The sequence below is a fragment of the Neltuma alba genome, unplaced genomic scaffold (assembly GCF_004799145.2).
Source record: "Neltuma alba isolate B1F8T4 unplaced genomic scaffold, ASM479914v2 tig00012028_pilon, whole genome shotgun sequence".
Taxonomy (NCBI): domain Eukaryota; kingdom Viridiplantae; phylum Streptophyta; class Magnoliopsida; order Fabales; family Fabaceae; genus Neltuma; species Neltuma alba.
In genome coordinates, this window is record NW_021636595.1 from 322,193 (window position 1) to 383,970 (window position 61,778).

At 33.1% G+C, this 61,778-nt stretch overlaps 4 protein-coding genes and 1 long non-coding RNA gene across 7 annotated transcripts; 3 read left to right on the plus strand and 2 right to left on the minus strand.

Moving 5' to 3' along the window:
• The first annotated feature begins 650 nt into the window (after positions 1-650).
• LOC114721327 (autophagy-related protein 8a-like) lies at positions 651-3,173 on the plus strand. The gene is made up of 6 exons (XM_028907151.1): positions 651-728; positions 907-968; positions 2,082-2,137; positions 2,221-2,273; positions 2,605-2,723; positions 2,793-3,173. The coding sequence occupies exons 2-6, from the start codon at positions 932-934 to the stop codon at positions 2,885-2,887; spliced, it is 360 nt and encodes a 119-aa protein (XP_028762984.1). The 5' UTR covers positions 651-728; positions 907-931; the 3' UTR covers positions 2,888-3,173.
• Positions 3,174-3,789: 616 nt separating this feature from the next.
• LOC114721297 (uncharacterized) lies at positions 3,790-4,442 on the minus strand. Its single transcript, XR_003738065.1, has 2 exons — positions 4,360-4,442; positions 3,790-4,179 (listed from the first exon to the last, which is right to left on the minus strand). It is a non-coding gene; the product is annotated as an uncharacterized LOC114721297 (long non-coding RNA).
• Positions 4,443-15,394: 10,952 nt separating this feature from the next.
• Positions 15,395-21,354, plus strand: LOC114721324 (arogenate dehydratase/prephenate dehydratase 1, chloroplastic-like). The gene is made up of 11 exons (XM_028907147.1): positions 15,395-16,060; positions 17,384-17,451; positions 17,544-17,636; positions 17,718-17,918; positions 18,294-18,374; positions 18,470-18,565; positions 19,195-19,272; positions 19,348-19,437; positions 19,529-19,596; positions 20,008-20,089; positions 20,937-21,354. Exons 1-11 carry the CDS (start codon positions 15,784-15,786, stop codon positions 20,997-20,999), a joined length of 1,197 nt encoding a protein of 398 aa, XP_028762980.1. The 5' UTR covers positions 15,395-15,783; the 3' UTR covers positions 21,000-21,354.
• Positions 21,355-24,333: 2,979 nt separating this feature from the next.
• LOC114721325 (lactoylglutathione lyase GLX1-like) lies at positions 24,334-28,097 on the minus strand. Of its 2 annotated transcripts, none has more exons than XM_028907148.1 (9): positions 28,017-28,097; positions 27,177-27,302; positions 26,970-27,094; positions 26,527-26,591; positions 26,234-26,446; positions 25,609-25,656; positions 25,406-25,513; positions 25,146-25,298; positions 24,334-24,572 (listed from the first exon to the last, which is right to left on the minus strand). In XM_028907148.1, the coding sequence occupies exons 2-9, from the start codon at positions 27,290-27,292 to the stop codon at positions 24,531-24,533; spliced, it is 870 nt and encodes a 289-aa protein (XP_028762981.1). In that variant the 5' UTR covers positions 27,293-27,302; positions 28,017-28,097; the 3' UTR covers positions 24,334-24,530. The 2 variants fall into 2 exon arrangements, with proteins under 2 accessions (XP_028762981.1, XP_028762982.1); XM_028907149.1 differs by lacking the exon at positions 28,017-28,097 and adding an exon at positions 27,839-27,955.
• Positions 28,098-39,382: 11,285 nt separating this feature from the next.
• Positions 39,383-44,966, plus strand: LOC114721323 (glutamate receptor 3.2-like). Of its 2 annotated transcripts, none has more exons than XM_028907145.1 (7): positions 39,383-39,632; positions 40,708-40,992; positions 41,156-42,498; positions 42,580-42,857; positions 43,402-43,433; positions 43,531-43,925; positions 44,468-44,966. In XM_028907145.1, exons 2-7 carry the CDS (start codon positions 40,719-40,721, stop codon positions 44,852-44,854), a joined length of 2,709 nt encoding a protein of 902 aa, XP_028762978.1. In that variant the 5' UTR covers positions 39,383-39,632; positions 40,708-40,718; the 3' UTR covers positions 44,855-44,966. The 2 variants fall into 2 exon arrangements, with proteins under 2 accessions (XP_028762978.1, XP_028762979.1); XM_028907146.1 differs by lacking the exon at positions 39,383-39,632 and adding an exon at positions 40,179-40,390 and having other exon boundaries at positions 44,468-44,908.
• The last annotated feature ends 16,812 nt before the right edge of the window (positions 44,967-61,778 follow it).

The window sequence follows — 61,778 nt, forward strand, 5'->3', positions numbered from 1 at the left end:
TTTTTTTGTGATTTTCCCTACTTAAAATTTTGTTTGCGCAAAAGTAGTTAAACTATAAAATAATGTAGCACTAAATAGAGAGAAATTTTTTTAAAAAAATAATAATAAATAATAAATAATTTTTTTCCAACTTAGCTCATTGTGTTTTTTTCCTATGAGGAAATACCTCCCAATCCTTGCCTCCAAACTTCATATTTTGGGAAGCTTGTTCTGACATTAGTGTATTTTAAAATTAGATTAAAAATAGTAAACAATGAGAATGATATTTTTGATGATCCGTATCTACAATATTATTGTATTAAGTTTTATTATTTTAAAATTAGAAGGCCGTTGCAATTTAAAGTAAATTTGATTCAGACTTCTTTTTATACCAACCATAATTGGTAGAAATGATTCCTAACTAATAAATTTAAATTTTAGAAGATTGTGATCCCGAAAAAAGTTAATATTATCTGTATGTGAGATCTATCTTTTTTTAATATTTTTGTTAAAAAAAATAATTCATCCCATAAACAATAATATAAAATAGAAATAAAATAAAACGCTGTCGTTTTGGAGTAACAGCAAAGATCTCCTTCAGAAAGGGCCGATCCCTCCGGGATGCGTTAATTAGGAAACTATATATACCGATGTGGATTCTCCTGTTCCCGACGAAATCGAAAACCCTGATAAGCTTCCTCGCTTGGGAAGCCTTCCTTTCGTCTTTTTAGTCTTGTGGAAAAGTTTCGGTAAATTCCCTTTTCTCTCACTCACCCTTTTCTCTTCCTTGTCTCTTATTTTTGTTCGGTGTGTTGATTTTGTTTTGTTTTCCGGTTTTGCTCCTTTCCCTCTATCATGTTTTTTTCCCTCGGTTGAGTGAGCGATGTTATCTGTAGATTGTGATGTTTAGTTGTTTGAAATTTTCAGTGATTTATCGCCTTGGGGATTCATCATGGCCAAGAGTGCTTTCAAGCTTCAAAATCCATTGGGTGCGTTCTATTTTTACAATTTGATTATTGGATTTTTTTTTTTTTGGGGCCAAATACAATTTGATTATTGGAGTTACACTGGTTCTGGTACTGTTTGTGGTTTATTTATAGTTTAATTGAATTACATGATTTTAATGCTGCATAAAGTGGAAAAGTACTGGACTGATATGGTCAGTCTAAACCTTCATTTGAACGTCTAAATTAGCGAGTGTTCATAAGAAAGTTTAAAGCTTTTTGCTGGAACTTGGAACCTTGTGAGCCTTTGGATTCGGGAATTTCTTATTCCTGCAAGAGAGGATAATCTTTTCGAAATCATTGGGAGTATATTTTCTAGTCTTCACAGATAGAAGGATGCCTGTATTTTTTTCTTTAAAAAAAAATGCTTTATTGGTATCTGAGACTCTTTTCCTAGGTTATTTATTATATCAGTTTCAGTGAATATTTTCTTTCGAGCATGAGTGTATGATCTTTACATTCTTTCGTTGACCCGATTGTTTTTCCTCCAGCTATTTTGAAAATTTTATTTTTGACACTCAACATTTGAAAATACTTGTACTGAAGGAATGCCAATGATTTTCTGGAGAACCAGGACTGATGGTTCTAAGTTCTAATCTCTCCTTAAATTTTTTAGCTGGTTGTGTGTTGGAAATCATTTGATCTATCTGGGATCTGTCTCTGTTTTTCAGAGAGGAAAAAGCTGAGCTTTGGCGGCCTACCTGGTTTTACAAATCAGATAGTATTCTGCTTCAAAAGAATTACTTGGTTCTTTCTATATGTGAATTGTATAAATGATAAGGGGGATGAGCAAATATGTTTCAATTATTAAGTTGGCAAGTTTTTGAATCTATTAGGCTATTTTTCTGTGGAATTTTTTTCATTCTTTCTACTTTTGGTTACATATAAAGCACTTGGTGTCATCTTAGTACGGTGCTGCCCATCTTGTCTGATTTAACGTTGGGTTTAATTGGAGTTATCTGCATGAAGCTTTCAGCTTCGAGCTTCAAGGCTATATCTTTTGTTGCAACATTATTTTGCTTCATTTTTTTTTTGTTACACCTTTCAATTGCTTTGTTTAGTGCATTCTTCGATTTTTCATTGTCTCGTATATTTCAGAAAAAAGGCTGGCGGAATCTGCTCGCATCAGAGAGAAGTATCCCGATAGAATCCCTGTAATACTACCATCAAGTTGAAATTGTTAGCTTGTTTGTGTTTTCCAAAAGAACTGCTGTTGAAATCCAGATTTTGTGTGCAGGTGATTGTGGAGAGAGCTGACAGAAGTGATATTGCAGACGTTGATAAGAAGAAGTAAATGCTTTTGTGCCATTTATACCTCTTTGTTTCAATCATTACATTTAACTTTACAAGTTACTATTTTAATGCCCATTCTGAGTTTCCTTTGAGATTGTTCTTATCTGACTGATTCCAATTGAAGTTCGGCAAGTTTAAGTACCATTACCATATAAGACAGATGAGATTTCAAATTTGGAATATCAAAGCTTACTTTATTTTCATGTTTTCTGTCTATCAAAGGATGAGATCATTAGTTTCTTATTTGATCAATATGGATTGATGATCTGGTTCTCAGTTCATTTATTGATTCTCACATAATTCTCTTCTCATTTGGTCATGACTTCAGATACCTTGTTCCGGGTGACTTGTCTGTCGGTCAGTTTGTTTATGTTATACGTAAGAGGATTAAACTCAGTGCAGAGAAGGCTATATTTGTTTTCATCAATAACACTCTACCTCCGACTGGTAAGTGGTGATGCTTCATACTTAGTATTCTAGAGCTTATCTTATGAACTCAACCTCTTGTTATCGCAGCTGCATTGATGTCTGCTACTTATGAGGAACATAAGGATGAAGATGGCTTTCTTTACATGACTTACAGTGGAGAGAACACCTTCGGATCCCATTAGGCCCAACTTATGATGACCTCTGTGAATAGCATTTGCTAGTTGTTAATACTTCTCTTTTTAACATTTTATCCTATATTATTCTGCATTTTGACCATATCCTAAACTGTGGTATTTTATATTGATGATCAATTATTAGGTGCGGTTTATTTATACCCATTTCACTATATTATCATCATTATTGTGACATGGTGTTCTCTTGCTTTCAATTGTAAAATAAGCTCTACTTTGATATGCTTATAGCTGAAAGTTGAGTATAGGTTAATTGATCTGTGTTTTCTCGTCTGCATTTTTTCAGACTGAAACTCAACCATAACCTCTTCATTTTTCTAATTTTGCTGAATAATGAGTTGTGCATATTGTCTATGGGCGACATTGATTCTCATAAGAACTTCGCTTTGTTATCATGTTCATTAGTAAAAGAAATTAATCATTTGATTTTTATAATTTTGTTTCAAAATTGTCAATTTAATTTTTTAATGTTCAAATTTTTAAGCATTAGTCTTCTTTATATTTTCTGGAAGTTAAAATTTTACCTTGTTACAATGATAAACTATTATAATGGGGTCAATGTTCAACTGAGGGCCAACAATTTTGCAAAAGTGGTCGGCACCGTGAGAGAAGCTTCTGACTTGGCTCTAAAAGAAGAACAAACAATGATGCCATGGTTTGAACTGTAGAACCCTTTTGAATGCTTTGCTTTGGTAATTAGGGGTATACTTCTAAAAAAATTTATCAGAATTCCAGAGAGAGAAAAAAAATTAACAAAATCTGGCTATCGTTTTTTGGGGGTGGGGGGGGGGGGGGAGAGTCTAGTCCATGTATTTTGTGAGGTTTCCATCCAAGGCCAATCCTAATGAAGGTGATTTACATGGATGATTTTCCCAGCAAAGTAAGAACAAAAATAACAAGTGAAACGAAACAAAGTTCCTTAAGGACCACCAAAAAAGTGATCCATTTTGAACACCAGATCGTTGGCATCATGAAACAGACCAGTTATGTAATTACATTTACAAACATTCCACACAAATACATATGTGATTCATTGGAATCTACCTTGTTCTGTGGCATTTCTGTTTGATCCATTTGACAGAAGAACAAGTCCCTCTTCTGATCTTCTGCACACAACCCACTGCAGCTGTTTTCGTTTTGGAAACAAAACCAAACTTGCCTTTCTTGTTCTTGGCTGTATCGTTTTGAGATTTCATGCCATCATCTTCCATAGCACCAATCCCTCCTGCTCCCCACTGATCAGCCCAACTTGGTGCCTCACTCCCCATGTTTCTTTCTTATTGCTGCCATAAAGAACCAAGATTAAGCCCCACAAACAAACACCTTTAGAACTTCAACGAAAATCTTGAATCTGACCAAAATATTTCTCTAGAAATCAACTGAGATGCCTGAAAATAAATGTGGGTATTCAAGAAATATGCAGATCAGATCATATTACTGACAGACACATGAAAAAGATTTACCTGTGACGACAGAAATGGAAGAAGGTTGAGTTGAGAAGGTTGAAGGAAGGTAAAGGCTAATTATAAGAAACAAGGGACGTTTGATTTTTGTTGATGTTTGTAGTTAGATGGGCTGTCTTTGAGACTCTGTTTAATTGCTTTAAATTCTGTTGTAACACAACTTTATCTTCTTTTGAGCAACACGACGTGCTAACTCACTGGTTTGAGTATTTGCTTCTGGCTTAAGCAAACTCGGGAGGCATATTACTTTCTTATTACCCCTTCTTGCATGCTATGGTATTGTTTGTGGGCACTTTGTTTTATGATTAACTGTGTGTGGGTGTGACTCAGCTTCTCCACTACTAATAAACACTTTTTCTTTATATGGGTGAAATACTACTAACCTTTTGTGTCAATTCACTTTTGTTTAAATAAAAATTAAATATGATTTTTATATTTTAGACACCAAGCATCTTTTGATGATAATTCAACATTATATTTTTCTGCTTTTTAAAATAATTATATAAATTATGATTTTATTTAAAAAGTTTAAGCAAACTATGAAGACCTTTTTTCTCCCTTCTCAAAAATTAAGAGTTGGACATTTTTTGTTGTGTTAGATTATTTTATTGTTTCGTAGCATAATTATTAATGAATATATATGTAGACATCCACATCTCCTTGGCAAATATGGCAATTCAATAAAACTAAGGGAAGGTTTTATAATTAATTTTGATTTAACCTTATTTTTTCCAATTAACCTTATTTTTGTCTAGTTTTATAGTTTAAATCTACTTTCAGGTCAAGGTTTGTGTGTGTGTGTGTATTCGGGTGACAATGTTATTTGAAATAATTTTTATTTTAAAAATAAAAATTGAAACTTATAGATTCATTGAACTATCGACTAAAATTGGTTAAAAAAACAAATCTCCATACATGCACCTACATTCCCGTACATGCACACATATATTCATCCGTATGTATGGAAACGTAGGTTAGCATACATGTACGGGCAAGGTTAATAAGTAAGTTGATAATTTATACACAACTAATAAAGAGCAAGCTAGGAGCTCACACATAATATATATATATATATATTTATATATATATATAGAGAGAGAGAGAGAGAGAGAGGGGAAAGAAGAGTGGAAAAGAATAAGAGAAAGGAAGCAGAGGGAATGGCGTGGCTGTGGAGGCTGTTTGGATGCTTTGTGTCAAGAGGAAGAAGAAGGGTTTGCTGTGAAGAAACTGAACCATCAGAGGCAGTGATCAGGTCACAGCCACACAACACCAATCTTCATCCTTCTTCTAACAACAATAGGCTTGTTTGGATTGTTTCCTACCCCTATATGGGATTACCTTAGGCTTTTCTCTCTCAATAATATATATATTTATATGCTTTTTCTCTAAACAAAGCCACTGGCTTTTTGTCATCTATATTATTACAATACTCACCTGTGTTCCCTTGTCCTGCTTCCACCATGCATTTGTTTTTCTTCTTTGAATCCTGCTCATGAATACTATATCCAATTCTAAATAAAAGATCTAATTTATAGTATTAACTTTCTGGTCAAAAAAAAATTATAGTATTAATTTAACTTACATTACAAACTAAATCTTACATACTACTTCCTGTTCTTAATATAAGATCTCGTTTGACTTTTATTTTGATTCTAATTACAAGACCCCAATCCACTTTGTCTCTCGTATTTAACATTGTTTTCCAAAGTAGTCCCTCTGATAATGGTAGTTTTAGCCAATAAATTTGATTAGCAAGGATATTTTAGAAAAGACAACACCTATTTATTACAAATAACTAACTTAACTTATTTTTTAAATTTACTCAAATTAGTCAACTAATTCTTATAGTTATAGGCCGGTAAAAATTGGTCCCACTTCTTGTGATTTGTCTTGTACTGTATTATAAAGTCAATGGTTCAAACTTCAAATTGCACTATATGAATATTAGAAATAGTGTGAGTGATCGTTACTTGTGAGTTCGCTCTCGTTATAATTAAATAAAGAATACAGCCGGATTCATTATTTTATCCATTTTTTTAAATTTTAAGCCTAAAAAATTGAGAATTTTTAGCATAAAAGGGTTTTAGAGCCTAATTTGTGTAAGCTCGAAAAATAATAGGCTTGGGCTATGCTAACACATTTGTTTTTCAAATTCCCAAAGAAATAAAATTTGGATTTGTATTATTTGGACTTTTGAACATTTTAATTCGGCATTTACAAGGCTTGGACTTGTATTATGAAAATTGGACTTTGAACATTTATTTTGTGTTCATTAGAGTTTTATTTATAGTGGTAATGTGAAAATTAAGTTCTCAAAATATAATATTGTTATTTTAGACCTTTTATTTTGTTTCTAAACTTCTATTAAATTAAATAATAGAAAATCAAAAGCCTGCAGTCTCATTCGATAATTATACTTGTTTCTGATCAGCTATTGTATATTTTTCTAAATTAATTTTATTCTCAATCTTCAGCTAAATGAAGATATTTTAACCCCTGTAGAGCAATATATTATATTAATTTAAAAGAGTAGTTACATAATCTTAAAGTGGAGTTAATTTCATCAAATAATTTAAAATTCTAGCCTTGTCATCCCCGAAAGTTGTAATGGAGGGGAAAGCAGTGGAAACGCTCACTCAACGACATAGTTCAAAGTGTTTCAAGTCTGATGGGCTTCCCTATGGGCTCGGTTTCTTGACGCCGGTCTTGGGCTTGGGCTCTTCAACCAATCGACAATCTAAAATACAAATTTGAGAAAAAAATCATATGACATTCCAATGGATATTAATCTTATGAAAAAGACTAGTTCCTTATATCAAGATGAGCCAATATTCAAAACCTTTATTTAAAAAGGTGTCCACATTTAGTATTCTATAATATCTCAAACATGATTGTTATATCAATAAAAAAATATAATAAAAATTATATAAATGTAATTATAATTTTTGCAAATTGTTTCATTTTTTTAAATAAAAATTGAAAATAGACTGACCTTGGTACCATGAGTGCCAGGAGCTCAAGATTGAAAAATATTATGTGATGATCACTATCTTTTAAAAATATTATCGAGGAAGCTAAATTACTTATTTGTAGGGATTGACAAGTTATTATTTGTCATAAAATATGAGATGATTACTCCTGGGCTAATAAACTCGTAGAGTTATCTCATTAGCTTGACAGCAACTATTGTGTCTTTGATCATCCTCACTCTTTTATTTTTAGAGACAGATGATTATGAGAGTATCTAAATACTCGCTATATGTTTTGTTTCTTGTATTCCCTCTTTTTATTTAAATAATGGATTTTAGTTTTCATTAAAAAAATGTGATTATCAATGATTCTTTTTAGAATTAAATTCCCTTAGCATCCGGCACTCGAAGGTAACCGACTAATCTGGAATTGCCCCTAAGTCGAGACGGGGTGAGATGTCGAAACCGAGACCTGGAAGCGGGTGCACACCTTGGGCAACCCTTTTTAACCATCCTGGTCAAACGACAGAGCTCTGTTATCAATGATTCTTTGATTTTATGTTTTTTGTAAATAGGATGCCGCGCATATGATAACTTGACAGCAAACTTTGTGATGGGGTGAGCACCATGAGCTAATTAAAGATTGAGGACCATATTGTTATGTGATGCCTTGTATGGCTTAGATTATTTAATGTGAGGGGACCATCCTCTCTAACTGTACAAGGTGTGTTTACCAAGTTATAGGTTAGGTTGGAAAAATGAGACGCTTTTGGAAGTAATCACATAATGTTGGTCCTCAAAAAGCATTGAATATTTGAAGATTCTATCTTAGAAAAACTGAACCTTTATGAGCTCAACATTAATTAAAGGAATTTAATTGGAGTAGGTGAACCTAGGATCCAGCTAATGTTTTATGTTTTCTAATATAACACACACACACACACACACACTTTTTTTTATTCTAATTATGCGTCAAAATTCATCCGTTTTAAGGTTTTTGAGAAGTGATAATTGATTGATTGATGTTGTTAAGCTTGTAAAAATTATGAGATATGAACGATTATGATGTATGCAATATTTATATTTTTAAGGGATCTTTAGTTTCTTAATTTTGTCTTCATTTTAGTTTTAGTTTATCAAATTGTAAATTATAGGTTTTGGTTCCTGGTCTAAATTTTTATTAGATTATAGGGACCAATATTTTAAATAAAAAAAATTGATGAACCAAAACCTATGATTTGAAATTTAATGGACTAAAAATAAAATGAGAATAAATTTAAAAGACCAAAATTTGTATTAACCCTGTTTTTAACAATGACACGCTATATTTTTAAGTGTGTGTATGGTGTATACTCATTATATATGTTGCTCTCACAGTCTAAAAGTCCTGAGTTGGTGGATAAAAACCTTTTTGGGAAAAAAAAAAAAAAACAGAGAAGAAACTCACATTCAAATGCTTTTTTTTCTGTGAAACACTACAAAATGACTTATATATTAAAAATGCATTTTAAAGAAAATTTAAGATTTAAAAATGTATTTTTAAGAAAAGTTAAGATTTAAAGGTATATGACGAAATTTAAACTCTCAAGTGGGTGAAATTGCATTATTATGATACTCGTCTTTTTACATCTCTTATTTAAAACTGATACTGAATTTGGTTATTTAAATTGCCTTAATATTTTCTGCGTTTTGAAGTCATATTAATGTCATCACATGTAAAAAAAATTATTTAATAATTTTCTCATCCATTGTATGAGTTCAGTGGTACCCTAGAAAAAGATATCAATTTCCTGCTACAATCTTTTTCCAGTTGTTCTCTCTATAAAAATTTGTTATATTAATTTTTCATTTTCTGGACTCTATTACGCTATCTTTATTTGTATAATTCGATTAATTTCTTCATTTTATATAGTGCATCGCAAAAAAAACATTTTTGGGTACTTGACCCAAAAAAAAAAGGGATTTTGGGGTCCACCTTGAGGTAGGTGGGCCTTGGACTTAGTTAGACCCATATGTTTGTGAGATAACTAAAATAATGAACAAAGTCTGGAAGATGAAATCACAATTTATGAATACGTGCAATGTAAGTAGTGATCACTAATTAGGTGTCATCTCCACAATATAACCAAAATGATGGCTTTATCAGACTAATTAGGGCAAAAGGTCCCACTAATCCATATTAATTTTTTTTTTCACTTTTTTCCTCATGAGCAAGCTACTTCCATCATTTGTCACCTACCACCACTAATCAAATTATAAAAATAAAATTAAGCAGTCATTTTACGCTTAATAATAATAATAATTTCACGGAGGGATTTCCATAACCATCACTTTCTTTATTTCTTTTGTTCAAAAAAAAAAACTCAAATGAGACATTAATTTTTTGACAGTACTATATGCCACCTAATCTTTGTTATAGTTATTTTTAACCATCTCATCAAAATTCAGGAATTACGATTATCTCTTCTTTTTTTTCTCGGCAAAGAGTAATTAGCTCATTGAATATATCTTAATATTTAAAAATTTTCCTTTACCAAAATTTTTTTTCAAGATTTTCAACTTGGCCCTTTTTAAACGGAGAGGAAAACACAGAGTTCAAAGAGTCATATAGAAACACTGAATTAAAATCAATTGTTTTAGTAATTTGTAATGTAATAAAAGTAAAATTAAAAACATTGATTAGTAATTTTCTTAGGTAATTTATATTAAGAATCATAAACTTATTCTCCAAAGCATTCCATAATAGGCTGGTTAAAAAAAAAAAAAAAGCATTCCATAATAGGGACTTATATAATTTTAGGGAAAGAAAATGACGTTTATGATTGAACATGCTCATTGAAAATTGGCCCCTAAAATCATGTATTCATGTTTTAGATGTTTTATTGGGTTCATGTAATCTTTGATCCTTTAAGTTTATCTTCATTTTGGTTTTGATCTCTTAAATTTTAAACCACAGATTTTTGTCCCTTAAAGGGTAAAATGGTCCAAGTTTTTATTGAATTATAGAGACAAATGTTTATAAATAAAAATAAACTAAAGAACTAAAACCAAAATAAGATAAATTTGAGAGACCAAAGTTTGTCTTAACTTTTTTCTATTTTATAATTCATCGTTAATCTGGCCTACCCATTAACTTCATATTTTATGTTAATTAGTTGGACTATATTATTCCTTTATTGAACCTTGGTCCTTGGTAGGTGATGTCTGAATGCTCACCTGACCTTCTTGATTCCGCAATTTTATAATTAAGGAAGGGATTAATTATATAGTAAATCATTTATGTCAACAATGATTAGTTCTATATTTTATGATCGAGTCATGCAAATAATAATTTTATGTGTATTGTTTAAATTAATGTTAAAGTCAATGAAATGGTATTAACTTTTTTTAATATTATATTACTACCTCTTATTCTAAATATATGAGCTAAAAATATAATATTTAAATTTACTTTCTCTTTCAAATTTATAACTTTTTTTCAAAGTATCATATTAATTGCATATAATAAAAGGATTTTCATTAAGAAATAATTATAATATATAGGATTAGAAAGAATATTTTTAAAAAAAAAGTACGTTGGCTATAAAAAAAAAATAATTCACCTAATTTTTTTAATATTTACGGATTAATTGTATAGTTAGTACATTAAGGTTGGTGAAAGTACTTCTAAAAAAATCGATATTTTATCTTTAATGTTAATTGGCAGATCCTTTTCTTTTCACACACATGTGAAAAAAAATTATATCTAAAAGACTTACCACTAAAAAATTCAAATTGAAATTTTAAAAATTGTAAAGATGTTAAAGAACTAAAATAATTCTAAAATATCATAGTACTTCAATTTTTTTTTTCATAAAAAAATTTATAAAAATAATTATAAATATTAAATTTACCCTATTATAGTTTATAAATAGATCAGTCGTAATTTTCTAAAATCGTTTTATTAATTCTAAAAATAACTTTGTTTCATAAATCATAAATTATAATATACTTTTGATTTAGATATTTTAAGATTTATTTTTCAATCTAAATTTTTTCATGCTTGTCTTTCAAATTGAATAATCGATCACAAAATCACCAAAAAAGCAAAAAGGGAAAACAATTATCAGGTCTTATTTTATTCGTATGTTAACCCTGTCATAATTTATTCCTAGTTGACTGATTGACTGCAACAATTCGCGAGAAAAATGCGAAACTCGTACTTTTTTGACCTCGAAAAAGTGAAACTTATCCTAAGAAAATGAGAAATGAGAAAATTATAGTAAAAATGATTAATGCTCATATGATTTTTTTCTTGTTTGTTTTTAACCATCTCATTCGATTCTATTTATAAGATAAAGTGAGAAGGTTTGTTGGCCAAAACAATAGTAGAAAGAAAATTTTTTTTAATCATATTTATAAATCAATTCATAAAATTTGTAATATGAATATGCTATTTTATTTTTTATTTATTATTGTATATAATGGTGGGTAGCGTTGTCATTGGAACAACTTGCTGTTTTATGAAACAACTTACTGTTTTAACTAATATTTTTTCTATGAAAAATGTTAAAAGTGATATATAAATTTCTTATATGAGTAAGTTATAACCTTGATATTTGCAATTACATCCATTCAATATAATTTGATAAACATATACGGGTAAATATAGGGATTATATGATAAGTGCATCCAATCAGATTGCTTTCAATAGAAAGATAACCGTACGTAGGAAAAAAAAATTATATAATTAAAATTAGATAAATAAGTTATGTATAAAAAATGTGTGTTAATTTTTTTAAAATATTTCTTAAATCATTTGCATTAAAATTGTCTCCCAATGACAACTCTCTTAATATGTGTAATCTATCAATTAGTTTTAAAAAAAAAAATTCACAAATTTGAGTGACATAATAAACTGAAGTATTTTATTTAGGATTAAAATAAATGTCTAACTAAATTTTATATACAAGGATGGAGGGAACTATAAGTACTTGCTTTCCTATTTGTATGGTAAAATCTCTTTGGATTCATCTAGAGATCGAAGTGACCAATTAAAAATTAAGCTATAGGGGCACCATGTATATTTCGTTTCTTTAGAAGAATGAATAAAAGAATATTTATCATAATTTTTTGTAAGTTTTCATACGCATCATCGATTAATTAATCTAATATTGCATTTTTAACATTCATCAAGTGTTTGAGGAGAAATTATTTTATTTGATATTGATTTTTTGCTAAGCATTTTTATATTCCTAAAACAAAAAATCATTACATCCAACTAGACTTATTTCTAGGTTCACATATCATAGTTGAAAACAAATAGGAATCACTACATGCAATTTTACATAAAGGTGTATTTACTTTGTTGTTAATTTTAAATCAAAATGTTTTCTAAGATTAAAAGAGTAAGTAGGGTGAAAACAAGAAACAATGTGAAGACGAAAGAGTGTGAAAAAGTGTGCTGTTCAAAGGAGAGCGTGTAGTTTTCAACTTTAAAAAATTAAAAAGTCAAAATACTAGGATAAATATAAGAGGTGTGAGATGCACACAACATAAATATATTATGTTTATACTATGAAACATGTAGGCATGTCAAATATATGATCTAACAAAACTTAATAAGAATTGAAAAATATAATTAATTTATTTTAAGTAGTTATATTGAATTCTGTTTGCAAAAAAAGAAAAAAAAAAGAAGTTATATTGAATTGCTTAGCCGTTGGCAAAAAAATTCCTTAAGTATTTGTATTAATTTTCCATAACTACTCTTGAAGTTAATGAGTTTATTCGTTGGCAAAAGTTTAGGTGTCTTATCACTGGCCTCTCGACCGAGTGGTGTGTGTGTGTTTGGTGTGTGCGTGCAGGTTTGAGCCCACTCCCTTGTATCACCCAAAAAAAAAAGTTTAGGTGTCTTAAGTCATCGGGCTCATTAGAGCCAAGCATACTTTAAGGTCTAAAAAATGCTTATAAAAATGCTTATATATCGCTCACTAACAAAATACTTACATTGATAGTAAGATTTATACTTACAATTTTACAAGTTATTAGCCGACTCTATATCAAGTAGACTAACTTTTGTTAGCTAATTTTAATGAGATTTGATTCTCTTACTATCCTTCCAGTTTTCAACTAATTAATTAGGGTATTTTTTGGAAAAATTAATTAATATATTAGAAAATTTAAGAAGAGTCTTACAATAATAATAATAATCAAAACAAATTTTTTAAAAAATAATGTTATAAAAAATAGAGATTGTAAATTATATATACATAGTATATTAGTGGTGGGATCCTTTCCCTCGTATCAAAAAAAAAAAAAAATAGTGGTGTGAACATAATATTATTATTAGCCACGGGGACTGCCTCACAATTGTCCAAGGCTCAAATCTAAAACTACTAATTAAAGTAGTTTAATATAAAAACTACTTTAATTATTTTAAATAAGTTAAAAAAGTTTCAAAAAATTACTTAATTTTAATAAATATCAATTGATCTTCCTAAAATATCCTATATTATACTTAGATAAATTATTTTAGAAAAAATAATTAATACAAGAGAAAAACTGGATTAAGATATTACAATTAAGATTAAAATCAACTCTTTGACTAAGCTTTTTCATTGAGGGCTAGTATTTAAACAAGAATTATACAATATACATTTCAGAACAACACACATATATTGGTTCCCTATAATTAAGTGAATATGAGCTATTTATGGTGTTTATGATTATTAAGCATATATTATTGTGAAATAAACAAATGATGAATGGGAACAAATTGAAATTATTTTTATGAGAATACAAATAATGTTAGGTTTGCATTTATGTTGAAATTTAGTTGTCAGATGTATAACGTGTTAGTTGAAGTTGGATCAGATAGTGACGACATGCAGTTCATTCGTACCCAAAAGTCATATTTAGGAGTATGAATTTATATAATATTTTTTTAAAAAAATAAAAAGCATAACAAGTGTGAACCAAAGGATCTCATTTATTAAAAAAATTGGTCAACTAATTTTTATACTAAAAATTAGAGAAAGTACAATATATGAAGGGGTGTGCATAAGTTAATTCAAATTCAAATTTATATAAAAATTAGTTTGGCATTTAATTTTGATCATAAATATAATATCTAAGTGCATGTTATCTCTTATATTTATTATTTTTTTAAAATACTCTTCTGGTTTTTAATATAAAATCTATTTAACTAATTTGATTAGATTATAAAAGTTAGGTAAGTTAGTTAATTATAATAAATGTGATACTTTTTTCCTAAAACACCATAATCATCTTTTTTAATACCTCATCCCCTCTTCTACTTGGTTATGGTCAAGGGAGTATCTATAGGGGTAATTTAGAGAAAATTGATAAATATGATAAATGAGTCTTATATTTAGGACCAAAACAAACTTAACAACTGAATCATATATTAAGAACCGGAGGAGTAGTTTTTATAGTAGTTACATATGCTAAATGTTCCATTGGATAATAGCTTTGGCTAATACACATAATTAGTAAGGATACTTCAAAAAAAAATAATACCTAATTATTACAAATAACTAACTTAATAAACTTTTTTAATCTATTTAAATTAGTCAATTATTCTTATATTAAAAATCGTAAAAATCGTACGTAATAATATTAATAGAAATATTTCAAACAAGTCAATGAGGAAGTTTTCAACGCTGTGAAAGAAGCACAATGCCATGGCGGCGAGCACCGAGACCAGAGAGTGGATGATGAACACCGGAAAGTGAGGCTTCCAGTCGTCAGGCTGAGAAAAATTGCGGACGGAGAAGAAAGGTTGTCCCGATTTTCTAAAATAAACAATTAGAAAGTCCAGAAGAAAAAATAAAGAACACTTGTTTTCAGTTCTCTGTCTGACGGGAAAACAAACTGTTTTCAGAATAGGTAAACAAACATTAAGCATCTAAGGCGAGGGGCAGCGTGAGATTGGAACACAGATCGAAAGTTCAAGGAAGAGCATCTCCTCCCCAGTCAATATTCATATCCATTTTCTCTTCCCCTTCTTCTTGTCTTCTTCTTTCTTTTTCATTTTTTCAGTTTCTACCTTCTTTTTTTTTTAACCTTTCTGCCAAACCGCTCTCTTTCTCTCTCTTCAGTGCAGACTTCAGTTGCATATTAATAGTCTCCTACAATCCAAGTAAACGTGTTTAGCTAGCCTCCCTTCCCTCTGCTCACCTACTTGTTCCCTTTTTGACGCAAAGCTCTCGTTTCTTTCTCTCGGGAATTACTCCATCAATCTCACGGCTTTAGCTCCCATAACCTTCATTCTTCGTTTGGGTGCTTACTATATCTTCGTCTTCTTTCTTCTCCTCGACAATGTCAGTCTGGGTATAACCGAAACTCGCCTTCTATCTCTTCACCTATCACAGGCACGTTGATGGGTGTGGACTTCTTCTGACTTTCTACGGGACTCTGTTTTGTTTTGTGAGTATACAAATTGAGTTTTCCGATGGCTCTCAAGTGTGTGTGTATCGGCGGATGTTGGAAAACTCATCAGTCAGGGGCTGCGAATTTTCAGCCTGGAAATTCTGGTTTGATTATGAATATGAGATATGATCTTGAGAAATGCCGGAAATGGGAGTGTTGTTATCTGGGTGCTTTAGCTCAGAAAGCTGCGAATCCTATTGAAGACGACAAGAAGCCAGCTGTGACCGGGGCTGACTCTTCTGGGTCCATTACTGGAGTTCAGGAGAATGAATCCAAGGGGTTGATAAACCTTCTTCCTAGTGAGTTATACCCATCTCACATTCCTCAGAATGAAGTTTAGCATTTTATGTTTTATGAGGATTTGGAGAAAGCTTTTCCTGATCATTGCAGGCTCGCTCCACGCACAACTGCGATTCTGTGACCAATTAGTTATATCAGTGTCACATTTATCAGAATCAAAATGTGTTCCTCTGAGTGGCATTTGTGGAATAATATTGCGATCGATGCTTTATCTCTTCTGCTTGCACAGAATTTTGTAGTGGAAAGACCAAAATTCCTCAAGATGTTAAAGCGCATCTTTCTGAGTTTTGATCACATTTATATGGGTGCTTAGAATGCCTGAGACTTTTTTCCCCTCGTGCTTTTATACGAAAGCATACGAGGGAGATAATAGCTCATATTTGTCAATTGTCCAGTCTTTCTTCTTTCTTCGAGAGCTGATTGTGTTTGTTAATGCTCTTAATGTTATTCTTATATCTTAGTTGATATCATGATTCATGAGGGTAGGTAATGGCGTGTTGATGGAAGAAAGCCCTGCTCACATAGGAGACATAGCGAGTCATATTCTGAACTTTGCATTTCTTATCTCTCGGCATTACCTGATTTTCCCCCCCATCAACTCCCTTTACCCTTACTGTAAATTGTAACCACTAGAATAGAGAAAACTGATCATGATGTGATTTGTCCTGTTTGAAAAGGAAATATAAAGGGAAAAGAAATAATGAGATGCTTTTGTACAGATAGCATAGTCTACTTGTGCATAGAACATAAATTTTTCTTCATGTTTAATCTAGTGTTTTGCATATGGAGTCATTTTGGTAAAGGAATTCAAATGGTGGACTCGGGGTGTACCATCTAAACTCTTGTCACAATGTGATGCCCTGGATGAAGCATGGTTCTCAGTGCTGGTGTGCACTCCATGCTCCTTTCCTTAGATTCCAACATATAAACATGCGGTTAGTTTAATGATCCTGCGCCCATGGATCTCATAAATGGTTGCTGAGCTGACTATAATAGAATTTTATGTAATGTATGATTCCACAAATTGTACTCCAAATGTAATGGATGAAGCATGGTTTTCAGTGCTGGTATGCACTCCATGTAATGTATAATTATAATTGATCTCATACTTCAAATGTCTCGCTATTGATGATTTCAGTTACAAGTTGAACTCTAATTGTCAAAAGTACACTCCAAACCATGCAACTATGCATACATGTGCATGTGTGAGCACGCAGACAAATGGAATATTCATATCATGACGCAGCCTATATCTTTCATGCAACTGATAAGATCTTAAACCCGTTTGTATTTTATTTCTTATGTTATTTTCTTTATTACAGAGCCATTAAGTGCACTTGACTTGTCATCTTCTCCTAGTGATGGGTCAAAGGTACAGGTTGCTTATCAGGTATAAGTATAAATCTTATTAATTTCTTTTGAAAAAAATATTTACTTTCATGGCATTATGGCCATTCTTAATAAATCAGTTGCCTGATACAGGGCCAACCAGGAGCATATAGTGAGGAAGCAGCTTTAAAAGCTTTCCCAAATTGTGAACCTGTGCCATTTGATGAGTTTGAAGCTGCATTTAGGGTTTCAATACTTGATTCCTTATAATTTCTGTTTGCATTAACAAATTGCTGTAATGATGATGCAGTTGTATTCTTTATGCAGGCAGTGGAATTGTGGATAGTTGATAAAGCCATTTTGCCAATTGAAAATTCTGTTAACGGAAGCATCCACCGTAACTATGATTTACTTCTACGCCATAGACTACATATTGTTGGAGAGGTGCAGCTGCAAGTTGACCATTGCCTCTTAGGATTGCCTGGTGTGAGAAAGGAGGAGCTCAACTATGTCATAAGTCATCCTCAGGTCAGCCTCTGATTCTTAATCCATCTTCATTTCAGTACAATTTGCATCATAAAATGATGTATTGTCTTTCCTGTTCTGATCATAATGACTAGTGCATATGAACCCACCTCGTGATCCCACCAACTTACCCAGTATAATAGATGAAATTATTTCTCAATTAGGTTTTCTTTATCTTTTCCATTACATAATAATTAAATCTAGGAAGAGAATTACTGGTGCAAGTCAACTTATATCTTTGAACTGGATCCATGCTGGCTGCTGCATATATTTTTTAATACACTGATTTATCATCTAGATGACCATACCTATCGGCGAGAAATATATCCAGCTATAGTCATTTCAATTTTTAAAAGAATAATTTAATTTTACATCCAGGCTCTTGCTCAATGTGAAGGGATGCTTGATGATTTAGGTGTTACTAAAGTTGGTTCACCAGATACTGCTGGAGCTGCTCAGGTATAAGATTTTTTTTTTTTTTTTTGGCTGAGTGAAAGGAAGGATTGATAATATTGTAGAATGGTACTGCCTAACAATTGGTAAGTTGTGAACAGAAAGTGTCCTTAGAAGGTAGAAGAGATACCGGAGCTATTGCAAGCTCCAGAGCAGCAAAATTATATGGCCTTGACATTCTCAAGGAAAGAATCCAGGTATGACGTTCACTTTTGCCTCAAAAAACTGATTTTCAACAATATGTGATCCTAGCTTATGCTATTTCTCTTCTTACAATATGCTTTCCATTTTTTTAATGGAAAGACGTATATCATTGCAGGTAAGATGAATTAAGATCTGCAAATGTATTGGGATGATGTCCCATCCTGTCTCCTTCTAGCGCCATAACCATTTTTTTTTTTGGGGGGGGGGGGGGAGGGTGTTCTAATTTTTAATGCATGCATGTTTCAAGGACTAGAGAGTTATCATTATAGAATCCGGGAATAAGTTCTGGACTATGTTAACTATGTGGTTTTGATGCGACTACCTGTAATGTTTCCGAAAAATGAGCCCTATGTCTCACTTGTGTGGATTAATCATGCTTTTAATTTTCTTAAAAATAATTTGTATAGTTGTCTTTGTATAAATTCATATGCTTGCACTTTATCATGCGATGTAAGTCCATTATGAAACAATGTTTATAATTTATCATTCCCTAATATGTTAAACTTATTAAACTTCTTACATCCTATTCTTGCTGTCCTTTTTATGAGCATTTACTAAAAACATGTTAGTAGTTGTTAGTATGTCAGACCAGAGTTGTGCTGATTCTTTGCTATCTTGTTAGGATAACGATGAGAATATCACTCGTTTCTTGATTCTTGCAAGGGAGCCGATAATTCCAGGAACTGACGGGCTCTATAAGGTAAAGCAAGCTTAGCTCTTCATTTCTATATACATATATATATTGAATGTTCTGACAAATTCATATTTCTGCCAGACTAGCATTGTTTTCAGCCTTGAAGCAGGTCCTGGTTTGCTTTTTAAAGCACTGGCAGTGTTTTCTTTAAGAAACATTGGTTTGACAAAGGTGAGAAATAATAAAGATCTTTATTACAATGTAGAATTTAACTATTTAAGATTCTCATTTGTTATGATTGCTTTTTTTTATGTGATTTCAGATAGAGAGTCGTCCACTGAAACAATGTCCACTAAGGATTGTTGATGACTCCAACGAGGGAAGTTTCAAGTGAGTATGGATTTTTCCCTCTTTTGTGAGATCTGCAGTCATGAATAAATCTTTCAAGTTTGGGCACATGTCTGATCGGGTCGACACACGTGAAGATGAAATGAAAAGATGAGTCTTGAGATGGACTTGAGGACTAGCTGGAAGATGTTAAAAGAGAAATAAGGGGGGATGTGAAATAATTTATAACATTTAGATGACTAAATAACTTAAAGTTGTTGAATTACTAATTCATCAACTAAAACATCCCTTGTCATGAAAAGTTTATTTTCACCACTCCCTTTCACGATGCCAAAGAAAAAGCTGAGGAACATGGCTTTGGTGTTATTTCATGAGCAGGATCAAATCATTCTGGTATTCTAAATTGAAGTTTGTTGTGAAATTATGATTATGACTTAAAAGTTCTGGTGGCAGGTACTTTGACTACCTCTTCTACATTGACTTTGAAGCTTCTATGGCAGACCCTCGTGCACAGTATGCTTTAGGACATTTGCAGGTTAGCCCACCATATTTCCTGGACTCAAGTTCAATATTTTTGTTTCATCCGGTGTTATTTCTGACTTTATTCTTTTGATTACTCTCATCTACAATTCTCTTAGCCTGACGTTTTTTACTATCCACGGAATTGATTTTCTCTGTCTTTCAGATTCTAATACAGAATGAGACTGTCTAGTTATTCAAGCCTGAAGCATCCATTTCAACTTTCAAATATATAATACTATTTATCATCTTAGGTCAAACTGCTTTTACCTTAAATAAGCGGAGAGAAAATCTATATAATTGTTATGATTGGATGTTGTGGTGTTTCTTTCCTATAAAGCTTTAAGTAGAATCATTGATTGATAAATTACAGGAATATCTACGAATTTAGATCCTCTGAAGTTACAAGCTTGTGAAATGCTTCTAAAGTAAGAGAGATATAGAGAGAAAAGAGAGAGTGGGTGGAAGGAGAATAAATGTCTCCAATACACTATTCTACAGCCTGTGTCACCCTCTTTCTAACTTTCTAGGGCATTACAAATTAGAATGGTTATAAATTAGTGCTTTTGCTGCTATATCTGAAATTGTTCCTAAGAAAGCAGCCTCACATATAGAGAAAATTAACCTCTCGTTTCCAAGTCAGTTCCATGTTACATTCATAAAATCCTTTGCCTCACATGTGATATTCAAGAATTCCCAGTCATGTCCTCAATATGGTATTGCCAATGGTATATATAATTCTGATGTTACTTGGGGAATAAGCAACCATATCGGCATCTCATGTGGCTACTTTAATCAATATTAATGAAATGTAATTGTTGACTTATATTGTGAACACAGTCAGAATTTGCTTTTAATTTCAGGAATATGCTCGGTTTATTCGTGTTCTCGGTTGTTATCCTATTCACACAAGCAGAAATTCATGACTGGGAGGGATCTGTCGACTCTAATGCATTAGCTGTACAGTTTACTGATCCAAGAACAAACCATTACCGATGGAGGTTCATATACAAACAAGGGGGAAGAGGATAAAACATCTTATGAAACCATTCTAGGAATCTCCTGAGGAGTCATACTGAAAAATAATAATGTCATGTAGTTTTTAACGGTGTTGAGTAAATCCCAATAAGGGGACTGTTACCCCCGGGGGGAAAAAAATCAATAAGGGGATCCTCCTTGAGTTATAATCATATATGAACAATATGGTTTTAATCATAGAAGTTTGTCACTTCAAACAGCAAATTTCTGGGTTTTTAGCTATATAGTTTCTTGGTTTTTTTTGTTTTGTTTTTGGCAGCCAAGCATGACACTTAGAGCAGTTTTTTTTTTTTTTTTTTTTTATGTGTTCACTTTTCTTGCAAAAGAAGAAAGCAACTTTGTTGCTTTTGATTTTAAATTGCATACCTCTCTCTGCGGGGCCAAATAGGAATATTTCCATCATTACCTCAGATATGTAAATCTTTTAATGAAGGTGCCATCAATCTTTGATTAGACATGAATCATAAATAATAAATGTCAAATTATATAACCCTTGATTTATGATTAAAATTATTTGGTCTTAAATATAGAAAATAAACAACTAATTTGCATAAATGAAAAAAAAGTTAATTAAGTTAATAATTTATTAAAAAAATATGTGTTAGTTTTCTTAAAATGTCACATTTAGTCATTTGCATTATAGCTACTCTATTGATAACAATCCTTTTTACACGCATATTTAGAAAAAAAATTATAAATTTAGAAACTAAAGTATATTGATATTTTATTTACATTTAAAATCAAAACAAACTCTTCAAATAGCTTCTATATTTAAAACTAGAGGAAGTACTTGATAGGTTACACTTCCTAGAATATCATCTTTACGCTTTATATGACCACTGTACATTCAAAAGTTTTTAAATGAACCAAAGTATCTCCACATTTTATATAAATCTCTCTTATTAATCCAAGTGCCACATGCATACTAGTTATTTGGTTTTCTGATTTTTAAAAGTACTTTCATATAAATTGAAATAAAATTCCTTTAACATATTTACTTCGTATACTGTAAAATCATTTTTAAAATCATAGTTTGATTTCTATTCAAATACTTTAAAAGTCCAACTTCACTTTTTAAGTGATGATATGAAATCATTTATAAATTGGAACATTGTACGAAAACTCTCAAGTTTTTATTTCATTATTTTTTTTTAAAGAAAAAACATCAATTCGATCATACCCTAAGAGAGAATTCCCTCGTAACATTCACTTTAGGTTGAAATTTAATTGAAAAGTATTTTTATATTTATTTAGAGATATACGTAGTATTTAAAAACTAGAATATGGGCTTGCCATTGTATAGGAAGAATTACACCATTCAGAATTTATCAACAATATAGTTTCTATACATGTTATATTATACTCCTCCGGTCTTAATATAGGACTCAATTGTTAAGTTGGTTTTGGTCTTAAATATAAGACTCACTTCTTATATTTATCAATTTTCTTTAAACTACCCCTATGAATACTCCCTGAAGGGAGATGAGGTATTAAGAAAGATGATTATGGTGTTTTAGAAAAAGTATGTCACATTTCTTATAATTAACTAACTTACCTAACTTCTTTAATCTAATCAAATTAGATAAATAGGTATTATATTAAGGACCGGAGAAGCATTATATTATATTATATATATATATATATATATAGAAGAAACGAAAATTGGACTAGGGTGTGGCAATCCGCACACTTCGTCTTAAATATAAAACCTTAATCCATCATATTATTTACATTTATTTTTTTTACAAACTAATTTATCGAACTTATTAACCAATATATATTATAACATTATATAGATATTTTAAAGATATCATGTCCCATTTGTTAGAATTTAATAATTATTTAATGTCATTAATCCACTCAAATCATTTAAGTAACTATTAGTAATAAATCAGATCAGAGGAGTGTGTGTATTTGAAAGAGGAGCCTCATGGCGATGGACAAGTTGGAAGGGCGACTGGGTGAGTACGAGAGAGGGGTCCCATGAGTGGGAGGAAGGCGAGTGAAGCGGCGTGTTATTTCTTGAACTGAAGGTCCCTAGTGTCATTATATTGGTATATTCCTTAAGAGTCCTTTTTAGTATTGGATTAATCTATTTTTATCTTATATTAAAATCTCACTCCCTTTACTAACAACTGTTGATTGATGTGGTCGAGACTTCATCTTCATAAGGAGAACACAAATTCCAAATCCTAAAAACTGTTACCGGCTCGAAAAGAACTAGTCTCAAGCTCAATATAATTTAAAAATACTTTTTGTTCCACCTAAAAACAATCTCACCCTTCTTTCAATTAAAAGGGCAAACATTAACAAGGTTAGAAATTCAAGAAGCTTTGGCAATCACATCCTGTTGGAGATTTTCACTCACTTCTATGTAGGGCAAAATCAGACTTTGGGCATGGCGGCCTAATTGTGTTAATCCACATGAAACCCAACAAGTTAAAGGCCCCTGGTCTGCTCCCCACAACAATGTGAGCGTGTGGCAACTCCACTGAGCTGGTGCACCTTTAGAGGAATTGCCCCCTCAAAAATATACCTTAACTTGTACTACAAAATTACTTTAACATGCTAGACGCAGTACCGGATCAACCTTTACCCAAATATTTATCCCCATCCATGACAATTTAATTTGTAAAGTCCTCTTTCATTTTACAAAACATAAATATTTCCATAACGACAAAAATATTACAATACATGCTTTGAAAATGAAAAAGGAAGACAATATAAATTATAAAATGCTTAACAAAATATATTTTTTTGGGTTATAATAGAAAAGTTTGATTTCAAAGGTTCACAGAGAATATGATAAGCCTCATACTTTTAGATATAGATTATACACAACCATCAAATTATCAAATTTACAGTGAGATTCGAACACAAAATCACATGTTTACTTACCCATCAACCAATTTTCATTGACCTACAATCCTAGGCGCAGCATCGTAGACTATACACAAGTAAACATAAATTGCTCAAGATACGAACTGAAATAAGATGCTTCACGCAACAAAGAAAGACATTTCAACCACCTAGCACTTAGATCAACTCAGGAATCGTTCTCGCCTAACCAAAAGTCACAAGTTCCTTTGAGAATGCAGCAGTATAAGTGGTAGGATCACACCCCCCCCCCCCAATACGGGTCCTACCATGGCCCGATCCGGATTAATCTGGTTTATAATTTTTTAAGGGGTTGGCCAGAATACCAAGTGCATACACCCTAAGAAAAAAAGAAAACAGACATTTCAATAGGTAGATTGATAACATCAACCATGTTTCTAAGACAACCGCACAACCAGCACCTACAAAAGCACTCACTCTTCACTCATCACAGAGAAGTAGACTAGACACAGATGCGTAACGTCCACTCATCACAGACAATATATTATTCATTACAAAATCACTAGTAGAGTCATCGCTCTTCATTTCAATTCCTTCAGGAAGTCTTCATTGTCAACCAGCACCTACAAAATCATTCCAAAGATGAATATGCTTGCCAATAACAATGGCAGAAGATCAGCAAAGGACAGTGCATGCTCAAAGTTACTACAGTTCAACATTCACATTTTGGCAGCATTCATGGCTTTAATCACCGAAGAAGATTTTCTTTCTTTTTTTTTAAGGGAAAAAAAGATTTCAGAATATGCATGGCATGTGATGCAATGTCTTAGTTGAAGGTAAAGCAAAAAAATCAACTCCTGCACTTAAAAAAAAATTAAAAACAGAGTGGTGGAAGTTTGTAAGTAGCCAATAGGCATTGAACAAAATCAGATCTATTTGGTGAAACAAAAAGATACAAATAGTTCTAAATATGATTATTGATCTTCTAACAGCTTTCAAAGACGAATTTGATGAAACGACGAAAATTTTTTTTTTTTAAAAAAAAAAGCATCAAATCACAACATTGGCAGCCCTCCTAACAGACATGCATGTAACATTATAATTCACCTATCATTCCGACAACTACTCTCTCATGCGCAAACGAATTGGAGGGGAAAAAGGTCATCCTTATTATATGAAAACATTTTAAAACTCACAGTTTTCCAACCATCCGGATCCAAGAAAGAAGTGATTTTTGTGTTAATGCCAGGAATTGGCCCTGGCTGCCGAGTAATCTTCCCTCCCAACTCTTGTATGACATGGTTGACAACCTCAGCGCTCTTGTATACATCATCAGTGCCAATAGCAACCTGAAAGAGATACCACAATTTTTATCAGAAAGGCAGACAAAGATGTGCTGATAAACCAATTTAGTATACAAATGGATATACTAAACCCCAATGATGTATCAACTAACCTGAGCATATGCATTTCCCTTAGTGTATTCAGTGACATCATAGTTATATGTCAACTCCAAGACGGTTGTCTCATGTTCCTCTGCATACCCAAGCATGGCTAACGTGTACTACAATAGCAATCAGGAACATAATTCAGAAAAGCAAAGCAGGTCACAACCAAAGCAAGTGGACTACTTTTCAGGGTCAGTTTAAGATAATTTACCTTGTACTCAGGTCTATCAACTTTCTTTACCACCTTCATACCCAAAGCCTGCAGAGATGTTATATTAGAGCACATAAAATCAGACTATAAAATTAGATTATTTCATTTGGATCATAATACAAATGCAGCTTGGATGCCGTTAAAGTGTTCATGACAAGCAAAAGTTGGCAAATTTTAATCCAGGTTCTGAAATTGACGTGAAATAGAAGGTCAATGTTTTATCTCTTGTGCACTTCAGTGAACTAATAATAAAGCGCAAAAATGCAGTTAGTTATCATCTAGATTTGAAACCCATGGCTGAAAGATTTGCCTGCAGGATGTGAAATTAAATGATAACAAAAACACCCTCAAAGCATTACTTCAGCCTAGAGGCCTACGACTGCATTGCTATTTTACTAAATATGTCAGCAGGTGAACGTTCTTTCATGTTGTTTCAGTACGGTTCTACAAAGTAATATCTTCAAGCTTAAAAGTAGTTCGTACAAGCAAAAGCAAAATCTACGAAAGTCAAATTGTGAAAATTTATCAAATTAAAGTTTGTAGACAATATATGCTTGAACACCTGCACTACAAGAAGTTTCACTAAAGCTTGAGATTAAATAATAAATTGAACATGGACTACTACCTTTTCATAAAACTTAATTGAGCGCTCTAAATCACCAACGCGAAGCATTACTTGACACAGTGGCTCAGGGGTTGATGCTCTTTGGATGAGCTCAAAAGTGTAACCATCAGGGTCCTTCACAAATGCAATGACAGTGGTCCCACCCTTAACTGGACCAGGCTCCCTAGTGATGTTTCCACCCTTGGCCCGGATGTCTTCAACCATTCTGTAAACCTAGAAAACAACATATTCAATTAATCTTCAACACAGACAAATTGATACTTGAGAGTCTGTGAAAGAAATGTCGAGCTTACATCTGGAGTTGCAATTGCGAAATGTCCAAAGCCAGTTCCAATATCATAGGAGCTTACCCCATAATCTGACCCAGATAAAAAAATTAAAATGATATAGTTAAGAATATGAAATTCATCTTTGTGCGAAAGAAATTATGTTGTGTGCAATTCAATGAAATGCAGTTCACAGGATAAGCGATTTCCAAGTAATCCAAAGCAAAACAAACACGTTATATGTAAGGAACAAAATTCAAGAGCAGTAATTTCTATGTTTAAATTGAAGTTCTCGTGTGAATATTCTCTTCAACTCAAAATCACACAATTGCATTTTTTTTGTCCCCCAAAAAAATGGTTCCACGCCAATCGACAGCAAACACCTAATGAACTTACAAGGATACATGGCCATGAACCACTCACTGCGTGCATGAAACCTAACACTATAAGCAAGAGGTTCGGCAACTTACTATATGTTAATTCCACAACAAAATGGTTTTCTTCAGGGCCAAATCCAAGAAAAGCATTGGAGTATTTTTCCTCTGGGACATCTCTTTTCCTCAAGAGCTTCATTCCAAAACATTCAGTATAAAACCTAAAAGGAGTGAAGAAAAGTTGAGCATCTAAAGGCACATATTATACATGACTAAAATCAATGTGATGTTGCACTATCTTACTTGATGGTGCGGTCAAGATCACCAACACGGTAGACAGCATGAAGGAAGCGGCGCTTATCTTTCTTTGGCCACTCCAACAATTCTTGACTAGGAGCAACTGGTGCAGTCTCAGCCATATTGTTAGAGCTGTAACACAACCAGACGAGGTATTCAACTTGATGAGAAAATAATAGAATTGGTGACCAGAAAGAGACTGATCTAGCAAACAAACAGCCCCAACTCCGTTTAGAGTAAAGCTATATCAGAGAAAAATTCAGCAGATAAGTCAATTTAATCTATTTATTTAGCTCCATCGATGATATCGGTTTTATTATACGAAAATGAACAAACTCATCATTTGGTCCCTATATTACTAGGCCCATTTAGCTTTACCGCTTGAGTCCCGATTAATTAATAAGTTAACGAGTTAATCTCTGAGCTCGTTTGAGTTTAGCATCAACATATACATTATCTTCTTAGTGAAAGATCATAAAAAGAAAATATTCATTGCTGCTTCCTCTAAGATTCGGGAAGTGAGCTCCCTAACGCTAAATCTTGACACAAAATCGTCAAACGCCAAGCCTTAAGCTTTCCTGACGAAGAGCGTCAACAATCAACAAACATAAATGAAAACCCCAGCACCCAGATTAAACTGTACGAACGAAACCCAAAAAATAGCTCACCACCAATCACCGACGACAGTGTACAAAATCAAACACAACCAAACAAAAAACGAACTGATCCAGAGAAATCAAAATTATTCATCTCTGCTCACAGCCAAACCATGATAAAAATTTCTAGCCAACACGATCGGTGAATGTGAGTTCTGTAGAACAATCTAAACACAGGTAGAAGACTAACCAGTGAGAGTGTGACGATCGAGTGAGAGAGACAGAGGCACCCTAGAAGGCTAGAATGATCTCCAGCAAGGAGACTGGGCGTTACTAAATAATACTACCCGGTAAGGGGGTTATTGCAAGCGTGACTGCCTGTCACCGTGGATTGTCCACCTGGCAGTAGCCTATTGGCTATTCTAAAAATATCAAAGGAAAAGTCAAAACTCTCATGAATATGGACGCGATTTGTGCGTTTAGTGAGAGAGGATCGTGGCAAATTGTAAAGTGTTTCTGTACCTTGGATGTCAAGTTAGCATTTCCCTGGGGCAGTAAGGGCACCTTTGGCTATCGTCAAGTCAAGAAACGATGGAAAGGTATGGTCCCAAACAGGACTTTAAAGTTTATTACATGGCCGCATGTTTTCTGGCCACGTTAATTTTTCAAAATATACTTTTAAAATGGGAAATTTGAAAGAAGATATAAAATACTCCTACTCTCTAGAATTCGATTAAAAAGTTTAAAACTTTAACATCCAGTTAATTACATAATATCATGGACTTTAATATCTCATTAAATGTCATTAAATCGCACTTGGCCGCTCAAATCAAAAATTAAAAGTTAATTATTCTTTTGGCTTAAAATTTAAAAAGAAAAAAAACAAATTGGTGAGTGTCCATTTTTATCTCAATTAACGGTCACATCCTGATAATGAAGTGAACGGTTGATTTTCTTTTTCGTAACCATAGGGAAAAGACCTTTTTAGGCCCCGATTAGAGAAAATTGCGTGTTAGTTTCAGGTAAATAAACAAATTAATTAATAATTACTCATATACTACCTCCAGTCCTTAATATAAAATCTTATTTGACTTTTATTTTGATCCTAAATATAAGACCTCAATCTATTTTGTCTCTCATATTTATGTATTTTTTTCCAATATAGTCTTTCTAATAATTGTAATTTTAACCAATAATTGATTAGTAAGGATATTTTAGGAAAGACAACACCTATTTATCACAAATAACTAACTTAACTTATTTTTTTCATCTTCTCAAATTAGTCAACTCGTTTTTATAATTCTTATAATTAGGATGTACTACCTCCGGTCCTAATTATAAGAGCCAGTTGACTAATTTGAGAAGATTATGATAGTAAGTTGAGTTAGTTATTTGTCCTAAATAGGCGTTATCTTTCCTAAAATATCCTAACTAATAAAGTGTATTAACTAGAACTATCATTGTTAGAAGGACTACTTTGAAAATATATATATAAATATGAGAGATAAAATAGATTGGAGTCTTATATTTAGAATCAAAATAAAAATCAAATAGGATTTTATATTAAGGAGCGGAGGTAGTATTTCACAAGTTTGATTTATTATTAATTAATAATTAAAAAAAGCGGAGCCCAAATCGTTTCAATTCACGTGTTCATAGTCTTTTACTGTTTGTTTTTCTCTGCGGGGTCCATGGATGCTTTCTGACTTCTGAGTGCTCGGACTTTCGCCTGCCCTTGGAATTATTTATACGGCACGTGTAAAATATTTGAATTAATTTTAAAAAAACAAACAAACAAATAAATAATTAAAAAGCTGAAAGATGGGAATGGACAGGCCAAAGAAGGGGCATTTTTTAAAAAGCAAAAGGTCCAAAAAGTTGTGGCTTGCAGGATTTCCTATTTCTTAATCTTAAGAAGTTGTCCTCAGAATATCTCGTGGTTATAATTATAGTTTTCGCAATAATTAAGGGCTTTTTGCCCCAAAGAAAAGAATTAGGAAAAATTAGTAAAAAAAATTCCTGTCTAAAAATTTAATTAGCTAAACAACCTGAATTTGAGCACGTACAAGTAATATTAGGATGATTGTTATATATAGTTGATGATATATTATACATATGGAGAAATATATTGCACTCGCTCAAATTCAGATTTTTTTAACTAATTAAATTTTTAAACAGAGATTTTTTTTTTTTACTAATTTTCCCAAAATCTAATCAGATCCTGAATTATCATTTTCCCTTATGTCCAAACTTGGGCCTCACAAAATGAGTAGGGTGACCAAGCGAGGCCCATGATTGTGTGCATAAACACGCTTGGACCAGATTAATGAAACGGCCCATCCCTCCTCCTAGCTTCAGAGGCCTAAATATTACTCCTCTTTTTTTTCCCCTTAGGGTATGTTTGGTATGAGGGATTTGGAGGGAAAAGGGAAGAATTTTAATCATTTCTTTTTATTTGGAAATACACAAATTTTAGGAGGGATATTTTGGAGGAAAATAATAATATTTTGCCATATTGTTACCATTATACCCATATTTTGTCATGTAATGACCATTATGCCCATATCTTAAATAAAATAAGGGTAAAATTGTCCATGTTAAAATATTTTTTCCTCCCCTCTCTTCATGAATCAAACAAGGTAATATTAAAACTCCTCCCCTCCCCTCCCTTTTTATAAATCCAAACAAGATAATATTAAAATCCTTTCACTCTTCTCCCCTATCTTTCCTCTTATTGAGCCAAACAGACCCTTAAAGAAAAAAGAGAATGGACCTATAATTTTGAATTAATGGCCTTACTTATGAGCTTGGCTTTTCTACGCTTGAGATCACATGGTTAGAGAAGTACAAAAATAAAAATAACGTTTAACCCCAAGTTATAAGATTAGGCAATGTAATATCAATGTAAAAGATATCTAATATAATCTATCTAATAAAAATTACCCCGTCCAATACTTAATATAAAAGTTAGTACAAGATTAAATTTGGTCCTAAGTATAAAATCATAATATGCTTCAATTCTCATATTTATCTTTTTTTTAAATTTATTTTTCTCACTTATGAACCAATGTGTAACCTAATGTTATGTAAGGATATTTTAAAGGCATCACATCATATGTGTTATAATTAACTTATTTGTTTAACTTTCTTAATCTAATCAAATTAATTATAAGTAGTTCTTATCTTAAGAATTAGAAGATTGATTAATCTATATACATCTATAATATAGTGACATGACGTTGATTAATATTAATCTAATTTTACAAGTAAGTGTTAGTCAATATTATAGATTCTGAGAAGTGTGTTCAGATGAAATTAACACAAATTAAAGTATGTGATATTTCCATTTTTATCAATTTTTTTTAGAGTTTTTAATTTGAATATTCAAACGTTTATCAAAATATTTCCTTCTTAAGTGTCAAAGTAAAATTGAGTGTATGTGATTTTGTGTGCGCCTCCGTGTACATGTGGATGTGTGCATGAGATATTTGAATAGGTAAATTTTAGGAAGAATTATAATAAAGTTCTACAGAAAAAAGATAATTACCGCTAAGTTTCAATAACAAGTGCAGAGTTACTATTTCCTATTATAAAACTCCTCGCTACAAGCTGCCATGTTTGTCAATGAAATTTTTTAGTAATTATGTTCATTCATTGAGACTTCATAGCAAATCTCTCTAAACTTTATCGTTGACCAGACAATGATAATTAGAATAAGTTATGAGAAATCTGTGATTAGAGATTAGAGTGAAAAAAAATTGAATATTGCTAAAAGAATAGTGTTATGGCTAAAAGAAGGAACATAAATGTATCACCTGCTTAGGCAAGGAGACATAAGGTTTGACTTGTTAGCAATCCTTAAGATGACTACCCCTTTTATCACTATATCATTTTGTGGGGCTCGGCAGTTTTAATAATTAGTTATTAATAAAAGGTAAACACTTGTAAGTTTACAACACAATAAATAAAATAGAATTTCATGCAATAATAAATGTCCTTAAATATACAACCTTTCTATATACTCTTCTGGTCCTATCTATAAGTCACTTTTAATACATTTCACACAAATCAAGAAAATTTTTAAACTTTTTTAACTATCATTTAAAATTTAATAACTTTTTAATTTTATCCATATTTAACATATATTATACATTATGTAAACAAAGTCAACATAATAATAAATCGATCAATACAAAAAAATTTTCTCAGTGTCCTGTAAATAGAACCAAAAAAATGCCTACTCTACCTGCCCTGCAAATAGGATTAGAGAAGTATACAATCAAAGGTTGAGTAGGGGTTGTGTCCATATTGATGGAAATATCAAAATACAATCTTGTGCATTGTGCGCAAAAGAAAACCCTAGTTGTTTTAAGAAATAAAGAGAAGAGAGATCATCAATATAAAATTATGAAATATTATTTTCTTGTGTTACTTTTATTTAACGTGCAAATTATGCAGTCTAATTTAATTCTGTGAGTTTACTTTTTGGATAAAAGGAGCAGAACAAACTAGAGTTCTAAATAATTATTTTTGTTTATCTTAGAATAAAGGGAAAATTGCAAATAAAGACCCCTGAATATATAAAATAGCAATCAAGGACCCTGAATTTGAGAAATTGCTCACAAGGACCCGGTCCCAATTTGCAATTATGAAATCATGACCAAATTACCAAAATACCCCTCTTTAATTTTTTTTTTAAAAAAAGAACACCACTGCGGCGCCGGAGTTCCGGCCGCCGGAGCTCCGCCACCTCAGCCGCCGGCTGCCGGAGCTCCGCCACCTCGGCTGCCGGAGCTCCGATGCCGGCGGCCGGATTCCGGTGGCCTTCCTTTATTTTTTTTTTGAAACTGTTTTTTTTTTAAATTGAGGGGAAGTGAGGTTGGGGGGATTTGATCCCCCAACCTCATGCTTCCCAAAATTAGGAATGACCATTGAGCCAACAAATTTTTGCTAACATTATAATACAAAAAAAGAAATAAGTTAACTCATTTACTCTTATTCCAGGTGATAACAAGAATACATTTGAAAATAACAAGTTCTAATTATAAAATAACAAGTCTGGGATTAAAATTTAACAACACGTTTTTTTTTATAACAACACACTCTGTTGCAGGTGATAACAACAATACATTTGAAAATAACAAGTTCTGATTATAAAATAACAAGTCTGGGATTAAAATTTAACAACACGTTTTTTTTATAACAACAAACTCTGTTTCAGGTGATAACAACAATACATTTGGAAATAACAAGTTCTGATTATAAAATAACAAGTCTGGGATTAAAATTTAACAACACGTTTTTTTTTTAACAACACATTCTGTTGCAGGTGATAACAACAATACATTTGCAAATAACAAGTTCTGATTATAAAATAACAAGTCTGGGATTAAAATTTAACAACACATTTTTTTTATAACAACACACTCTTTTTCAGGTGATAACAACAATACATTTGGAAATAACAAGTTCTGATTATAAAATAACAAGTCTGGAATTAAAATTTAAGAGCACCCTTTTTTTATATAACAACACATTTTATTCCAAGTGATAACAACAATACATTTGAAAATAAAAAGTTCTGATTATAAAATAAGAAATCTAAAATTAAAATTTAACAACACATTTTTTTATAACAATTAATTATTTTATACTTTTGAAAAATAAATTATTTATAACTTATAAAAAGTATTTTAAATCTATTTAATTTGCTAAAAAAATAATTGTTATCTCCAATTTATAATCAAAACTTGAAGTGTAATTTATTATAGATTAAAAATACTTTTTTATTGTTCAAATTTATAAATAAAATTTAGAGAAAATGACAACACACTTTTTTAATTTTTTTAAAAAATTTTTTAATCTATATATCTATACAACTCATTATAATATTTTTATATTATTTCATTCTTTAAATATTAAAATTTATTATTAAGTATTTAAATATTATAGTATAATTTATTATTTCATTCTTTAAATATTAAAAATAGTTTTTATATTTAAAGAAAAAAATAGTATTTTTAATTATAAATTAGAGATAAATTTCATTTATAAATTTAAGCAATCAAAAAGTATTTTTAATCTACAATAAATTATACTATTTATAATTTATAAGAAGTAGTTTGATTTATAATGAGTTGTATAGATATATAGATTAAAAAATTTTTTAAAAAAATTAAAAAAGTGTGTTGTCATTTTCCCTAAATTTTATTTATAAATTTGAACAATAAAAAAGTATTTTTAATCTATAATAAATTACACTTTAAGTTTTGATTATAAATTGGAGATAAAAATTATTTTTTTAGCAAATTAAATAGATTTAAAATACTTTTTATAAGTTATAAATAATTTATTTTTCAAAAGTATAAAATAATTAATTGTTATAAAAAAATGTGTTGTTAAATTTTAATCCCAGACTTGTTATTTTATAATCAAAACTTGTTATTTTCAAATGTATTGTTGTTATCACCTGAAAAAGAGTGTATTGTTATAAAAAAAACGTGTTGTTAAATTTTAATCCCAGACTTGTTATTTTATAATCAGAACTTGTTATTTTCAAATGTATTGTTGTTATCACCTGCAACAGAGTGTGTTGTTATAAAAAAAACGTGTTGTTAAATTTTAATCCCAGACTTGTTATTTTATAATCAGAACTTGTTATTTTCAAATGTATTGTTGTTATCACCTGCAACAGAGTGTGTTGTTATAAAAAAAAACGTGTTGTTAAATTTTAATCCCAGACTTGTTATTTTATAATCAGAACTTGTTATTTTCAAATGTATTGTTGTTATCACCTGCAACAGAGTGTGTTGTTATAAAAAAAAAACGTGTTGTTAAATTTTAATCCCAGACTTGTTATTTTATAATCAGAACTTGTTATTTTCAAATGTATTCTTGTTATCACCTGGAACAAGAGTAAATGAGTTAACTTATATTTTTTTTTGTATTATAATGTTAGCAAAAATTTGTTGGCTCAATGGTTATTCCTAATTTTGGGAAGCATGAGGTTGGGGGATCAAATCCCCCCAACCTCACTTCCCCCCAATTTAAAAAAAAAACAGTTTCAAAAAAAAAAAAAAAAGGAATGCCACCGGAATCCGGCCGCCGGTGGCGGAGCTCCGGCGGCCGGCGGCTGAGGTGGCGGAGCTCCGGCGGCCGGATTCCGGCGAGGCAGTAGTGTTCTTTTTTGAAAAAAAAAATTAAAGAGGGGTATTTTGGTAATTTGGCCATGATTTCATAATTACAAATTGGGACCGGGTCCTTGTGAGCAATTTTTCAAATTCAGGGTCCCTGATTGCTATTTTATATATTCAGGGGTCTTTATTTGCAATTTTCCCTAGAATAAAAGGGGTTTGTTTGGCTTCAAAACTTTTTCTTTCAAATTTCAAGTTGCAAACATGTCATGTTTCTTTTATCCCAAGGTTAAGGGCTTGTTTGGATTGACTTATAAGTAGCTTTTCAAACGTGATTTACGGAATACGAGGTAAGTATGTGAGGAGAGTTTTGTCTCGGCTTATGTGAACTTGCTTAAAAGCCCGTTTTGAACGGAGCTCCAAACAAGCCCTAAAAAACCATTGAAATCTCTCAAAAGGAGCTACTATTTTTATGATAGTGACATTGAAAGAATATGAGTATTCATATGAACAGGTATTCAAAAAGTTTCATAGAAACATCCCATCAGACATCAGTCATTTTATTAGAGAAAGTGGATATAATTAGAGGGGCACTAATTATTAATTAACCCATAAAAAGGTTTTTGTCAAGCACAAAATAGATTAGATTTGGGCTGCGGTAACTGGAAGCACTTATGTCAATGTCAACTCTAAACCGATTACATTAATCACTCCATCCGATTATAGATATAGAAATAGTTAATGAGCTTATTTTGATTATAAATATACTATTTTAGCTTACTTTATTATTTTTTAAAAATTATTCTTATTAATTATACATATTAAAAATATATCTTAAAGGTGGGTAATTTTTATTGAAAATAATTAAAAATTTTAGATAAATCAATATATTTTTCAAAAATAACTAATTTAATTAATTTTTTTAATATCTGTTATCCCACTTTTAAATTTAAGATTGAAGAGGGTACAATATTTTGTGTGTGGCACTTTTAAATGTTATTTAATAATTTTTTTGCCAACAAACGTTATTTAATAATTAATTCAACGACCATATCATAAAAATATGGAAAAATTCCAGAAAAGGTCTCTCGAATATATAAAATCCCAGATTGGGTCTTGAAATTTCTAAAATGACAGAAAGGTCAGTGACCCAATCTGTCATTTGGCAAATAAAGAGGAATTGACAATTTTGCCCTCATTTGTATTCATTCACTACAATGATTTAAGAAATCACTATAAGGGTTTAAGCATTACCTAGATTCATGTAGCGAATAACTACTCGTTTTTTCATATTCAGGTGCCTTGTTATTAACTACAACTAATTTTGTAATCACTAGAACAATGTAAGTATTACCTAGATTTGTGTAGAGAATAACTACTCACTTTTTCATAGTCAGGCACCTTATTATTAACTACAACTAATCTTGTAATTATTAACTACAACTAATCTTGTAATCACTAGAACATTGCAAGCGTTACCTAGATTTGTGTAGAGAATAACTACTCACTTAGTCAGGGACAAAATTGTCAATTGGTCTTAATTTCACAAATGACAGATTGGGTCACTGACCCTTTCTGTCATTTTGAAAATTCTAGGACCCAATCTGAAATTTCATATATTCGAGGGACCTTTTCTGGAATTTTTCCTAAAAATATTTAATACTAAAATTATATATCTGCACAGTGTGTTAAATAAATGTTCATGATTTAGAATGCAAACAAAAAAAATAATGAGTGCAAGATGTTGGGATTAGCATTATAGAAAACTGGGGTCATCATCTTCTACATCTTTTTATTAATAAAATTAGAAATGCATTAAAAAGAGGAAATTTGGACAGGTGGAAGAGACAACCTGGGTGCAATTTCACGTTGAGACAGCGACTCGCACAAGCAAGCGGTTTGATTTGCTTGTGGTCTTTCATCATTTTTGTGGTCCCTCGGAGAACTAACCACCAATGCAAATATTTTTTTTAATATTAAATATTATTTTTCTTGTTATAAATATTTAGTTTGATATTAAATGGAATATAATTTAACTTTTTATTCTTAATTTAAAACCTAGTCGGTAGTTAGACTTGATTTTAAATATAATATATTTATCTATTTTGTCTGTTAAATTTATTTTTTTAAGATATCTATATTAATTTTAAGGAATTCTCACTAAGGGTTAGTACTTCAACTTATTTTATCTCTTAAATTTATAATTTTTAAAATATTTTTCATCAATAGAAATAGTTTTTAATACTAGTTTATTAACAATAATATTTTAGAGAAGGTGGTATATACACATCACTGTTGTCAAACTCATGAGTTGACTCTCCGAGTTTAACGTTTTTACGTTTTCAGCTAATAAAATCATGTCGACTCATTCATAAGCTCGTGATAACTGTAAATTCGGTCAAACTTACGAGTTCATTTACTGAGTTTACCGTTTTTACTTTTTTAGTTTATAAAATCGTGTCAAATCGCTCTTAAACTTATGCTAAATTTTTGAATTTGATTATGTTTAGTGACTTTATATATAATTTTTATAGAATTTTTTTTGTTGAATGTGATAAATTATGAACGTTGAGAGATATAATTTCAATTATTTAAAATTAAAATATATTTAAATGAAATTGTTCTCATTTTTTATATATTAATTATTTGATTATATACTTTTAATATCAGTTTATTACTAAAAGTAAACTCTTACGAGTTCACGATCCGAGTTCACATCATTATCACGAGTTTGTTTAAATTCGCTAACAACCTTGATACACATACTACAGATGGCTAACTTAATTTATTCATTATCTACAAATTAGTTATTTGGTTCAAATAAAACAAGAAAGGGTAATTTACTTATGAGAATTTGGTCTAATAAAAAAGGTTAGTCTTTTATAAAGTGAAGAATTAATGTTTGAATATCAAATAGAAAAGGTGCTCATATTTAGTGCTTAATAGTATGTGTTGAATTGTCTCTAATAAAAAATACATATGTGTGTCAAAAAAACAAGAGAGAGTAATTCATAAATAATATAATGATCATGAACATAAAAAATTTATATTACTATCTCTAATCCTAAATATAAGTTATAAAATTGTGCTGCAAATTAGATTTTATATTCATTATAAACTAAACCTTATATTTAGGATAATAAATCAGTAGTAACATTATCTACATGAGGTGAACAATAAACTTGCAGGAATTAAAATCGTGAAAAATGTGGCATAGAAGAAGGATTAGGAAACACTAAATAAGGTCAACCAAAAGAAAAAAGACAAAAAGGAGGAAGAAACATTGAACAAACAAGAGCCTTGCTATCGTCTGGCACGAAACATTGAAAATAAGGGATTGAGATTGAGATTAAGATTGAGATTGAGAAAATAGTGTTTAGCATGAGAGATTGTTTGTTATATGGGATTAGATAAACCTATCTATCTAGGATTGAGGAATACTACGGAGGAAAGTGGTACTTTTATTGGTTTGTCTAATCCCATATAACAAGCAATTACTCTTACTAAAGATCTTTTTAATAATTTTTTTAATTGTATTTCTAATTCCTATCCCTTCTTTTTAATAATTCGTTCCAATAGCATATAAAATTTTTTGGAGAATTTCTCTTCAACTTTGACACGCAAGTCAGTGTTGCCATGACATTTTAAAATGCACGGCGTCCACTTTTGGTTTATAGTGGGGTGGGGTGGAAGAGAGAACAAAACAAAAGTCAGAGGAGAAAACCACTCTTACCTATCAATAGAAAATTCAGAAGAAAAAAAAAAGAAAAGAAAAATAGTGGCATCGATTCCATATAGTATTTTTTTCCCCCTTTAAAGATGTTCCCTAAAGTAAAATGATTTTAGAGAGGAAAATATGTTTTCAAAAATTGTGTCGGATCAAAGAAAAACAGACATGAGACTCCATATTTATTAGATAAATATTATTCTTATTGTGAAATTAATTATATTATTCATGTATTTTTTATTCATCAAAAAAATATTATTATAAATAAGGCATTAATAGTGGATGACGCGTGCTTCACTCAACGATTACATACTACTACTACTATATATAGATGCAAAGAGAATATCAGAAATTAATTTTTTTTAGTATTAGTAAAAAAAATAAATTATATTTTATCACTTTATTTTTTTATTAAAGTGTTATGGAATTTTATTGTCAATTTTGCATTGATGTATCCGTTGCTGGGATGCTGGTTATCTGATGTCCCATGTCTCTTCCTCCTCCGCCTGGGTCACTTTCTGACTGTCGCTGATGGGGGCTCAGTGGCTGTGCCGCGGCACTAGTGGTCTTTTCGCTGTAATGGCCATGCGAATAGTGAATAGATAACATTTTCCTTGAATCTCTCTTCCTTCTTGTCTTCTCGTCTTCCTCTACTCTTTTCTACTCTGCTCTCTACCACAAATTATGCTTGCTGTTTCGTCTTCTTCTTCAATTTGGATTTCAAGTCCTGTTTTTACTCGTTCGGCCTACTAAGCCGAGCCTGAAGGTAAATTCATTGGCGGCAAAGAATATATTTGGAATTGGGAGAATATAATGATTTGAATTCAATTCATGTGCTCGGCTAATCTCTGCTCCGCGAATTGGTTTGTTTCGGGCTTCTGAGAAACCCCACGTTTGATCCCAAGCTTTTATCTTGTTTCAAAGACGGTGCTTGCTGAATTCCGTAACGCTGAACCTCCACGGAAGGATTCCGTTGTTCCTCTTGCAGCACCTATCGTTGCTCCCAGTAAGCTCTTTTTTCCCCCCTCTCTTCAATTTATCCTCTTTGATTTTCGACATTATTGTTTGATTTCGCATTAATTGGACCGTCTTGTATAATGAGCTTAATGAGCTGCATTTTGGTGACTTAATTGCAGCTAAAACGGTGTTATTATTACCATAGGCGACTTTTCTTACATGTTGCTCTGTGTGCATGGGACAAATATGCCACTTTCGAATGTAGTCATATCACTTTCCAATTTATCGAAACCACTTTTAGTGACGACCATTCATTCCGACACCCACCTTCGCCTCCCCAATAGACGGAAAAAGGCGTTAAAATTAATCTAAATTGCTAAAAATCTCAATCGCATCCCCTGTTCAGAAGTCCAGAGCCATTGACATTGTCTTCCAACCCATTCACTCGGTACTAATGAAATCATCATTAGAGAGCATGCATCCCACTCCAAATCCCACTGGGGTGGTGGTGGTGGTCCTCTCACTCGGGGTTTAGTGCTTTCCTTTCCTTGTTTCCATCTATCTTCTATTGAACACATTTAAAATCAGAATGATATTGTTTGACACTTCAAATATTATTCCTTGAGTCGGTTTATCAAGTGACCCACGGTCCATCCATCATAGATTGCTACCTTCAATTTTCTCCTTCAGTCTTTAGGTAACTCCTACCAAGTCGTAGTGACAAGTGCTCGCTCGCCACTCTGCAAAGGGTTCTTTCATTTCTCTAGGGAATTTCACCTTTTCTTCCACTGCTCTGCCTATAGTTCCGTAAGTCCTTATTTCTTCTCATCATCATCGTAAAATCTCTTGAAAAAAATATCTTTTGTTACATGATTTCCATTTTTTATGGCGTTCATTCATTTTCACCCCCCCCCAAAAAAAAAAACTTCCTCATTTGAAACAGTTTGCAAGTTTTGGTCTTTTCTCTTTATGCTGTATTTCTGTGTTTGTTCTTGTTTTTTCATCCCTTTTAGTTCAAGTGGTTCTTTATTTGAGCCCTACTTGTTGGCATTTATTAGTTGAATATCTGTTTATTCTGTTACATGCTTTTCAAATTTCAATTATTAAGTTTCATTCACCTGTAGGAACTTCACCTATGAGTTCGGCATTCATCATAGTTATATATTTACTATGGCTTGCATCAACATTGACACTCGTAAGTGGAGCATCAAGAAAAGTAGCCTCAAACCCTGAGGTTGTGAATATTGGAGCTGTTTTCACATTTAAAACTATAAATGGACGAGTTTCTAAGATTGCCATCAAAGCTGCAGAGAAAGATGTGAATTCCGATCCACGTATCCTTGGTGGACGCAAATTGAACATAACCCTGCATGATTCCAACTTCAATGGTTTTCTTGGCTTCATTGGAGGTACTTCTATCATCTCATTCCTGTTTCATTACATAATAGTTAACACTCTCTCTGTCTCGTGTAGATTTGATGCATTTGGCATCATAGAAGTAATATTTAACTTCAATGTTATCATCTTGTTGGTTGGTTAAATTGTCATGACTCAGACTTTTTGTGCTTACAGCGCTCAAGTTCTTGGAGAGAGACTCGGTTGCTATCATTGGTCCACAAAGTTCAGTAATGGCCCCTGTGCTCTCGCATTTGGCAAATGAACTCCATGTTCCTCTTCTGTCATTTACAGCTCTGGATCCTACCCTGTCACCTCTGCAGTACCCTTATTTTTTGCAAACAGCTCCCAATGATCAATTCCAGATGACTGCAGTGGCAGACATGATTAGCTATTTTGGTTGGAGAGAGATTATTGCTGTTTATAGTGATGATGATCAAAGTCGAAATGGGATCACTGTATTGGGAGATAAACTTGCTGAAAGGCGGTGTAAGATATCTTACAAAGCAACACTGCCCCCTGATCCAACTGCTAGTCGAAATGATATTACTATTCAGTTGACCAAGGTTCGAAGTATGGAGTCCAGAGTGATTGTTCTTCACACCTTCTCCCTGACAGGTCTCTTGGTTTTTGATGTGGCTCAGAAATTAGGAATGATGAATGAAGGTTATGTCTGGATAGCATCTTCTTGGTTATCAACTGTTTTAGACTCAACTTCACCACTTTCTTTGAATACTTCTAACTCAATCCAAGGAGTTCTTACACTTCGCCCTCACACCCCGCAATCAAAAAGAAAACAGACCCTTATGTCCAGGTGGAACCAGATAAGTAATGGTTCAGTTGGGTTGAATCCATATGGCCTCTATGCTTATGATTCTGTTTGGATCATTGCTCTTGCGTTGAAATCATTTTTTGATCAGAATGGTAATCTTTCATTCTCTAACAACACAATTCTAAACAGTATGAGAGGGGAGACTCTGGATCTTGGTGCACTGAGCGTTTTTAATGGAGGGAAACAATTGCTTGATAACATACTGCGCATTAACATGACTGGATTGACAGGACCTATTCAATTTGGTTTAGATAGATCCCCCTTAAATCCATCATATGACATCCTCAACGTAATCAATAGTAGTTATAGGAAAATCGGGTACTGGTCTAATTATTCTGGGCTATCTGTTATTCCTCCAGAGAAACTTCACACTAAGCGAGCCAACCGATCAATTTTAAACCAACATCTGTCCAATATAACTTGGCCTGGTGGTACAACAGAAAAGCCTCGGGGATGGGTTTTTCCAAATAACGGAAGACAGCTAAGAATCGGCATCCCCAATCGAGTTAGTTATCAGAACATGGTCTCGCAAATAAATGGTACCAATAAAGTTCAAGGATACTGCATAGATGTCTTCCTGGCTGCCATTAAATTGCTACCATATGCAGTTCCATACAAGTTTGTTCTGTTTGGAGATGGACATGAGAACCCCAACTACTATGAACTTGTCAATAAGATTAATTCTGATGTAAGACTCAGAATCCATGATGCATTTTCTACACGTGACTAAAACTTCATTATATTAATCATGTTGCAGTTGCATTTACAGGTGTTTGATGCTGCTGTAGGTGACATTGCCATTGTCACTGACAGAACAAAGATTGCAGATTTCACTCAACCATATATAGAGTCAGGACTTGTTGTTGTTACCAAAGTAAAACAATTGAAGTCAAGTGCTTGGGCTTTCTTGCGACCTTTTACTCCATTAATGTGGGCTGTCACAGCTGTTTTCTTCCTCATTGTTGGAGCAGTTGTGTGGATTCTTGAACATAGAACAAACGATGAGTTCCGGGGGCCTCCTAGGAAACAAGTTGTTACAGTTCTTTGGTGAGAACCTTTCTTTTTTCCTTTTCCCCCCTAAAGATTTTTCCCAACCGACAGACCTAGAAAAACACATAGCTTTGGTTTATTCTATTGTCTTTGACATGCGAAAAACTATGGAATTGTTCAATATTTGTCCGATCCTTCATAAATCTACGAGCACAATTCATTGCTGGTTTGCCAAGCATGCTTGTTTTTCAAAAGCATTTCCTCTGCTGGTCATATGTTGCTAGTCTCTTGCTTTTTCTTTTGTTGTTTAGAAGGTATTCGGTTGATTTCTCTGCTGTATGTGAGTAGTGTTCTTGTAGCAATACAAATTATTTATTACAGAATTTAGTCATCTCATCTGATGATTATGCATTCCTAGTTTATGAACTGGATTCATGATACCAATCGGGCAGGGTATCCTACTTGTGTTGGAACCTGCCTCAAATTCAGTACATCTATTTCAGATGCTGTCAAATCAATCTAAACATCTTCTTTGATAGAATTGGCAGCTTGCATAAACCACGTAACATTACCTGTAATCTTCATTTGTTTTGGTTTTCAGGTTTAGCCTCTCTACCATGTTCTTTGCACACAGTAAGTCTGCCATCTGGTTGAATTCATATGATGATATGCCCTAGAGTATTTTTGACAGTAGAAATGAATTAACCTTGATTTTTGCTTCTTGTTTCAGGAGAGAACACAGTTAGTGCACTTGGTCGTATTGTGCTAATCATTTGGCTTTTTGTGGTCCTGGTAATCAATTCAAGTTATACTGCAAGCCTAACGTCAATTCTCACTGTGCAACAACTTTCCTCACCAATAACAGGAATTGATACATTGATAACCAGTAATGAACGTATAGGCTTTCAAGTAGGATCATTTGCTGAAAACTATCTTAGTCAGGAACTCAACATCCCAAAATATAGGCTTATTCCTCTTGGTTCACCAGAAGAATATGCTATTGCTCTCGAGAAGGGAACTGTCGCAGCTGTTGTTGATGAACGACCATATGTTGAACTCTTCATGGCAAATCACTGCAAATTCTCCATTAGAGGCCAAGAATTCACCAAAAGTGGATGGGGATTTGTGAGTATCTCTACCTAAAGTACTCTGCAAGTTACTTAGAAAGATGTCAATAAGTAGAACAGCCAAACCCTAAATGTTATGAAAAGAAAGAGAAAAGAATCCATGGTGAAATTTCCAACATGGTTAAGAGTGACGAGTTTTATTATTAGAATATTTATTAGACAATAGTTTGGAAGTGTTTTTACTCCCTTCGGTCCATAATATAAGATGTTGGTCAGAAGAAAATTGTACTCCAAAATATCAGGATAATTAATGTGATTTTTTCACTTTCATCCTTGTTAAATATAGGAGAGAGAGGAAAGAGATGGGAGATAATAAAAGTGTAATGTTAATGGCAACTTTATCATTTTTTTAGGGGTAAAGCAGGGAAACTTTATCATTTTATAACACATTTAATGACTAAACTTTCATTTCTTGGTATGTGAGAAAAGTTAACTAACTTCTTTTATTTGGACCGAAAAGAGTATAGTTCTTTCACTAGTCTTGTGAGTTTCATTAGATTTATTTCAGAAGGCCGCTCAATATCTCATGCGTTGTTGCAGGCGTTCCCAAGGGACTCTCCTTTATCCATTGATATGTCAACTGCCATTCTTACTCTGTCTGAAAATGGTGAACTCCAGAAGATTCATGAGAGGTGGCTCTCGACACGGGCCTGTGAGTTTAAGGGTACAGAGGAGGGATCTGAGCAACTTCAGTTACAAAGCTTTTGGGGCCTGTTCATGTTATGTGGGATAGTAAGTTTGGTAGCGCTTCTTGTCTATTTCATCTTGATGGTTCAACAATTCTGCCGTGACTTCCCCAAAAATGGCGAGCCCTCCAATGGTAGCAGCTCACGCTCTGTTCGCATCCAAACGTTTCTAAGTTTTGCTGATGAAAAAGAAGACATGTCACAAAGAAAGCTTAAAAGAAAACGCAAGGATTTTTCATAGAATGCTTATTAGAAAGAATAGTTATCAAACTCTACCCTCTTCGGGTCATGTGGGTCAAATATCGTTGTAGTTATATATCAGCTCTTATGCTTATCGATAATTTTCTTTTGGTTGTTACGTAAGTAATCGGTGGAACGTCAAATATAGTGCACAGACTAACAAATGATACGATGAAAAGTACTCTGTATATTCAACTGATAATTCTGATAGAAATGGCAGAGTTACAATAGCAAGGGAGAAGGACATGCAAAAATGAACAGTAAGAAGGACACCAGACAAGAGAGAGAAAAAGATGAGAGAGAGAGAGAGAGAGAATCACAGAGGAAGAGAGCAATCCGAAAATATTCCACACCCTCATCTAACCGAATTTGTCTTATTATATTGCCTCCGTTTCCTTGATTTCCCTCAACTTCCACGTTTTCCTTTTCACCCTTACACTACGTCTCACCGGTCTTTCTTCATCTCTTGGGCTTGGATCATCCGTGGTGGATGGGCTCATAACATTACCCCCTCCTTTAGAAATAACCTTGTCCTCAAGGTTGAAAAGAGGATAACGTGCATGCATGTCTGAAACATTCTCCCAGGTGTGAGTATTTGAACTTGCCCAACGAACCAAGCATTGCTCAACACGGTCCGTGCCCTGTTGCAACACACGAAAATCGTCAACCCCCAGAGGTTCATCCATAGGCCCCTCCGGTAGTGTACGAAGGGGTAGCGGCAAATACGGAACCCCAGTTTGATCACCTAAGAAAGGCTTTAGACTAGATACGTGAAACACCGGGTGAATACGAGCTGATGGGGGTAATTGTAGTTGATACGCTACTGCACCCACACGTCGTTCAATCTGGAAGGGACCAAAGTAACGTAACGCTAATTTCTGAAACTTCCTCAGTTGTACCGAATGCTGACGGTATGGTTGCAACTTGACAAGTACCCAGTCACCCACTTGATATTCCCGGTCAACTCTCTTCATATCAGCAAAATGCTTCATCCTCTCTTGAGCCTTACAGAGGTTAGCTTTCAGAATTACCAGTACTTCATCCCGTTGTTCTAGTTGGCGATGAACATCAAATGGTGTATCTTCGAAGGATGAATGCGACAGCACTGGAGGAGGGTCCCTCCCGTAGACCACCTTGAAGGGTGTCATGCCCGTTGCGGAATGATAAGCCATATTGTACCAGAATTCTGCCCATGGTAAGTAGGATAACCACTGTCGGGGGTAGTCAAACACAAAGCACTGCAGGTATTGTTCCAAACACTTATTCAGAGCCTCTGACTGACCGTCCGATTGGGGGTGGTAGGCAGAGCTAAAACAGAGTTGGGCCCCCTATAAACGCATCAGGTGCCGCCAAAAGGCGCTGGTAAACACCTTGTCTCTGTCCGACACAATGCTCTTGGGCATCCCATGTAACCGAATCACATGTTGAAGAAAGGCTTCTGCTACATGACTGGCACTAAAGTTCGCAGGCAAGGGAATGAAATGGCCGTATTTAGATAAACGATCGATGACCACCATTATCACGCTGAGTCCTTTAATAACGGGTAATGACGTGATAAAATCCATTGCGATGTCCTCCCAAATTTTGTCGGGAATAGGTAGCGGGTGAAGTAACCCAGCTGGGTGGAGCTGTGACGTCTTTGCTTGCTGGCACACCCCACATCGTCGAATATAATCCTTGATGTCCAGAAAAGAAAAGACTAGCCACTCGGTGGAAAGTACGAAGGAAGCCAGAGTGTCCCCCAATAATGGAAGAATGAAAATAGTCCAGGAGTTTGGTGATTAACTCTGGTTGGTCCCACGGAACTACTAATCGACCTCTCCAGTACAAATGATCGTGCTTCAAATGGTACCCTCGTGACCGTACTGGTTCGGAGTTTAATTGAGACCGAATGGTTTGCAAAGCAGGGGACGTCACCGCACGCCGAAAAATCTCATTCATCAACTCATCCTGAATACTTACTAAGGTCATGCATGTGGCTCGTGACAATGCATCCGCAGCTTGGTTCAGTTTGCCCGGCTTGTATTCAATCGTGAAACAGTACCCTAACAATTTGGGAAGGCACGCTTCCTGTTCAGGGGTTTGAATGGTCTGTTCACCAATATGCTTCAGACTGGCATGATCCGTTCGAATCACGAAAGTGTGACCGAATAAATAATGTCAAAATTTCGCTACGGCCTCTGTGATCGCATATAATTCCCGCACATAAGTTGACTGTGCTTGTCGACGTGGAGATAGCTTCTTCGAAAAATAAGCTATGGGGTGGTTACGTTGACTCAAGATGGCGCCGATGCCTATCCCTGACGCGTCTGTTTCTAGTACAAAAGGTTCAGCAAAATCGGGTAAAGCCAACACAGGAGCTTGGACCAAAGCCTGTTTCAGCTTGCTGAAGGCTTCGTGGGCTTCTGAATTCCAATGGAACCCATCTTTAGTTAATAACTGAGTCAATGGGCCTGCCAATTGGGCATATCCCTGAATAAACCGGCGATAGTACCCACTCAATCCGAGGAATCCCTTAAGCTGCGAGACTGTGGTCGGCGTCGGCCAGTCCTGAACTGCCTGCACTTTCGAAGGGTCCATCTCTACCCCCCTTGCTGATACAATGTGCCCCAAATATTCTATTCGTCGCTGACCGAACGCACATTTCGATCGCTTCGCAAACAGACGGTGCTTATGTGGTGTCGCTAACACCTCCCTAAGATGCGCCAAGTGCTGCTCCCAGGAGTTGCTATAGACCAATATGTCGTCGAAGAATATCAACACAAATTGTCTCAGGAATGGTTGGAAAATCGAATTCATCAATGCTTGGAAGGTTGCTGGGGCATTCGTTAGTCCGAAGGGCATCACCTTCCACTCATATAGGCCTTGATGGGTGCGGAAAGCTGTTTTTTCTATGTCCTCTTCATGCATCAGGATCTGGTGGTACCCGGATCGTAAGTCCAGCTTGGAATAAATGGCAGAGCTATGCAGTTCATCCAATAGTTCATCTACTGTGGGCATGGGAAAAGCATCCTTGACCGTAGCATTGTTCAGAGCACGATAGTCTACGCAAAACCTCCAAGTACCATCTTTCTTTTTAACTAAAATCACCGGTGCGGAAAACAGGCTGTGACTATGTTGAATGAGTCCTTCATCCAGTAGTTCTGTCACTAGTCGTTCAATCTCTGCCTTCTGGGATACCGGGTAGCGATAGGGCCGAACCTTGATCGGTTTGACCCCTGGTAACAACTCTATTCGGTGTTTATGTCCTCTGTCTGGGGGTAAGCCATTGGGCTTGTCAAAGATGGTTTTGAATTGCTCCAAGACTTCGTTCAAATCATCCGGAATGGTACTCTCCGATGTAGTGGCTGTTGCATGCACCGGTTTGAGCATGAAACATTCCGCAATCGAGTCCATACTACAGATTCGGGTTAAGTGATGCAGCTGTGCTTGAATCACTGGTGGTCCTCGAAATCCCTTCAGGGTTACAAAACTGCCATTCTCGAGAAATTTGATGGTAGATGAGCTATAATCTGCAACGTGTGGTCCCAAGGTTTCCAACTAGTCTGCTCCCATGATCATATCCACTCCTACTACCGGCAACACGTACATAGTAATGGCCAGAGTGTGCCCACAAATCTGTACCGGTACTTGTACTACTGTTTCATTGGTTCTGAGTATCTTGCCGAATCCCCCCAGCACGCGAATTTCCTTTGCTATCTCTATGGGCAGCTTAAGATGATGTACCATCCTGGGGTGTATGAACGTGTCCGAGCTTCCTCCATCTAACAGGATCTGCACGTTGGTTCCCAATATAGATCTGTTAAAGCGAATCGTGGCAGGACCGTGTGTCCCTCTCAGTGCGTACAGGGATAAATGATGCAGGGTCGCTTCTGCCTCTCCCTGTTCCTCCCCCACCACGTATTTAGAATCTTCATGCGCCTCCTCTTCCGACTGAAGCATCATTAATTGTTTATTCGGGCAACGATGACTTGGAGAGAATTTTTCATCACAGGTGTAACATAATCCCTTCTCTCTTCTAATTTGCATCTCTGCTGGTGTGATTTTCTTGATAGGAGGCATATTCGGGGTAGGTAATAAGGGTGGCAAATTGGCTTTTCCCCCTGTGTAGTTCGTGGAGGTTCCTGTCGACGATGCGCTAAAATTCCTGGTTGAATTGCTCCCAGCGCCCGAGGTAGTCTTTGTTTTAGATGGTGTGAACCCGAAGACTGTCGCATCATGGAATAGTCTAGCCAGAGCCATGGCCTTGTGCACTGTAGTGGGTCTTTGCACGAGCACATCTTTCTTCAGCTCAGGTTTTAACCCCCCCAGATAACAATCCAACAATACGGCTTCCGGTATTTCCTGAGTTCTGTTGGATAAGGCGATAAACTTGTTATTATAATCTTCTAGTGGACCCTGCTGTGTCAGTTTGAATAACTGACCTCGTGCACTGTCGAATTGCGAGGGTCCGAATTGCTCTTCAATAGCTTGCACCAGAGCATTCCAAGTAGGCACCCGATGTGACCTTTCTAGCATCTAAAACCAAGGTAGAACTTCTCCATCGAAATGTATCGCGGCTATGATTAATCGCTGTGATTCCTGGATCTCATAATATTTAAAAAATCGCTCCGCCCTGAAAATCCAGTCCAGAGCATCCTTTCCGTCGAACTGGGGAAAATCTAGCTTCATTTGCCTTCCGGTGACCATTGTAAAGGTGTGAACCGCCGGGTTTGCAGAGTGTTCATGAGTTGCCGATGGTTCGTGCATCGACGTCGACCCTGACCCAGCCTGATTCTTGTCTCGTTTCAGCTCATCCAAAGACTGTAATACTATCTCGAACAGACTTTCCATTCGCGCGAACTTACCCTTAGCTTCTTCCATGAACTCACTCGCTTTCTTCTGTTCGGCTTGTATCTCTTTCATTCGCGTATTCTCCGCCATTCTCTCAATGAAAGCACCAAATGTTACGTAAGTAATCGGTGGAACGTCAAATATAGTGCACAGACTAACAAATGATACGATGAAAAGTACTCTGTATATTCAACTGATAATTCTGATAGAAATGGCAGAGTTACAATAGCAAGGGAGAAGGACATGCAAAAATGAACAGTAAGAAGGACACCAGACAAGAGAGAGAAAAAGATGAGAGAGAGAGAGAATCACAGAGGAAGAGAGCAATCCGAAAATATTCCACACCCTCATCTAACCGAATTTGTCTTATTATATTGCCTCCGTTTCCTCGATTTCCCTCAACTTACACGTTTTCCTTTTCACCCTTACACTACGTCTCACCGGTCTTTCTTCATCTCTTGGGCTTGGATCATCCATGGTGGATGGGCTCATAACATTGGTATCAGAATCTGGATAGAGAATTAGCATGTCTGGTAAGGACTTGTTTGGAAACACGTTTGTTAAAGGCAAAGTCAAAAACGTGTTTCTAAACATATAAGTTTGTTTGGATATTAAATTAACTTTTAACTTTTTACATTTGACGTATATGTGTTTGTTTGGAATGGCAGTAGCATCGTTCAAAAATAATTTCTTAATTTTGACTATATTAGAAAAATATGTGAAAAGAATTTTATTTTAAGCTCTGACAAGCCAAAAGCTGCAGCTTTTACTGAAACCCTGGAAAGTATTTTTGAAATAGATGCCAAAGGAAATGACGTCAAGCTTTCACGGAGAAATATAGGGTGGTTGTGGGAAAATGGCAACCCTATTTGGCTAAGGCAAATTCTTACATGGAAGACATCAGTGTTAATTATTATTAGCCAAGAATGCACCTTAATTTTTAAATTTTACATATAGTTTTTTTTTTGGTATCTTAGTTTTATAAAGTGTTTTTTATATCCTCTAATTCTAACACTATTAATCTCATTTACAAAATGTTGATATCGAAGTTTTAAATATTCACAAGACATTCACAAATGCTAATATATTAAGTTTAATTTTTTCAAAATAACAATGATTGATTAAAAAAAATCAGTTTTTGAGAATAATATATTTAAAAGATAACTTAGAAAACTAAGCTACCGAACTGAAATCTTATATGTTACTCCCTGGAGAGAAGGGGCAGGAGAAATTAGAGTTCTAAGTAGTTTTATCTATCTCCAGAGGAAAAGAAAGCTTGTTTGCAAATTGCAATCCCTTGTAAAATGTCCCTTTGGGAAAAAAAATCATCATGCTTCAAAACCATTTCTTTTAAACTTCAAGTTGCACTTTCTTTTAAAACAAGTCTTAATCTTTCGTGTATGGCTAACCAAACAAAAAATTAAACTCATAATAGTGTTCTTAAAATAATTATGAATATTTTTCCGTCGAAAATACTTACAATTATTAATATTTACAGAAACAAGTATTTAAAAACTTTAATGTTTTTCATTACAAAAAGTGGAGCCATGGCATAAGAATTAACCCACAAAGAGGTTATTGTTTCGAACAGCAAAATAGATTTCCAACTGGCTTGTGATTTCTAGGATGTCTGGATTAGTTTTTTGAAAATAATTTTATGATGTATGAGATAAAGATATACAATTTTTTGTTATCTCAACTTGCTGAAATTAATTTCTTTTTACTTGCTTCCAGGGTTTACCAAACTCTCCTGAATAAACTAAATTCGATCATTAATTATAACTCACAGGAACTTACTATTATATAAGTCATCTCCAACAGCTAAACACTTCATCAGAATTAAAATTAAAGAGATGTGATTACATCATTCAATTTGTTTGAAAATAAAAGAGTTTTCAAATTTAATCTTAGGTAAAATCATGAATTACATTTTGAGAAATGAACAAAAAATTATATTAAGCTTTAAATAAGGGAAACCTTAAAAGAATTTAATTAATACCCACATAATGACTTATAATACTGATTCTTTATAAAAGTATCTTATAATAGGAGCCGTAGTGGTATGTTAGCTGCTCTATGAATGGTCAAATTATATTATTATATGTAATTTTTATACAAGTATCTAAAATATAATACTTAGTTAGGTAATTCTTATAATACTTCTTCTAGTCATAAATATAAGACATATTTTATAATACAATTTATATTATAAAATATGTTTTATATTAAGAATCTAGTCGCGTATAATTTTTTCATCCATTAAATTTGAATTTGAATCCTTAATTTTATTTGAAGGAATCAAATCCCGGTTAGCATTTGTTATGTGTGGATATTTTGAATGCAGCATTTATGTCAGAACTTCAGTACATATCCCCCTACTGATAGTACATATACTCTTTCACATAAAATCTAAGCTGATTAATTTGAAGTTCCGATTCAAAAAAAACCGATTAATTTAAAGAAATTAAAAAAGTTAAATAAATTATCTTAAAATATTTATATTTATCATTTTTTTCAAACTAGTTTGTTTTGTCTATAAATTGATATAGTAATATAATCTAATAATGCATATAAATTTTTTAAAAACGATTATGTAAAAATATGTTATAATTAAGTAATTTATTTAACTTTCTTAACCTTTTTAAATTAGTCAACTATATTTTATATAAAATAATTAAAATTGAGAAATTTCAAATTAATCATAATAACTAAATTGAAATTGTAAAATGTTGATAAATTTATGATGTTGCTTTTTATTTCTGTTAAAAAAAATGAAGTGACCCTCATCTTTCGAGAGTATTATTTATTGGGAAAATGACACTCAAGTCCCACAAAAGAAAATATATTCTAAAACAGTCCCTTAAGATCTTATAATTAATCACAAGTCCCATAAGGACTTAATTGCAATAATAAGAATGTCAAAAAGACATTATTACCCAGCAATGTGGAAGGAGAGGCAGTTCATATTTCCCGCACGATCTAAAATTGCTATGCATAGGAGAGAAGAGCTAAAGAAAGAAGGAAGCAGCGATTGGTGATGAAGTATCTTCCTTATCACCATTAGTGAACTCTAAAGAGCTTTCATTTTAATCTCTCTAGACTTTCAGGTTTGAAGCTTTCTTCCCCTCCTCTCTTGTAGCATTTTGCTTAACAGATTGTGTTTGAGTATGGGAATTCAAAAAATTGTATTTGTCTTTAAGTATTGCAAAGCTTTTTATTTTTGGTCTAATATGAATAAAAGGTTGTGTTTTTGTTTGTTGTGGGTTGGTGATTTAAGTTGAGGTTTCATTGTGAGTAGGTAGGATGATGATGTGTGCTCTGTTTTTTGTTACATTGTGGGGTGGTTTTACTCTGTTTTAGAATGGTTTAGCGTGAAAGGCTAAAGAAGATGAAGGTTGGTGTGGGTAGAAATCTTTCCTACGAAATGGGATATTGTGTTATCAATATAGGCTGTGAAAGTTGTCAATAGATGCCACAATAGTTGTCAATAGTACTACTTCACCTGTCAATAACAGCTGGACGATTGTTGATGCAGGTTTACATTAACGATGGTTAGTATGTCTGGGAAGCATCACACTATCAAAACATACAAGAACCCAAATCTTAGCTGAGAACATATTGAAGTCAATATTTTTTGTGTATGGATGTGAAATGAATATTTTGTAAATGGGTGTGAAGAGATTTTTTTGTAAATAGATACACACCCACAATTAGTTTGGTAATTACATGTAACCCATTTTTTTTTTTTAGATGGGTTGTGAAATAGGTGTAGTTTCATGTATATAAAGGTATAAATGAAAGTTATCTATAAACTGGTATGTTAGATTCTGCTGTCATTTGAGTTGTAATTATTGCACCCTGCATTGTCAATAAACCTGTTCTGACTTATCACTAATTGCAGTATGACTTGTCAATTAATCCGCTAGTGCAAGTTATCTAAAATGTGAATTGAAGTTGCATAATATTGACATATCATATGATGTTTTCAATTATTTTGACATATTACATTTTGGTTATAATATCGTATATAATCATTATTAAACATATATTATTACTTATATAAAATTATAAATTGAATTATCAAAAACTACACCATCACTTGTTAATAGTGATACTATCATTGGCTACACTATCACTTGTCAATATAACCGTAGATATAAGTTATCTAACATATGATTTCAAGTTATATAGGGTCATTTAATGTTGATATATCCTCTAGACTAATGTGACATTTGTTAACTTAAAAAAAAATCCATAAATCACAAATACCATTTGGCTTGTCAACGGTGACACTCTAACTTATCGATGATTGTATTGTGACTTGTCGATGGTGGCACTGTGACTTGTCAACCATGGAATCAAGGGCATAGAATTTCATTTAGACGCCATGGTGCCTATTACAGAATGCATCTCCATCCTTTTTGCTTTAGAGGCCGTGGCAGATTGCTCTAGACACTGCAACAGATTGAGCATTATCAGACCTGTCAACAAATGAACCGTGACTTATCAACGGTGGCACTGTGACTTGTTAAGTTTTAAAAAATTGTCATCTAATTAACATATCTTTTGGTGAATATTTATATTTTAAGTTATATATAACTTAATTGGACATTTTAAATAAATGACACCTTCAATTCTGAAAATTTTCAATATCAAATGTTAATATCCACACATTGACTTAATAATAAGGCCACTATAACTTGTTAAATTTCTACTGTTTAATGTCATTTTTAGAATTACTTTGTTAAACATAACTTAATTGGAAATTTCAAATAAATAACACTTTCACATAAAGTAATAGGCTGCATGGAATTAGATTATCCATGAATTTAATACAAAGCAATAATACTACTTGTGCACTAGTCCATGGATATTAACTACATAATTTACTTGTCAATGCAACCACATAAAATTGTCAAAAGTGGCACCATAAATTGTAAGCACAGTCTGATCAACTATTTTTCATCACAGCATTTAATGACTTCAATACAACATGCCATTTTACAAGCACAACCGATATGAACAATAAAGATCTCTATTTCTTTTTCTAATGTGACTTTTTTCCAAAAGCATAGACAAGACTTTTTCCATATGCAAGTTGTTTCAGTGACTAACAAACCACCACAAGCAACCAACTTTCAAATCACAGAGGTCTTCATGGGAGTACTTCAGCATTGTGTACCCATAATCATCATAAACTGTCCCATCCCACATTTGTAACCATGTGAGTACATCCACACTTCATGAATCCTTGTAGGCAACATTCATACTTTTGAATCTTTGACCATAATTGAAAAGAAATAAATAAAAAAGTCAACCAATCCAACTCACGTATCAATTTGCACATGGACTTTGGCCTAGTTAACTTGATTATCTATTTGCTCCTCATACTCAAATAGTTGTGGCTTCACCCTAAAAGGTATTTGATAGAAGCAATTTCTCTGCATAAAGAAAAAAGAATTTAATGCAATTACAACTTTGTAACACATAATGACAAGTGATAATACAATGAATGACAACTATTAATGTCGTGAATGATAACGACCATTAACAACTAATTCATATGCATCCTGTTGCAAGTTTTTCTTTTGCATCTATTTCTCTGTGTTTTTTCCTCCTCTTTTTCACTTCAATCAGTTACTTCCCATCTTTTGCCTCTTCTTTCTGCTGCTGTAACCTCATAAATGTGAGAGTGTCAACCATGGAATTAAGGGCATAGAATCTTATGCTTCTTATGTCTATAACATAACAAAACCAGTGACCAATAAACCCGGTAGGCCCGAACATGAAGTTATACTCAATATTATATCCTAAATGTTGGCAATACTTCTCTTTCATGGTCTTCCAAATTCCATTTCCATGGATTTTCCACCATTTTTGCATGAATTCTGATGAAAATAAATGCCTGATCACTCTATCATTATTTTCTTTCTAAACACCCACCAAAGTATGAGCCACTATAGACATAACTGCATATGGAACACAACCAATTAGTCAACATGATTATTACATAATTGTAAAAACGCCCTCTCTAATACATTATAAAACTCGATATAAAGCCACTACTATGGTAAAAAAAGGAAAAAACGTATGACAACCTATCATAGTAGAAAAGAATTTCGCATACATTTGAAACTAACATTGAAACCTGTGGGCCAAAACCCAAACCAATCGTTGCATGCAACCAAATCATTCGTTAACATCTGTTGGGCCTCCAAGCTTCCGGCCCGGGTAGCAAAAAATATCAACATCAGCCCATCCAATTGTTTTCCAATAATGTAAATCAAAGTTTCATAAAACATAATAAGTGGCCTTCGGCCAACCAGATAAGAAATCAAAAGGGACTCTGTTTTACACCACTATTGTATTAGCAAAATATTTCCAAAATGGCCCTATGAGTGGTAATATACAATCCAACAATACATAAAGCATAGGCCAAAGGCATTACAGCTAACTAAGCTCAAGCCTCCGCGTTCTCTCTGACGACGCACGCCCTAGAACCTTCACCTGAAAACATTATAACCACGGGGTGAGACAAAAGCCCCAGTAACCAATCTTTCCAATTCAGAATACAAACTAATAAGTGCTCGTGAGGTGTCAAGTGGGACAATTAATAAGTAGTAATATACACAATAGCCACAACAAATCATACAAGTGCAATAATGCAACCCATTACCAAATCCCTCACTTTGGGAGATTTTCGAGAGCCGAACCCGGCCTATACCTCACTATGAGGGACGTAACAAGCCAAAAGGCCTATCCCTCACTATGAGGAACATAAAGAGCCAATCATCATGTATTAATGGAGGCCTTACCACGTGGTAGTAACAATCAAGTCTCTCACCACCAATCCCAACACATGTATCATGCTCAAACATCTTTACTGAAGAGTAAATACACCATTTCACAAGTAACTTCAATCAGTGGCATATCTTTCAGAAATGTCCCAATACGTTCGGTATTATACAAAACCCCAAGAGACAAATTTCACTTTCAATATACAAACTACCTTTAGAACACCATATATTACTTGGAGCACAGAAATATAAATCCACTCACAATACTATAATAACATATACCAAGCACTGGAAAGTGGTTATCTCTTGCCTAAGCAAGGAATAATAAACCACCACGATGGCCTGTGCACCAACAAGACTTACAACCAGGTCTACGCAAGCAAACAACATACAACCACCAGGTACTAGCTTTTAAACTAATAATGTGGCCAAAGCAATATTTGGAGACACAAAATTCCCAACCTCTATCAAAACTCTACCCAACTCAAAAGGGTATAACCATCAAGGCAACACTCCAAAACCACAAGAGGTTATTACCATTCTAGTTCCCCTTTCAGACATTAATGGAATTCATAACCTCAAAGACCCACTATAGGAATTCAACACCCAAACATCCAATTAGAACAATTAAAGCCTTAACAACACATTTTAAACCGATTAAACATCCTATTTAACCCTCCTTAACATAACGCAATGCACAAAACTCAAACTCAACCACTATATTGTCATCCTCAATCATAACATAACCTCCATTTTCATAAACCCTAAATTCCCAACACTTCAAATCTTCAAATCCAAGAAAACACACTGAGATTAAATACTTAGACTAACTCAAAGCAATCATTTAAACTCAAAACAATCAGTCAAAAACCTCAATTCCCTCAGAAACTAGAAAGCCCTAGGGTTTCCCTACAAAATCCTCAAAAATATCAAGAGAAAGAGTAGATTAGAGGTTAAAATCACTTACTTGAGGCAATGGACTCTTAGAAAATACCTCCTCCAAGCCAAAAATTCAAAACCCTAGTAAAGCTCCAACTCCCACCTTCAAAATTTAAATTTTTGCACAACTGACCCCTCCTGCGTATTTATAAATGCGGACCCTTTACCGTGTCAAACTCAGAACTTCACACCACGGCAAACTAATCCCAAGAGGGATTTGCTCTCCAGAAAACCCTAATTTGCCACGGCAAACTCCAATCTTCGCTACAGTGAAAGTTTCGGAGAGGAAACTCTCGCTCACCCAGATAGCCTTCACACCGCGGCATAACCCTAACTTTGCCATGACGAAACCTTCCAGAGATGACACACTCCCTGAACTCCCTGGGTTCACTGCGGTCCCAAACCAAATCACGATTCAAGCTTAAACACCAATTATCCTCAAAAATCAGGGTTAAAGGGCTATTAAACTCAAAAATAAAACCAAGATGTTACATTACATAACTCAGTCACTAAACAATATCTACAAGTGCTTTACCCTATCATTTATCCATTGCTTATTTTGCAAACAATATAGTTCAGCCCAAGTCAAATGGTAGCCATACATCTCAACAAATGGTTTAATGTAAACAGAACATTCAGCAACTTATATAACATATTTCTTTCCCAATACAACAAAACAAAATTAAATACTTACTCATCAAATGTTCTCTTCTTCCCACCCTTATCCTTATCTCCACCCATGGGGAGACCTAAGAACCTTACCTTTTGCTATGGCTCTTGTAGATTTTCTCAATTCAGTTCTCCCGTGCTCTTAGTGATCCTCATTTTGTTCTTTTTATTCTCCGTCTAAATCCACATCTGCTTCACTCAATTTTTTTTCTTCTATCTGTTTTTCATCCTAACGATCCTCATTTTGTTCCTTCCTTTATACTTGCTGTTCTTACACTACCTCCAACATATTTCATATCATCTTCTCAATCACTTATAAACTTATGCTCTATATGAACAAAACAAAAGAGATGATTCCCAGACATACTGGCCACTATTAATGTAAACTTGCATCAACGATCATCCAGTTGTTATTGACAAGTGAAGCAGCATTATTGACAACTATCACGACATCCATTGACAACTTTCACATCCTATATTGACAACACAACATCCCATTTCGCAGGAAAGGTTACTACCCACACACTACATTCATCTTCTTTAGCCTTTCACACTAAACTATGCTAAATAGAGCTAAATTACTCACAATATACCAAAAATAGAACACCATCATCATCCTATCCACCTACACCTATAATGAAACCTTAACTTAAATCACCAACCCACACCTAATAAAAACACAACCTTTTTATTGATTAACTTGTTCATATTAGACTAAAAACAAAAGCTTTGCAACCTAAAAGTAAAAATGATTTTTGAATTTCCATATCCAAACACAATCTGTCAAGCAAAATGCTATAATAGAGGAGGGGAAGAAAGTTTCAAACCTGAAAGTATGGAGAGATTAAAATGGAAGCTCTTTAGAGTTCACTAATGGTGATCGAAAAGATGCCTCATCATTAATGGCCACTTTCTTCTTTCTCTAGCTCTTCTCTCCTACACGTATCAACTTTAAATCACGTGAGAAATATGAGCGCCCTTTTCTTCTACACTACTGGGTAATAATGTCTTTTTGACATTCTTATTATTGTAGTTAAGTCCCTATAGGACTTGTGATTAATTATCAGATTTCAAAAGACTATTTTGTAGCATATTTCCTTGTGTGGGACCTTAGTGTCATTTTCCCTTAATTATTTCCGCATTATGGGACGGCAACATATTAGAAGTATTTGTACCTTTATATAAGAGTTAAAATTATTTTCAATTCATAAATTTGATCTTATTTAAATTTTGGTTCTTAAAATTTGAAATCAATGGTTATGGTTTCTAAAATCTGACTTTATTTTAGTTTTGATTTCTGCAATTTTAAACATGTGATTTTAGTCTTGAAATTTTATTTTATTTTGGTCTAGCTTAAGATTTTTGATATTTAAAACAAGGATTAAAACTAAAATAAAGTTAGATTTAAGGATGATAATAACTTGTTTCAAATTTTAAAAATCAAAATTATTGGTTTCAAATTTTAGAGACTACAACTAAAATGAAATTAAATTTTAGGAACTAAAATATATTAATCCTTTATATAATAATAGTTTTCATCATTCTATGAATTCCATGAATGTCGTTTTGGGGGGTAGGACTTGGATTCACTGGCTCATAAAGAGATTTTTACCCCTCCGAACACAAAATAAGCGGAGAGAATTATAATGAGGTTTTAAAAAAAATAATTACTAACAAGTTTTAATAATAAATGAGCAATGATTATTTATTACTCTAAAAATTATCATTACAAACTATTTTATTATTATTGTAACTTTTTAGTAATTATATTTTTTTACTTGAGATTTCTTAACAACTCTTCCAAATAAATACTAGCAGGTATTTTTAGGAAAAACTGTAATAAAATCCCATCTAAAAAATTAAATGCAAAAAGATCTCTTAAAATTATCAAATTATTCTAAATTTTTAAGAGAACTCATTGCAATAAATTTTATTTGTTTAATTATCAAATTATTTTTATTTTTTTTAGTATATATTGACAACTAAATGAACAGTTATTAACAACCTAAGGTATAATGATTAACAACTATCACGACAAGTATTAACAACATATTTTCTTAACATATCACAAAATATAATACATAAGTTATTAATAACTACCACGATAATTGTTATCATTATACTTTAGATTGTTAACGATTGTACTTTGAGTTGTTAATGCATACTTTTTTAAAAAATAAAAATAATTTGATAATTAAACAAATGAGATTAATTACAATGAGGTCTTTTAAAATTTCAAATTAATTTGATGATTTTAGAGGCTTTTTTATTTAATTCTTTAGATGGATTTTCTTAATTTTTCCGTCTTTTATTAGAATAAATTCGTTCTGGTTAGTTGTAAGCGATGATGTCAGCCCCTAGGGTCTAATCATAGCATATACATGCTTCCGCGTCCATTGTCAGAGTCATTTTCACCATTACAGGAATCAAGAAAAAGTTTTAAAATCATTAAATTTCTCCTTTTTTTTTTTTTGACCACAGGTTGTCTTTCCACCTTTCACACCACAGAGAAATAAATAATGGTCCTTATCAATATATACATGCGTGTGTGTGATGCCATCCATGACAGCCAAACCTTGAATTCGTGGTTGCTTTGAAACTTGTCCCCTCCCAATTTGAGCCTTTCCTTTTTTTGTTTTTGTCTTTTTTTTCTCCTCCTAATTTTGTTCAATATATATTGTGCGTATTTTTTTTTTCGACCACATATATATATGTTTATGTATTTGAAAACATGGGATTTCATCTCTAAAATTATAGTCAACTTGGATTAAAATCCACGCAAACTTTTCATTTTGAAACCAGTCATTCACATTATTATCTCTATTCCTAATTATAAAATCTTATTTATAATCTACAAACAAAATTTTTTTCATTAGGAATTGGAGGTAGTATTATTTTTTAAAGTTATTGTGTAAACAGTTGATCCATGTATTATTTATTGGAGTGTTTGGGTAGACTATAGTTTTAAAGGTGATTTTACAGTATATAAAATAAAGATGTAAAAAGAATTTTGTCTCGACTCGTATGAAAACACTTTTTAAAAGTGTTTTTTAGACTATTTGTAAAATGAGTTTTCCTTCACCCCATGTCGGTACGAGAGGAAAGAAAAGAAGAGGCAAAAAAAATTTAACCGGTTTAATTAAAAAAATTGAAAAAGAGTTTAAATTTTTAATAAGGATAAAATGTAAATAAAATAGTAAAAAATTGATTAAAAAATTTTAATTTCACTTCAACATATTTTTGAATTAAACTCATTAAATTTTTTTCCCACTCTCATCTTTTTCATTTCCTTCCTTCATCCCACAGACATTTTTTATGGTCTGTTGTGTTGGATTTGAGGGGAATAGAAAGTAGGTACGTGAGATTTTAATAGCTCCATTTAAAAAGAAAAAGAAATAGAATTGAAAGATTTTAATTGAATTCGCTCTCTTTCTTTTTACATTTTTTTCTCAATTAAAAATTTATGATCTCACTAATCCTTTTTTCCCCAAAAAATTGAAGTCATTAAAGTTTTAAAAAGTTGATGAAAAGTCTCCATTTAGAAAATTTTATTAATAAGAAATATTTAACGTAATTTTATACAAAAAAATTAATATTTTGCACATTTTATACATAAAAAATCCCTAATCAAATTAAAATTCTTCTTACCAATAAAATTTTCAAATACAAACTTTACACTAATTTTCT

What these genes read in the sequence shown, in the direction of transcription:
- LOC114721327 (XM_028907151.1), top strand. Translation starts at nt 932, where the DNA reads ATGGCCAAGAGTGCTTTCAAGCTTCAAAATCCATTGG. An exon ending in AGTATCCCGATAGAATCCCT is followed by an intron (nt 2,138 to 2,220) that starts GTAATACTACCA and finishes TTTTGTGTGCAG; the next exon opens with GTGATTGTGGAGAGAGCTGA. An exon ending in TAACACTCTACCTCCGACTG is followed by an intron (nt 2,724 to 2,792) that starts GTAAGTGGTGAT and finishes TTGTTATCGCAG; the next exon opens with CTGCATTGATGTCTGCTACT.
- LOC114721324 (XM_028907147.1), top strand. Translation starts at nt 15,784, where the DNA reads ATGGCTCTCAAGTGTGTGTGTATCGGCGGATGTTGGAAAACTCATCAG. An exon ending in GAACTGACGGGCTCTATAAG is followed by an intron (nt 19,273 to 19,347) that starts GTAAAGCAAGCT and finishes TATTTCTGCCAG; the next exon opens with ACTAGCATTGTTTTCAGCCT. An exon ending in GAAACATTGGTTTGACAAAG is followed by an intron (nt 19,438 to 19,528) that starts GTGAGAAATAAT and finishes ATGTGATTTCAG; the next exon opens with ATAGAGAGTCGTCCACTGAA.
- LOC114721325 (XM_028907148.1), bottom strand. Translation starts at nt 27,292, where the DNA reads ATGGCTGAGACTGCACCAGTTGCTCCTAGTCAAGAATTGTTGGAGTGG. An exon ending in TTGATAGACCTGAGTACAAG is followed by an intron (nt 25,514 to 25,608) that starts GTAAATTATCTT and finishes TTGCTATTGTAG; the next exon opens with TACACGTTAGCCATGCTTGG. An exon ending in AGGGAAATGCATATGCTCAG is followed by an intron (nt 25,299 to 25,405) that starts GTTAGTTGATAC and finishes TATCTCTTTCAG; the next exon opens with GTTGCTATTGGCACTGATGA.
- LOC114721323 (XM_028907145.1), top strand. Translation starts at nt 40,719, where the DNA reads ATGAGTTCGGCATTCATCATAGTTATATATTTACTATGGCTTGCATCA. An exon ending in TTTTCTTGGCTTCATTGGAG is followed by an intron (nt 40,993 to 41,155) that starts GTACTTCTATCA and finishes TTGTGCTTACAG; the next exon opens with CGCTCAAGTTCTTGGAGAGA. An exon ending in CAAGTTGTTACAGTTCTTTG is followed by an intron (nt 42,858 to 43,401) that starts GTGAGAACCTTT and finishes TTTGGTTTTCAG; the next exon opens with GTTTAGCCTCTCTACCATGT.